General features: G+C 37.6%; 5 protein-coding genes and 2 long non-coding RNA genes across 11 annotated transcripts; 4 read left to right on the top strand and 3 right to left on the bottom strand.

The window, feature by feature from the left end:
• Positions 1-9,006: 9,006 nt before the first annotated feature.
• TSK (tetratricopeptide repeat (TPR)-containing protein) lies at positions 9,007-11,189 on the bottom strand. 4 transcript variants are annotated; one of them, XM_086579206.1, is made up of 5 exons: positions 11,066-11,189; positions 10,821-10,934; positions 10,484-10,588; positions 9,892-9,921; positions 9,007-9,804 (listed from the first exon to the last, which is right to left on the bottom strand). In XM_086579206.1, the coding sequence occupies exons 2-5, from the start codon at positions 10,924-10,926 to the stop codon at positions 9,440-9,442; spliced, it is 606 nt and encodes a 201-aa protein (XP_086435332.1). In that variant the 5' UTR covers positions 10,927-10,934; positions 11,066-11,189; the 3' UTR covers positions 9,007-9,439. The 4 variants fall into 4 exon arrangements, with proteins under 4 accessions (XP_086435332.1, XP_086435331.1, XP_086435330.1 ...); XM_086579205.1 differs by having other exon boundaries at positions 9,892-10,040; positions 10,510-10,588; positions 11,066-11,187; XM_086579204.1 differs by having other exon boundaries at positions 9,892-10,044; positions 11,066-11,187.
• Positions 11,190-12,121: 932 nt separating this feature from the next.
• On the top strand, positions 12,122-26,462 carry LOC147481387 (uncharacterized). Its single transcript, XM_086578920.1, has 7 exons — positions 12,122-12,276; positions 23,152-24,255; positions 24,339-24,520; positions 24,626-24,911; positions 25,348-25,639; positions 25,744-25,827; positions 25,917-26,462. The coding sequence occupies exons 1-7, from the start codon at positions 12,122-12,124 to the stop codon at positions 26,460-26,462; spliced, it is 2,649 nt and encodes an 882-aa protein (XP_086435046.1).
• Positions 26,463-27,334: 872 nt separating this feature from the next.
• LOC147481388 (uncharacterized) lies at positions 27,335-27,747 on the top strand. Its single transcript, XR_015203692.1, has 3 exons — positions 27,335-27,467; positions 27,551-27,652; positions 27,726-27,747. It is a non-coding gene; the product is annotated as an uncharacterized LOC147481388 (long non-coding RNA).
• Positions 27,748-30,602: 2,855 nt separating this feature from the next.
• Positions 30,603-32,292, top strand: LOC147481389 (shaggy-related protein kinase alpha-like). Its single transcript, XM_086578921.1, has 6 exons — positions 30,603-30,632; positions 30,720-30,761; positions 31,359-31,415; positions 31,501-31,589; positions 31,893-32,162; positions 32,283-32,292. Exons 1-6 carry the CDS (start codon positions 30,603-30,605, stop codon positions 32,290-32,292), a joined length of 498 nt encoding a protein of 165 aa, XP_086435047.1.
• Positions 32,293-34,195: 1,903 nt separating this feature from the next.
• On the top strand, positions 34,196-34,798 carry LOC147481390 (uncharacterized). The gene has a single exon (XM_086578922.1). The coding sequence runs from the start codon at positions 34,196-34,198 to the stop codon at positions 34,796-34,798; it is 603 nt and encodes a 200-aa protein (XP_086435048.1).
• A 9,809-nt stretch (positions 34,799-44,607) lies between these two features.
• Positions 44,608-48,915, bottom strand: LOC147481391 (uncharacterized). Of its 2 annotated transcripts, XR_015204935.1 has the most exons (5): positions 48,551-48,915; positions 47,275-47,364; positions 46,970-47,059; positions 45,640-45,701; positions 44,608-44,929 (listed from the first exon to the last, which is right to left on the bottom strand). It is a non-coding gene; the product is annotated as an uncharacterized LOC147481391 (long non-coding RNA). The 2 variants fall into 2 exon arrangements; XR_015204934.1 differs by lacking the exon at positions 47,275-47,364.
• Positions 48,916-54,799: 5,884 nt separating this feature from the next.
• On the bottom strand, positions 54,800-61,140 carry LOC147481392 (protein DA1-related 2-like). Its single transcript, XM_086579930.1, has 12 exons — positions 60,509-61,140; positions 60,291-60,436; positions 59,153-59,234; positions 58,839-58,953; positions 58,285-58,405; positions 58,091-58,174; positions 57,177-57,296; positions 56,819-57,031; positions 56,677-56,739; positions 56,456-56,571; positions 55,457-55,515; positions 54,800-55,341 (listed from the first exon to the last, which is right to left on the bottom strand). The coding sequence occupies exons 1-12, from the start codon at positions 60,552-60,554 to the stop codon at positions 55,025-55,027; spliced, it is 1,482 nt and encodes a 493-aa protein (XP_086436056.1). The 5' UTR covers positions 60,555-61,140; the 3' UTR covers positions 54,800-55,024.
• Positions 61,141-71,332: the final 10,192 nt, after the last annotated feature.

Below are 71,332 nucleotides of genomic sequence, written 5' to 3' on the forward strand. Positions count from 1 at the left end.
ATAGAACGATGATGCGCAATATTTTTATGCCGAATAGTGGCAGTACTTACATAATTGCTTCCGTGTGAGGATTTACGGTGTCGCGGCATCCCTTCGTCAGGGTGGTTACGCACGGAGTGGTTCATTATGTAAGGGGAGGCATGTGGATGTACATGTTCTGCGTTGGGTAGGGATTGTGGTAGCCAGGGAAACTAGGTAAGACATAGATACGACGTGATTTTAGGGACACGCAAAGAAAACCTTAATTAATATAATTATGGTAATATGTTTGTTAATGATGTATATGTAGATAGATGATTATATATGGTTTTTGCAGAAGGGTGGGTCAAACTAATTACTTCAAAGAGACGACCCACTCTGTGATTGAGCATGAAATGAGAATGCATTATATAATATGTTTGTTTGGTTATTTGTTTAGTTGAACCTAAGGCGCCTCGATGGAGGAACTACATGCCTTATTTATTATGTGTATAGTTTGTTGTGTGGTTAGTGGGAAGTTAAGGCGCCTCAGTGGAGGAACTACATGCCTTAATTATTATTCTTAAGGATGTTGTATTTGTCGTTGAAAGTTAAGGCGCCTCGGTGGAGGAACTAACTGCCTTGTGGATTGTGTTTATATTTGTATAAGTATATGTTGTTTTTAGGGCTACTCACACCAGCATTGTTTATAATGCTGACCCGATTTGCATGTTTGCTTATCGGGTGTGTTCATTCAATGAACATAGTTGATAAGTTTTGACAGGTTTAGTGTTGAAGAAGATTGGTTGCTGCTTGTGGTTTGCGTTAGCATTGCATCTCAGGTTGTGTTTTGTTTTCCTTTGAGGTGATATAGATTTTCAGTTGAGATAAGGTTATTTGCATTTTCATTTGTAAATTGTTTTTGTAATGAAGATGACTTTTGTTTAAGTTAAAATTTTTATTGGTTTTAATTATCCGCATATTTAAACTGTTGATGGGTTTTTGGGAGTGGAGAGTGCGTCACACCTCGGAGATCGAAGAGTCGGGGACAAATAATGTTTTTTCCGAATTCTGTCGAAATTCGGGGTGTGACACAAACCTTCTTGGAGTAATCACAGTTGAAAAAAATGTGTTTGGAGTTTTTTGAATGAGCATCACAAAAACAACATTTTGAATGAGTAAGAACCTTTCTGTGTATTAGGCAATCTTGTGTAGCAAGGTAACCAGCAAATAGTTGCCAGGTAATGAAGGAATGCTTTGGAACATTGTACTTACCCCACACCATTCTATACCAAATGACCTTTTCTCTCATTCTTTTGATAGCTATGTATGCTGACTTTGTGGAAAATAGACCTGAGCTTGTAACTGTCCATACTTCCAAATCCTGAGCCAGATTGACATTAATGGAAGTCTGCATGATGTTCATCTTTAACTCATCATCTGGTAAATTATGAATTAATTCATTCTATGACCCATTTGTGATAAGAACACTGACTTTGGCATCATCTAGGACATGTAGGAGATTTCTTGCATGGGCATTGTGTAGTAGTAACTTTGAGGATATCCAAGGGTCATGCCATAAACTTGTTCCTTCCCCATTTGCTACCAAGCATTTGATATATTTCTAGGCTATTTTTCTATGTTTCAGGACACACCGCCAGACCCAAGAACAATCAAGAGGAACCTTCATAGTCCAGAAGTGCTTCCTTCAAATATGGTACTCCCAAATCCATTTTGTCCTAAGTGTATCATCCTTACTTGCAACCTTGAACACCAACCCACAGTAAGCCACTTTGTTCCATACCCTAGGGTCGATAATACTCAATCATCCCTCCTTTTTGTGCAATCTCAATGTTTTGTGACTAGCTTTATGCATTTTAGCTTGTAAACTAGCACCAACCCACAAAAATCTGTTACAAAGTTTAGCAATTTTTTCTAACACACCGACTGGAAGGATAAAAGTCTTCGCCTAATAAATGTGGAAGGAAGAGAGAATATATTGAATGAGTTGTAACCTTCCAGCATAAGATAAGGACCTATTCTTCCAATTTGACATTCTAATATAATAGTGATTCTTTCTATCAGAGGAAGGCAGTCCTTAGTACTGAGTCTAGCAGCAGTGAGAGGTAATCCCAAATATTTAATGGGAGAGGTAACTAGCTGAACGCCAAGTAACCCTACAAGAGTAAGCCCATCATCTTCATTCATACTGCCAATGAGGATCGTAGTCCTCAATGTATTAATCTTGAGCCCCGTGAGAGAAGAGAAATAATCAAGCACAGACTTAGCAGCCATAACGAAACCAACTTCCCTTTTGCAGAAAAGTAGAACATCATTTGCAAAGCTCAAATGAGTGATAGCAAGTCGTTTACATTTAGAATGAGGAAAAATGTTTTTCATTTGAAGACCTTGCTTAAGCATCCCACCCAGAAGTTCCATAATCAATACAAAAAGGTATGGAGACAGTGGGTGTCCTTTCCTTGATCCTCTTTTCCCTTCAAAGAATCTATGAGGGCTACCATTGACAATAACGGAGTAACAAGGTGAAGTGAACCACATGGACAGCCACATAATAAACTTGTCGGGAAATTTGAATCTTTTGAGGACCAGAAGAAGAGAATCCGAACTGACATAGTCATAAGCTTTTTGGATATCAACTTTGAGAGTACATCTCTGTGGCCCATGTTTTCTATTATAACCTCTAAGTAGTTCATGGGCTAAGAGGAGGTTATCTTGGATGCATCTTCTAGGGACAAAAGTTGATTGATTGAGAGCAATCAACTGATCCATATAAGGCTTCATCCTGTTACTTAAAATCTTGGCAATGTATTTGTAAATAATGTTACAACAAGCAATAGGCCTAAATTCATCTACCTTAGAGACAATAGGCTTCTTAGGAACTAGACATAGAAATGTAGCATTGGTACCTTTATGGATTTTGTTGAGTCTGAAAACTTCTTTCACATCTCATAAAAAATCTCCTCCCATAATGTCCCATGAATTTTTGAAAAAGAATGCAGAGTAGCCATCTGGTCCCAGAGCTTTTGAATCATCCATAGAGAACAAAGCTTTTGTAATTTCCTCACTTGTAACATCTTCAGTAAGTTTAACTGCTCTATCCGGGTTCACCACCTCTCTTACTGGAATCTCATCAAACATCAGGTCAGAACTAGTAGTTTGAGATTGTACTCCAAGAAGCTCATGATAGAAACTGAGAAAAGCATTTGAAACTTGTGCTGCACCTTCATGCTTGACTCTATTTAAATCGAAAATTAACCATACAAAATTACGGTAGTTCTTCCTTTCTTTTATTGCTTGGTGAAAGAATTCATTTCCTTTGTCTCCATAGTCAAGCTAATCATTCAACTTTAGCCTTAAGGTCCATATACTCCATCTCAATGAGTTTACACAACATAACCCTTGCTTCTCTTTCATTCACACATAACTAGGGGTTTGTAGGGTTAGTCTGTAGTTCCTTTTGTAATATGTGAAGATCTTCCCTTGTTGCCTCAGTTTTGATGTGGATGTCAGACATGTGTACCCTAGCCCAACCTCTCAATTTAAACTTGAGTAATTTAAGCTTATGCACAAGAATGTAAAGAGAGCTACCAATCATCTCTATTTCCTACACTTGTTGAACCACCTCTTTATAGTTATCATGAACAATCCAAAAAATTATAGAAGTGAAACGGAATTCGACCTCTTTCATAATCAACCAAATGTACTAACATGGGGGAATATATGATCAGATATTCTTTGAGGAAAAATTTCTACTGAAGCATTGACGAACACAGAAGACCATAAGATATTTATAAGGACCCTATCGATATTAGACCACTTCCTGTTAACTCCAACCCCATAGTTTGTCCAAGTAAAATAGCAACCAAAAGCTTTAATATCAAACAACCATGTATCAGCTAGGCAGTCCCCAAAATGAACCGTTTCTCTAGGATGCACCAGCTTCCCTATCCTTTCATGGGAAAATAACACATTATTGAAATCACCATGGACACACCAAGGTCCTATAATGCTTAGATGAAGATGACACAAATCCTTCCATAGCCCCAATCTATCCTGACTACTATTACTAGCATAGATAATATCCCGATAGTAGAGAGAAAGCTAGCGGATTTAAGAAGTATTGTTACTTTGTAAATATCAAACTGAGAAGTTTCATGCAACTTACTAACATCCACAAAATTTGGATCCCAAATAATCCATATTCAACCACTAGGATTACTATTGTAGTTACTCTCAAACCTCCAACTTGGAGCACAAATGCCACTGATTCTTCCACTCTTTGTCTCCTTGACTTTTGTTTCCAACAGCCCCATAAGACAAATATTATCCTTCAAAAATGAACTTGTTTATTTCTTTTGCTTTTTTGAGATCATTAAGACCCCTAATGTTCCATGTACAAAACTTAGTCATATTGGATTAATATTTCTAATTACTCTCTGACACTTTAGGTCTACCTCGCTTCTTCTTCTCAGAGACATGAACTTCCTTACTCTGCTATTTTCTTCCAGACTCGTTATTTTCCTCACTGTTAACTGCTCTTTTTTGTGCCTTTGTTTTTACTTTCACCACCACTTCCCTCAGTGGTTCATGATTAATGAAGTATTCTATAGGAAGTCCTTCAGAGATGTCATCCTCAATTTCCTCCTCACTATCTGCAAGGACCTGAAAAGTATTTTGTTCCTTGAGAAATTGTTCCTTTTGGCTCTTACCTAAGGTAACATGAGTGGTAGCAGTATGGAACTGCTCACTTGCTGATGGTGGATCATGATGTAGCTCTATATCTAACCCTATAGGAACTGGAGTATAGTTATCTCTACTTGGAACAACAGGTACGAAACATTGCAATGCCACTTGTTGAAAGGGTAGATTGTTACATCCTCTAAAAGTGGAACAAATTTGATCATCTCCAACCCAATTTCTGGTAACTCCACTGACTCGACATCCTCACATTCTGTGTAGTTATAACCACCATTAGTAGTATCGTCTTGCCTATGAACCTCCTAGTACATGACATAGGCACCCAAGGATACTCAATAGCAATTAATGTCAATGATATCTTCTCCCATTTTCACTTGAATTGAACTCTTATAAAAGTAGTCAATTGGTATACTATACAAATCTTAGCATATGTTAGCCTGGTTTTAGCTTTTGTCGCCTCATCCATACATAAGGGATTACCAATTAAACTTGCTACATAACTGAAGTTGATGTAGAGTGATGAGTCTTCAAAAGTTTATAAGAAGTGAGGTTCTTCCTAGATTGTTTACGCTTGAATGATGGGAGTTTGAAGAAAGGAAGGTAGAGTTCTTATCTTAGGACTTGTGTTTTTATCTAAGTTATGAAGAACATTGAAAGCAAAGTTTAAGTTGTTAAATAATTTGAAAGAAACATAACTTGGAAACAAGAAAAGGAGATTGATTGCTTGAACAATAACAAGAAAAGAAGATTGATTGAAATAAAGCAAAATAACAAGATTGAAATGAAAGAAATGAAGAACAATAAAGTAAATGACTTGAATTGAAAAACAAGAAAAATAAATCCTAATGACACTAGATTAAGTCTAAGTGTATTCTCTCTCCCCAACTTTTAGATTATATACCCCTACATTTGTCTTTTACTGATTTGCCCTCCTCCGTTACTTTTGAGACACCTCACATTTCACTTTTGCTTTTACTTTTTCTTTTGCTTATGTTTTCTTCTTAACCAAGGTAGGTTTTTGAGAATGCTATATTTTGAGATAAGGGCCTCTATCTCTGGTCTTCTGAGTTGAGGGCTTTGACATTTAACTTTGACCATTGACTTTGACTTTTTCAGCACTTTTTCATAGCAGCTTCTGGTCTTCATAATAAGCGTGATTAAGGCTCCTTTTGGTGCTAAGATACAGCTTTTATGATAAGTGGTTTGAAATTCTCTGTAACGTGAAAAAGGCAATAAAAGCTATGAGTTGTCTTTTCTTTAAACGTAAGAAAAACTGTAATGTAATAATATAAGGGTAATAAAACGCACATTTGGAAGTTGACCAATAACCTAGACCATCATCAGTCCACAGTTCCTTTGGCAAATCCATGAGCTTTATCCAGATTGGGATGCTAGTAATCTTGTGCTTTTGAGCTTCAACCTCACGAGCTCATTGACTTACCACAAATAGTTGCCCAACTATGAATATTGGATCTACTTCCAACACTTGTTTTCTATCTTCATCTAGATTAAACATGAAGTAGAAAAGTTCTCTGTCAATGGATATAAAATAGCTACCTTTAATCTTCCATAGTCTAGCCAGAGTAGCTTTTACTAGAGGAAAAGGTAGTCGTTTCTCAACAAAGAACCCCACCACCACATAATCACTCCACATAGAAATACCTTTCTCCAAGATGTTTGCTGGAATTTCAGCTACACCATCAACCTGGTGAGGTTCGAATCTTCTCAAGGATGTGTTACTAGTGCTCGAGCCACCACTAAATAGGGAGCTCCAAGAGCCTTAAGTGCCAAACCCAGAGGTACCATTCATGGTGGTAGGTGGGGATGCAGAAGAAGAGGCAAGATTTGTCATTTGTTAAAGAGGTGAGAAAAACAGGACGATCTAACTCTTTAGTATAGCCAAACAGGGGAGAAGACCTATTGAGAAGCAAGAAAAACTAAATCTTGGTGCAAATCTTTCTTCTTCCTTAATTGGAATTTGAACTTACCCGATATAGAAGGTTTTGGAGGGAAAGAGAGGATAAGATTTGCTCTACCTACTATTTTTACTAAACAAAGTAAAGAAGAGGTATACCAGATTAGGGAATAGGATAAGTTTAAGTGGCACCCGATCGCCCAGACAAAGTCTCCATTGATGACCTAGGGTATCTGATTTTAAAAGACCCAAGTATACTTAGAACATACAAGTATACAAAAAAAAAAAAAAGGACAAGTATACTACATGATTTTTTTCGAGCTCGTTTGTATTTGTACTTTGCATTGCGGCTAACTAGCTAAGTTTTTTTTTTTGGGGTGTCCGGGCCACACCTTGACTAGGATTTTTGTAACTTCACAGTACTGCACATTTTTTATATATGTGCTACCTTCTGTATATTTAGTAGGGTTAACTAGTATTAACCACCACTAGATAAGCCAATTAGGATTCCCCCACCACTAGATCGGAAATTAGGGTCTCTCCCATCCAGTTACACAGAAGAAGACTAAGAACTCTAGTTTGCAACATTCTTTTTCAAGTTCAATGATAATAATAAGTCTCTTTTGCAGTTGCACCACGGATTATGGAGGCTGGAAATTACAATCTTGGTTTGCATGACATTGTGACAGGAGTCAAAACTATTAGGATTTTAATTAAAGCCAAATTAATGTCGCTTCCCTCTCCAAAAAAAAATCATCTTGTTTAGCTGCTCAGCACATTCCTTCTTTCTCATTCAACTTGTTTTCGATATGAAAAGAATTTGAAAAGTTTTACACCAAAATTGTTGTGGTGAACTTTTGATTCTATCAATATGAAAGTGATACTCCGGAGTTATGGAGAAAAACAAATCTGAAAATGATTTTGTTGTATTTACTTATTATTTGGTCAAAACTAATTCTTGAGTAGACATTGACTCCTAACATTTCCCAAAATCTATTTGATTGTAAAATCAATTTCTATACCTTGACTGAAGCATTTGATTGTATTCTTTAAGAGTGATCTTGGAAGCATTTGATTGTATTCTTTAAGGGTGATCTTGGACACACCCATAAAAATACTCCCGTACCCCATAACTAACATAAGTATTTACTGTACTCCAATAACTACTTAAATCCATTAATATCTCCCAAATTAATTTGGGGTATTTTCAATAGAGGCATAAGGATTAAAAATAAAAAACAACAACAACAACGTCCGTTTCTGCACGAATTTTTCTTCCCCTCCATGCAAACTCAATTCTGCTTTCCAGATGCGACCCACCTGCCAGATTGTATAGGCTTTGCAACTCGTCCAAGATCACCCTAAAACAATGAGATTGTATTTGATCATGGTATTGATCATTTTAACAGTTAACAGAATGGGAAGTTTGCAGCATTTTATCTGATGAGCTATATTATGACATCATTATCCTTATCTTAAATCATAATAATCATCTTCTTTTTGTGAGAATCTAAGCTTTTGGTGGGTCTAATGGAGATCATTTAGATTTATCATTTATGACTTTCAGCTGGTAACTTTAGCATTTTTCAGGGCACACAAAAGGTTGCAAATTGCAATATATTCGAGTAGTGGATGTGGGGGTTTTGATATGGACATATCTATCAAATCGAGTTCTTAAGAGTCCATACACACCAACCATGAATCGTTGGAGCTATGATCGTTGTCATATCATTGAATGAGGGTCCAAGTTTCACATCTTAAAATTTCTTCTCCTTTTATACTCTTTTTTAAACACAATGGAAGATTTTAAAACTTTAGTCATTCAGAATTAATTGAAATAATTTGAGTCTATCCGATAATCTTGAAATACATTCAAAAAAGGAAAATGTGAAGTGAACTAATGAGGTTGCCAATTGTTATGTTTTCACAAATCAGAACAATGGAGTATAGTATTGAGGCATTAAGCTGCTTAATTTTTGGCAATTCTAACATGTTTTGCCTAAACTTGAACGCTTTTTCTGCGATATCAGATTGGCTAGTTCTGTTGTGACAGAAGTCACAAAATCATCGATCATAACTTTATACTTTTCAATATGAACCAAATTACTAGTTATACGGTTATACCAACTTTGGTATGTTCTAAGTTGTATGGTGCATTACGACCTCCATTACACATTAGTCTGCTCAAGGTTGTATGGCACTATGGCTAATGCATTTGAGACATCTGTAGCAAGTATGCACCCCTCATTTGCATATTGTAAGCTACTGCCTGAAAAAAAAATCGTGAGGTCCTCAAATAATTGTCAAACTGAAGATAGTACATGAAGCCCAGATATAAAAATACAAGTTACACTCCCTACCTTATAAAGAACAAAACCATGGTAGTAACAGGAGCAAAAACTCAACTAAACTGCTAAAGAGAAGCACACGACATGTTTATCATTACTTGCAAACACAAAGCTCCTCATTATGTTGATAAACATCACTATTACTCCACTGACATCTACTATTACTATCAAAGCATCTGTCAGTGAAGGCAGCAAATTATTTGATAGATTCACTTAACAAACTTAAGCGAAGCTAATCATACAACCCACTGACAAAACAAAAAGGATAGCTTTCGCATTTTCATTTTTTCCTTTTCAACCATATGATACATTATCAATCCTTCTTGCAGCAGATTTTAACACCACAACAATTTTTATCATCCACCGAATAGTGAACTACTTGTTCTTGAACATCTCTTTGAGTTGAACCACCATACCTCCAACTAGATGACCATGCAGTATAAAAAGTTTCTATAATGTCCCGTGTGAAACCATTGCTACTTAAATCAAGTAATTTCAACTACTTTTCCATGCCAATAGCTGTTGAAAGCTCTTGAATCAATTTGTTCTCTGGATGTGTAGTAGTTCTTCTGCATGAGCTTGTGGAGCTGTCATCTAAACCAGATAATAGGGGCTCCCCCCTAACTAAGCCATCTTCACTATCAGCAACTTCAAGGTTATTGCCATCTGAATTCACTGCACACAAGTCTTCTTGAACATCATCAACATCCTTGGATAAATTATGTTTTGGATTAGTATCACAGAAATTGAGATTCGGCTGTATGCATTTTGAGTGCAATTCTTGTGTTGCATCAGACAGTGAAATACTCTCCTTATCCATGTCAACATTTTCTGCAAGATGGAGCTCTTCTAGAGAGTCATTACCTGCAAGTTATAGGAAAATCACGCATACATCAGATTTAGTTCTCATGGAAATGTGGAAAGTAAAGTCGTAGCTGGAAAGCTTTTAACCTGCTAGTGACTGAATCATTTTAGTAACTCCTGCAAGCCCAAAACAGCACTTGTTAAGAACCAAAACTCTCAGATAGCAGTGTGGATTCGCCACCAAGCCATTAACACCCTGTTTTAATGCTTCAAGTCGGTATTTATTACATAAATTGCTGGCTTCATCAAATAATTAATATACACTATTAGTTAAATAGAAGGATATCGCCAGAAGACCTTGAAAATAAACAGCTCATATAAATTTGGGTCAAAGCTCCTTTTGTCGCAAAGGACAAAAAGGAGTCACCCAAGTAACCAATCTTAACAAAGTCTACCAATTGCAGGTTTGCTTAATTTTATCCCATTTAGATTCAGTTCTGAAAATCTACAGAACAACCAAGAGAAAAACAAAAAACGTGAGCCTTTACATCAGCAACTACCAAAAGTATAATCGGCAAAAAAATTTGAAATTCACCTCTTTAAAGTCATAAGCTTGGCCAACATATTTACAATAGCATTTCCAGATATAGAATTGTCATGTCATGTTTCATAAACATTTTAGAAAACCTAAAAGCCCAAAGTTCTATAAAGCATGCTTAAATCAGCGATTAGAGACTACCTAAACAAAGTTGTGCAAGTACAAACCCGGGATCCATGGCGTCAGCAATCTTTTGAATTGTTCTGGATGTAATAGAACAGCGTTCTATGTTCAAGCTATAAAGGGCTGATGATGGAAACAGTATATGAACACAGGATTTTATAAGAAACTTAAAAACAAGTATTTTTTTCTTGTTATATAATAAGGCTAAATCTATGGTGCGCGATGTATGGTGCACCTGTTATATCTCGACCACTCATATCAAAGAGTGCGTGTGTATTTAATAACAAAAATACTGATCCAAAAGCCCATATTACCTGCGCACTGAAGACATGCTCATATAATAATAGTACTGTACCTTTGCAATTTACCAAAATAGTAGAAAGATAAGATCCACATGCGTCAGTAAGACGGTTCCCAGAGATGTTAAGCACTTCCAATCGAGCAAAAAATATACAGGGCATTCACAAATCTGTTGATTAAATATAAGAGAGCAAACTGAAACTCGTACAGAATGTAAGATTCTTCAAATATGAGGATATTTAAAAAGGGGGACCGGGGGATATAATACACATGCAGAAATAAAATTGCTTCAAACTAAACCTGGAACAATGCAGTTGGACCGAGCAGGTCCAATGTCAGGGAATATATTAGTTGGGAGGCTTGAGTTAAAAGGAAAGAGAGGTCAGCTCGCGAAAGGACAAAATGAGGGAGATATACTGATAAAAACCACAACATTTTCTCTTTTGCAAACTACATATCAAGTTTACGATGAATAAAACTTCATAAATTGGAGCCTTTCAGTCCTTGAGAGTTACCTGTTCTGTGGCTGTGGTGGCCCACCAAGTCAGCGGGATAAAGAGGGGGTTGCACGGTAATAAGATAATTCGAAAAACAGGGAAACGTCAAAACCCTAGACAGCGGATGTGGCATGTGTACAACAGAGATGGGGAGCCACCCGATGAGAGGACCGATGGACGACCCAGATACAGAGTGTGTGTTGACCCTATAAAAGGAAGGAGACTAAGTCAATGGGACAAAGAGTGGAATGCAGCATAAGAAGATAACCCGGGGAGCAGGAAAACATAACCTCGGAACCCTAGACTGCGGACGTGGCATATGTACGGCAGAAAGGGGAGCCACCGGATGAGAGGACAGATGAGCGATCTAGATCCTAAGGAGAAGGGGTATAAAAAGGAAGAGGATGGAAATGAAAGAGGAGATGCCGCATTAGAGAAAAAGGGGGAAGAAAAGACACTGAGAGAGGAAGGAAGAGAGATAAAGAGAGAACTATTGAGAGATTGAGATTTTAGGTTCATACATTTGGCGCCATCTGTGGGGAGAGATAAAAGCAAGTTAGAAATGACATTGAAGAAACAGGTAGGTAGACCGAAGAGGCTGGCGGTGTAGGAACCGATGCTAAAGGCAGTGATTGATGAAGAAGGAGAGAGAAGAGAGGAGCAGGAAACAGAAGAGACGTGGCTTATGAGAGAAGAGATCGGGAGGTTAAGAGAGGAGAATGACGAGTTGAGAAGAGAGAAGGAAAGGGAAGAGGAAGAAGCAGGCAGAGAGGCAAGTGAGGACTTTAAAGAAGAAGAGGATGGGCCGAATCTCGTTGAAAATCCAGTGACCGGCTTGACAATCAAACAGGTGTAAAAGATGATAAATAATGATAGGGAAGCGAACCGGCAGCAGACGAAGGGTCGTGGGGGAGCCGCTAGTCAGGTGATGGACGGGCTAAACCGCAACCCATTAGCGGACGACATCTGGGCTTCGAAGGTCCCAAAGTGTTTCAACCAGCCTTGGTTTGAGAGGTACAACCGTAAAGGAGACCCAGCAGATCACATCCATCATTTTCGGCAGCAGATGCCACTGTGGCAAAAGTCTCGATATGACATACGGGTTGCGGTGTATGATGTTCCCGGCTAATCTAAAAGGAGGGGCGTCGGATTAGTATTACCGGTTACCAGCGGGAAGCATAAGAAATTTCCAAGAATTGGAACAGGCGTTTATAGATCACTTCATACACCAGAAAAAGCGTGTGGTGGATATCGCGACACTATTCAATGTTCGACAAAGGTCAGCGGAGTCAGTGAGGGAATATCTATGTCGATTCAAGGCTGAGACATTGAAGGTAGAGAATCTGGATGAGAGAACCGCAGTAATCGCATTTGAAAGAGGGTTGCGGCCGGGAACAGGAGTACACCAGTCAGTGGCAAAGAATGAGATTGCAACTTTGCATGAACTATATTCGTGAGTGGAAAAGTATATCAGGTATGAGGACAGTATACAGAAGGAGTCTAAGAGGTCAGGGAAAGCAGTGTTATCGTTGGAGAAAGACAAGGAACATCGAAAGTCGGGGACCGAAAAAGGAAAGCAGTGGGTACCGCGGATACCCACCAAGGGCAAAGAGAAGCTGGGAGGGGATTCGAAGGGAGAACAGAGAAAGGAAGCCATACCGCGAGATAGAAATGACGCCGCTGAATAGACCCCCTAAGCAAAATATTGTCGTTGATTAAGAACCTGTAGGGATATGAAGGGCCATGGAACACCCAGGAGAACTACCTGATAAACCTGTTTCGGCAGTAAACTGCTTCAACACAACGAGAGCAATGGTAAAGAACGCACTAAGAAACAGAGGAATTTGATGTTGGGGGAGATAAAACTGAACCAAATAATGGTCGCCACGCACTCCAAGATCTATTCTCTAGGGATCAAGTTTCTACGTAGTTCCTTATGAAAAATAATGTGGTATTTATATAGGTAGAGTAGAGAGTCCTTGTAGCTCAAGTAATCTTGTAGCTTGAGTAATTGTGATAGACTATAACTCTCATCTGATAATTATCTCTTTGATAAGAAATGAATCTTGACATAAATCAATGTACATTAGTGGCAAGCCATGTGGCTAAGGTTCAGCCTTAGACACGAGTTAATGGGCCTGTACATTGATCCATGGTATTGTAAATTAGGTTTTAGCCCTGTTGATTAAACGAATAAAATGGAGACCCCTACCAATGGACGTTTATTAACGCGTAGGGGGGGTCGAACATCGCCTTTCTTTGTCATGCAAACAAAGTTCACATGGCAAAGAAGAGAAGAAAAATGAGCGGAATGTATAACGAAGTGTCGTGCGAAAGGAAATGAAAGGAAAATTGACTGTCGAAAAAATTGTGAATTATCGGGAACATAAAAATGTCAAACTAACATATACGGAACGCAATGTAATTAAATAAAAGATGGCCGAAAAATGCACAGAAATAAAATTGCAAAAGAATTCGATTGTCAAAAACTGTACCGAACGCATAACGTAACAATATGAAAGATGATTCTGACGAGGCATGGTAGCGGAATAGCGATACTAGTATAGACCGTTGAAATTATACGTAGGGGCAATATATTAATAATAGTAATAAAAGGAAGTTAAACATTAATCGGACTCAAAGTGTTCGGATGAGATAAGAATGTGGAGTAGATAAGAATTGAGAGTAGAGATGAAGTTGGAAGGAGTTGGAGTTAGAGAAGAATCCCACCAGCAATGGAAAACTAGCTCGGAAACCCGATATAAGTGTTGCGCTTATCAAACAGACGTGGTTAAGACTCCCTGAAGTCGCAGTACTGCTGATCTAGAACGCTGTGTTTCGTCTTCTCGTAGACTAGCAGGTACGTTCTATCTCCAGCAAACTCTGTTTATATATAAACTTGCGTCGGTTTCCAGTTAGACTCAGGGCTGGCCAGCCAAGCAACAGGACCTTTGGTGGCAGAGCGCTGTGCTTGCCTCATAACGACGTGCTCTCGCCATGAAGCTTTGCGTGAACGAGGTACTCATGTGATCCAGATTTGAGATTTCTAAACAATAAAAAACGATCAAATATCGCATGGCGGTGTTGATTATCGTGGGTTGGATCACAAGTCGTTGAACTCTGGTGAGTTTGGTTGCAAAGTGGTGTCCCTCTTTAGATCAGCACCCCGTATAAAAAAATTAGCCGCTTCCATCAAACTGCACTTTTCAGCTCATCTTGGATTTCGATGTTTGTGGTAAACAAACTTGGCGCGGTATACAGCTGTCGTTTTTCTTTATTTATTTTTTTTATTTGTTATGCATGGCCTTTGAACCGTTGAATTTTGTCCTTAGGAATGCCAACATATGGTGGCAACCAAAAAATACGAACGTCGGTTTTCTTCATGAGCTGTTGTGGAAGACATGCTGAGATGGCGATATTGATGGCGCCTTAATTCAAAAACGGATATAAGCAAACATGATATGGTGCATCGCTTGTAAAGGAAGAGCACCGTACCTGCTTTTCTTTAATTTGGCCCGGTGCACCCTTTTGGATAAAGCTAACCCGGTTTTTGACCAATCTGACCCGATTTTTTTTTCCGCAGGTGAGAAACGACCGTATTATACGTGTGAAAGATAATCGAGAAGAAAAAACTGGATGACGATCGTAGATACGGTGAGGTAAAAAAAAGATGACAAATACAACGAACACACGACGCCACGACGATGGTCACTTAAAGAACTACGGAAAATACTAGTACTCGAGAGATTTGAGATGGACGAAGTGTATGAATTTGAAACGAAAGTCGAAGAAGATGAAGTAGTAATGGCTTACTCACAATTAAGTTGCGGGAGTGCAATCCCGTTAAGCAAAGAAATTGCGCAATAATTGAGTTATATTGGGCTGCCAAAGAAGGCGGAGAAAAGTTCGGAGAATATGACAAAGCGGTGGCAAAAAAATTCGACAACATGAAACAGGTATGTCAGTATTTTTTTTTCTCAGTTAGCTTCACATTTTGGTTAAGTCTGAAAGACTAACGAAAAGATTTGTATTTGCGTCGCAGGTTGAAACGGCAGAATTACGAGCAAAAGATATTGACGAAAAGTTTCGAACGGAAAGATCATAATGCCGTAGAAAAAATAATAATAATAAAGAAGCTGAATAAAGTTTTCGCTTAGAAAGTTAACGTAATGCGATTTTTTGCCGCACGGAGAAACGACAGTTGTACAAGTCTCGGAAAGTTTCGCTCAGAAAGTTCGGTTTAATGCCTTAGAAAAAATAATGAAGCTGTCCAAAAATTTCACTTTGTAAATTTCTCGTAGAAAGATCGGCAGAATGCCTTAGAAAAAATAATGATGCTGACGAAAATTTTCGCTCAGAAAATTTTTCTGAGAAAGATCAGCACAATGCCATAGAAAAAATAATGACGCTGACGAAAATTTTCGTTCGGAAATTTTTTCGTAGAAAGATCGACATAATGCCTTAGAAAAAATAATGAAGCTGACGAAAATTTTCGCTCGGAAATTTTTTCGTAGAAAGATCGGCACAATGCCTTAGAAAAAAATGAAGATGACTAAAATTATCGCTAGTAAAATTTATCGTAGAAAGATCGGTACAATATCTTAGAAAAAATAATGAAGTTGACGTAAATTTTTGCTCGAAAAATTTATCGTAGAAAGATCGGTATAATGCCTTAGAAAAAATAATGAAGTTGACGTAAATTTTTGTTTGAAAAATTTCTAGGAGAAAGATCGGCACAATGTTTAAAAAATAATGAAGTCGGAAGATAGTTAACCGAAAGCGCTAGCGAAACGAATGCAGATTTCGAAGAAGAAAACGAAGATTTAATAGAGCGACCGTAAGACAATTGACAGAGACAATTGATTAGGTAATTGTGTGAATGTAATACCATAGAGCTAAAACTTCTTTTGATGAAAAATAAAAATAAAGATGGGTTTGCTATTGAATATTGTTGTTGTGTCAGATAACATACCTGCAGAAAACTGACAATGTTGTAGATTTATATAATTGAAATGAAATAGAACGAGACGCCCCCATGTAGAGAAAAACGCCCCCAATACGTACTTAACTTTGCAAAATTAGGCTAAGTGAGCATAAAAGCGTTCAAACTTAGGTTGACGAAGCTAAACGTGGTAACCTCGTCAGATTTTGTCGGAACGATAATAATGGACTAAGCGAGCGTAAAAGCGTTCAAACTTAGACTGACAAAGTTAAATCGATAACTTCGCCGATTTTGTCGTAGCGATATTAACGAACTAAGCGGTAAAAGCGTTCAAACTTAGACTAACGGTTAAACATAGTAACCGTCGGATTTTGTCGAAGCGATAGTAATGAGTAAGCGCGGCGTAAAAGCGTTCAAACTTAGACCGACAAAGCTAAATGTGGTAACCGTTAGATTTTTTTCTTAATGATAGTAATGAACTAAGCGAGCGTAAAAGCGTTCAAACTTAGACTGACAAAGCTAAATGTGGTAACTTCGTCAGATTTTTTTCGTAACGATAGTAATGAACTAAGCGAGCGTAAAAGCGTTCAAACTTAGACTGACAAAGCTAAATGTAGTAACTTCATCAGATTTTTTCGTAATGATAGTAATGAATTAAGCGAGTGTAAAAACGTTCAAACTTAGACTGACGAAAAGATGACTGTAAAAGTGATGTGTCAAGCCCTTCGTTTCTAACGGCAGCGGAGAGATAAGCCAATGAATCTGCATGATGTAAGTCATTTCGGGGTCTTTGAGTGATAGAGATGCTATCAAATTGTTGAGCAAGACTATGTATCAAACTAAGATAAGCCGTCTTATACACTCATCTCTTGCTTCAAAAGACCCACCAAACTGATTTGCAACAAGGCGAGAATCTGTGTATAACTGGAGCTTTCGCGCCCCCAGTGTCAAAGTTGTTCTCAAGGCACAAATGGCATCCTCATACTCGACTTCGTTATTTGAAGCGGCGAAGCCAAGTCGCACAGATTTCCCAATCTTTTCTCCGCCGGGTTTAACAAAAATACATCCAATTCTCGACCCAGATTTACTATGGGAGCCATCTGAGTAAACAATACATAGGTCAATGGGTTTAGGAATTGCGTTTTCAAGTTGGTCTTCGTCGCCCCCAGTTATTGGCGGCAGAATGTCTTCCATAGATTCTTCCTGGCGCAAAAAATCATCAATAGGAGAATCATCAATCGAAAAATCAGCTACCAAAGAAGCCAGAGCATTTTTTTTTCCAGTAGTACGACTTTCAAAGACAATTCTATATGCATTAAGATAACTTTGCCATTCGGCTAATCTACTTGATTTTGATAAAAAAGACGGGTCTACCATCATCAATGAAAAGAACAGCACTAACAACTTGAGTTGTAGCTGCCAGGTATATGCCACTAGGTTGACCCGTTGAAGGACTTGTCAATATAGGAGGACTGGCCAAGTACTTTTTCAGTTGTTGCAATGCCATCTCACAATCAATGTTCCAAGTTACCGCCCTCTTTAAAGTCTCTACGAGTCATGAGGTATCCCAGAAAATTTCCAGAAGAGAGGCAAAAAGAACATTTGGCAGGATTGAGTCTTATGTCATACTTGTTAAGCCTATCAAAAATAAGTTGAAGATCGGAAAGATGATCACCAGTATCCTTCGATTTAACGACTATATCATCGATATAAGCCTCCATTATTTTTTCCAGCAGATCGGAAAAAATTGTATTGAAGAGTGAAATCCATTTCACCCAGAGGATTTAAACAGACGGACACCCCCGGTCGAGCCTATGTGGAAGATGACACCTGCCATTACCTCTTACAAGAGTTAGAGATTTTAGGCGGTACACACTTTCGGGTCCGACTGGAGATTGTCTTTTTCTTTGCGTGTAACCAACCTATCTAGGTCGGTAGTTTGTCTGGGATTGTGGTCTTCCCTCTAGTTGCTTCTGTAACACCTTTATCCATGCCTGGTCGGACCTGTCTGGGATGGCAGTTTTTCTCAAATCTGCGAGGTCGGCCTTCCCTGTCAGGTAGGTCCAGTCTAGGATGAAGGTTTTCATTATACTTTCTTCCGTGACGCCTTTTTTCCCTGTCTGGATGAACCTATCTAAGATGGTGATTTTCCGCAAATCTGCGAGGTCGGCCTTCCCTATCAGGTCAGTCCAATCTGGGATGAAGTTTTTCCTTATACTTTCTTCCGTGACGCCTTTTTTCCCTGTCTGGACGGACCTGTCTAGGATGGCGATTTTCCGCAAATCTGCGAGGTCGGCCTTAACTGTCAGGTCGGTCCAATCTGGGATGAAGTTTTTCCTTATACTTTCTTCCGCGACGCCTTCTTTCGGAGACGTTTGTACCGCCATTTGCGGTAGCGGCGGCGGCGGTGCTGCTGCTTTCAGAACCTAGTAACAAAAGTACGTAACTTTTCGTCACGTTGTTGCTTGATATTCAAAAGTGAGTCGACATCCTTTGGCGTCTTGCAATTGTGGTGGAAACGATTAACAAACTAATTTTCTAGTTCATTGTATTGGTGAATTGATCTTGAAGGCAACTCACTAAACCAGCGTAATGCTTCGCCCTTTAGAGTTGATGGAAAGAGCTTATACATGAGCGGATCATCTCCACCTCATAACACCAACTTATTTTTGAACGATAGAACATACAAGCCAGGATCTCCTTCCGACTCATCATAAAGTTCAAAATCGGGTTGTTTGAAGTCGGGATAGTGGTAAGCTTCCTGAATGTCTAGCGAAAACTTATCAAGTACGCCATCATTGACTATCAAGTTTTTCATTCTTACATCCCTTGACTCACTACACCATAACAGCATTTTTGTGACAGAGGCTTTTTTGGTTTTGTGACGCCAAAGTGGCGTCAGAAAGGATGTGACGGCATGTAGGCGGCAGTTTGTGGTTTTAGCGTCACTATAATTCAAAAACGTATTTTAGTTTATTTAAAAAATGCATGGAAAAATAGTGACGACAAATAGGGTCAGAATTATTTTTATAAACCGTCACAACTAAAACACGTGTTAGGTATGTGACATGAGATGAAGGCGTCAAGTTTCACTTCTCAACAGTTTCATCTTTCTTCTCGACCTCATCTCTCTTTCTTCTCAATCTCAAAACCCTAACGCAGAATCAATCTCTTTCTTCTCGACTTCACTCGCTAGCCATTTGTTTGAGGTAAGGTCTAGAACAATCTCTTACCAAAAAAATATAAATAAATAAATTAAAATAAAATAAAACCCTACAATTTCTCCTCACCGCCAACACCCACCACTCCACGTCTCTCTGGTAAAGTCAATTGCTCTCTCTTTTTCTATTACCGTTACTCTCAACAATTCCAGTTCTGCCCTAAATTTACTTGATAAAATCACTGTTTTTCTGTCCTAATTTTGTCAGATGTGTTGATTATTGATATTTTATTTCGGTTTGATTGTTTGTTGGTTTTTTATAATTTTTGGGATTTTTGCTTTTAATGGTTTGAGTTATTTGTAATATAGTTGGGTCCTCTCTTTCTCGGGTATGCCAGTAAACCATGTATCAATTCTAAGCTTTTCTATTGTGTGCATTTTGAAAGACGATAGCATTGTAAGCTTCAAGGACTGTTACCACCTGTGTGGGAAGTTAGTGAAGGTTGAAGAGAATGGGTACCAAAGCACTAGTCCATGAAGTGAAGTAGCTTCGATATCATATAAGGTCAGTTTTAAGTCGTTATTGGTCTTTGGTTTGTTTCTTCCCCGATGTATATGTGGTCTCTTTAGCAAAAGAAATTGGTTGACAACTTTGACACTTTCTACTTAACAGTTCAAATAGTGTTGGTTGACTTAACTTTGACACTTTCTACTTAACAGTTCAAATAATGTATGGAGATGGACCAACATAAGAAAGCAAGGGAGCATTTGCAATTTTTGATTATCTTCTAAGTGTTGGATTTTTTTGTTCCCAATCAACCGTTCCATTCTGGTGTGCTTATTGTGATGTAATTGTTTTGTATGAGAAAAATATTTGCAATTACTCGTCTTTTCTTTTTGTTTTCTATTGGGTTCTGATTGCAAGTTATACTAACTGTTTAGATCGAGTACCATGAAAATCTAGGTCTACTTCTTAGTTTTGTATGGAATTTGATATTGCAATTATTGGTTAATGAAATTAAATGAACAAGAAAAACAATTAAAAACTGAAAAAAAAAATGACGTTGTCGTTAGTTTCTTTATTTGCATAAGGTAGTATGGTGTATCAAAGAGAAACTTCACATAGGATTCATTGCTCATATGATGTATTAAGTTTGATTTGGAGTTATACTAAGTAAAGTGTACAATATTCCAACTGTAATTAGCTATCTAAGTTGTCAATCGACAAGCCAAAGGTTAGATTTACTTGCTCTTATTAGATTGGTGTGAAATGTGGATCAGGACCACCATAGATGATAAAGGTAGCTTCTTGACGATTTTGTCTTTTCTTGTCATATATTTTACTTTATCATGTATGTTGGTTCCTTCATCACCTCTCATATATTTTACTTGATCATATATCATCTCACCTCTCTCTATAACCCATGGAAATAAATACCAAAAAACACCACGTTCCCTTCCCTTAATCACCTCCCTCACACGATCACACCCCCTTCATTAGAGCTTTAATTTGTTCCTAGCCTTTCAACTTATTCTAATCCTTTTATTGATGAACCAAATAGCAAATTTGTATTTTCATGAAACCAGATTTAGAGCCATTGGTTCCCTACGCACCTTCGACATTCCGTTTCTAATAAGTTTGGTGACCCCGAACAAGGGCTTTAATGGAGACTTATGTGAGTGTTGTCTTTGATTAGTATGAGGTGGGGGAATGATCCATATGTGGATCGGTGTGAGTGGGATGCGGGTATCCTTTCAATGAACACGCGTTCTTTCTTTCAATGAACAAGTTCTTTTTGCTTCATAGTTCAAAGAAGATAGGTGTTAAAGCTTAAAATTTTAAATGGTATAGGAAATAATTTTGTACTACTACATGTTCAATTTTTCCATTTTCATTATTGTATGACAGGTAAAGATTAATTTTGATCCAATTTGATTTTCACCGGTGCAATTTGGTCCGATTGCTTTTTCAAAAAATCAACATTTGTTGTGATTGTAATGAATTCCATATGAGGGTTGGTGTTGGGTTGATGTTTTGAAATAGAGAAATTGGTGATGCCCCAATAACTGAATATGTTCTTTGTTGGAGTGTGTTTAGTTTAACTTTTCTATGTGGGTATATGATTTCTCTGAATATGATTTATAGAAGGAAAACATTGAGGGATTTTAAAGTGGCCCACCCCCTTCGTTAAACAATCGGCATTCAAACAAGCACAACCTTCAAATACGGATTGTTTTTAGGGTGAACCAGTGTTACCCCCCTACTAGATGAGCCAATTAGGATTTCCCCACTAGATGGGAAATTAGGGTCTCCCCCCTAAATACACACAAAAAAATTTCAGTCAACCCACTTTGACTTTTTTTTTTGTGTATTTAGGGGGGAGACCCTAATTTCCCATCTAGTGGGGGGGAAAATCCTAATTGGCTCATCTAGTGGGGGGGTAATACTAGTTAACCCTTGTTTTTATTATTAGATTTCAGTATAGATTATTACTGCCTTAAAGTGAACTCTTATGCACATTATTATGTGAAATATGCTTACGCTGCAAATGATTGCACTATAAGAATGCAAGTTTTGAGGCTCTCATAAGTTCCTTAAGTGCTAGTAGTAGGTTGTGAGGGATTCCTCTCAATGGTATTACTAAATAGTTATTAGGTCGTCTCTCAATCAATTACTAGATCTCCTAAAAGTACTTTCTTTCCTTAATATTAATTGAAATTGGTTTGAAGTTTTTTATTTTGTATTTGCATTTTAGTGTTATCACTGTCTCTGATGGCTGCATTTGATACTGATTAATTTCCTTTCTCAGCATTTGTATTGATAAATTGGAATAAATCAGCTAGGGCTCCCAAACTTTCTTTTTGGGCGCGCAATCAGGTAGTCTTCTCTGACCCCAAGCAATATCTGACAAGTTTTTTATTTTATTTTTGCTATTAATTTCATTCTTGACAAATTTCTTCTCGATTATGCTAATTTTTATTGTTAGTAACAATTTTCCCTCCTTTGCTTTAATTAACAAAAGGATTACTGGAGAAGGTTATTGAAGTCTCTCTCTAGAAGTCTCTCTCTTAGACAGATAACTTTCGGCTTTTGGAGGGTATGTTCTTAATGTTTTTTTTTTAACAAAATTTTTATGTTTGACAACATCTCTATATCAAGTTAGGCAATGTTTTTGCGTAAATGACGTTTGACATAGTTTGATTGTGAATGTGCTTTTGAATGGCTTTGAACTTTGAAGTCATTGTCTCCCTAATTTCTGTTGGTAGAATGGTAGCTCAAAAAATTGTCAAGTCTCTCTATTGAAAATATTTCAAGACTGACAAGTAATTGAGCTTAGTAGTAATAGTGTTAAGACATCTATGATTTTTTCAAATTAACTAACTAACTCGAGAGTTATCTTTCTTTTTTCTTTCTTATCTTTGTATCTACATAATGGTAGAATGTCACGGTCAATTCAGAAAGAGTGGATTCATGAACCAAACCGAGTGAGCACTGTCTATAGGGAAGGGGTAGCTAGTTTTATTGATTTGGCACAAAAAAAGTATGAAGGGTTCACAACATGTCCTTGTCCTTGTGTAACATGTCGGAATGGGAAAAGATTGGTGTTTGACGAAGTCTGAAGGCATATAATTCAAAATGGTTTTGATCTAACGTATACTATATGGTCCTTACATGGTGAAAAACAATCGAAGTATCCTGTGGTAGACATAGTTGAAGATGAAAACATTGAAAATAGAGGGCTTGGGTTAGAGAATCTTGTTGATGCTTGTTATGGTGTACATGAAGGTGTAAGGGTGATGTGTATGGAGGGGATACCGATCAAACTTCTGATTTTGAACAACCTTTTGTTCCTGAACCAGATTTGGGTAAAAAGTATGCTGAATACAAAAGTAAAGCCGAAGAAAAATTATACCCTTCATGTGAGGGTCCTGTGACAACTCTATCTGCAGTTGTAGAGCTTCATGACTTAAAGAAACAGTATGGTTGGTCCGAAAATAGTGTGAGCGCACTCTTGTCTATGCTAAGAACTTGGTTGCCAAAAGAAAATACTTTACCTAAAAAATGGCCAGTAATGAAGAAAATGTTGACAGACCTAGGGATGAAAGCAAAGCGCATCGATGCTTGTGAGAATAATTGCATCTTGTATTATGGGACAAAGAAAGATTTGATGATATGTCCTCATTGTGAATCGCCTAGATATAAAGTGGAGGGTAAAATAGGGAAGGAATCCAAAGTGCCTAAAAAAGTATTGAGACATTTTCCTTTAGGTCCACGACTCCAACGATTGTATACGATACCATCATTAGCACGGGAAATGACATGGCATGCTCGAGCAACACCTTCATGGGATTATATGCGACATCCTGTTGATTCAGTCCAATGGACAAAATTTAAAGAGAGATGGCCAGAATTCGCTACTGAGGGGCGTAATGTTTGGCTTGCAGTTGCAACTGATGGCTTCAATCCTCGTGGCATTCAATCAACTGGCTACAGTTGTTGGCCTGTCATATTAGTGCCATACAATCTCCCACCTTCATTGTGCATGAAATCCGACTTTCAGATGATGTCTTTGTTAATACCTGGACCGAAGGCGCCGACTACAAACATTGATGTTTTCCTTGAACCACTATTTGATGAGTTGGATCAGCTCTGGAGAGAAGGAGTCCCTGCGTTTGACATGCACAAAAGGGAACACTTTACTCTGAGAGCTATGTTGATGTGGGGGATACACGATTTTCCGGCTCTAGGAAACTTATCTGGTTGTGTGACACATGGTTATAAAGCATGTCCTGTTTGTGGTGACAACACTCCCTCGGAGCGTTTACCTTGTAGTAAGAAGATTGTGTACACAAACTACCGCTTGTTTCTTGATCCGGATCACCCATTTAGGTATAGTAAGCACTTCAAATATTGTTTTTTTTTAAATAATCAAGTTAGGTATAATAAGCAGTTCTAACACTTTTTATCTTTAGGTATAGTAAGCACTTCAATGGGGAGCAAGAGCTTAACCTTCCTCCATCACGTCTTAAAGGAACAGAAATTGATAAGTTGTTGAGCCGCGTTAAATATGTACCTGGTAAGATTCAAAAAAGTTCCAAACGGTCAAGAGTTGATGGGAGTGTAAATATTGTTGATAGAGATGATGATGATGATAGTGATGATGATGACGACGACGACGACGATGATAGTGTTGAAGTTACAAAGGCTTTTTATAGGAGTTCCATTTTGTTTAAGCTATTGTATTGGTCAAGTCATAAAGTTCGGCATTGTGTTGATGTGATGCACGATGAGAAGAATGCTTCTGAGCATATATTGTATCTGATCCTAGACCTGAAAAAAACAAAGGATACAGTGGCTGCTAGAGAGGATTTGAAGATGAAGGGCATCCACAGTAGTTTGTGGATGCAAGAGGACTTAAATACCGGTAGGAAGAAAAAACCAAAGGCCTCCTATGTCTTAGATGCAGATGAGAAAAAACATTTTTTCCAAATTTTGAAAGACTTGAAACTTCCTTCGGGCTTTTCGCCTAACCCGAAAGCAACATTGTCGGTTCCAACCCACCTTCTTTGCTCATGATGAAGTCTCATGACCATCATGTTATAATGCAATATATGTGCCTGTGTTGCTTCAACATGCTTTTCCAAAACGCTGACTTCGCGAAGAGCCTTTCAACAGATCGGCTTATTCTTTAGAATCTCGTGTTGAAGGTTTTATGTCGTAAGGATATGGAAGGTGCCAAAATCATGATTGTAGAAGCGTTATGTGTCCCGGAGAAGCATCTTCCACCATCTTTTTGATATTAGTATCCCATCTTATGGTGCATCTAGCCGATGAAGATTGATTTGTGGACTGTGTGGGCTAGGTGGATGTATCCTTTTGAGCGAAGAAGTCAACAAGTGTCATATATTTTAGTTCAATTTCTTTTATAAAGATAAGCGTTAACAACACACTTATACTTATTGCATTTCTCAATACTAACAGTATGATGAAAGAGTGTAAAAACATACCTAGCAATAAACGATATGTTGAAGGGTCAATTGTAGAGTCCTATATAGTTTCTGAATCCGTCCGATATGCCATGGAGTACATGCCACGTGGAGGAAATAAAAAATTGACTCGTAAGCGCTACCTTGACGAAAATGGCGAGATCATTGATGAAGGGCCTTTGCTCGACTTCAAAGTTGTGATGCTAGAAACGGCACAATGGATACAAATACGGAGATGGCTTATTTTTCGATTACAAGTTGAAAGACTTGATGAATTCTACAAGTGGGTTGTTCATTCTAGCTTTGAATTTGACTAGTTTTGGTAATTTATGAATAATCACATATATATGGACTTCCATGAATGAATTGCAATGAGTATCGTAATTTGCAGCCCACTACTCGTGGTAGAGGAAGAGAAATAGCAAAGTCAGAAGTGGAGATTCAGACAGAATTCATTGTCTGGTTATACAATAAGGTATTTTTTTTACTTTACATTTCTAGTAGCTAGGGTGAGCCTTTAGTTTTGTTGGTATTTTGTTAATTTTCTTTTTCTTTGTTGTATAGTTGTTGAAGGCTAAAGACACGCAAGGCGACTTGTGGCAGTTTGTTAAAGGGCCAATGCACAAGGCTAAATCATATAAGAAGTATCGCATTAATGGATTTGTCTTTTCTACCAAGTCTCATGATGATACTGTTGTCACACAAAACAGTGGTGTTTGTATGAAGGCTATTACGTCATTTATGGCAAGTAGGAAAGACAAAAATCCGGTCGACTCAGAAACCATGTGGTATGGGGTTATCAAGCAAATTTTGGAGTTGGACTACACAACTTTCCATGAAGTGGTCTTTTATTGCGATTGGGTGAGGGTTGAGGACAAAACTAATGGTTGTAAACTTTGTCCCGATTCTAATTTGGTGATGGTCAACTTTAATAGGCTCAAGAGTGTCCATCATCAACTTGATAAGCCAGTCATTCTTGCTTCCGAGGCTAGTCAAGTGTTCTATTCAAATGATTTGAAAAATCGATTGGTGGGTGGTCATACATCCTCCTCCTCGATTAGTAGTAACGTAGATGATCTAGAAGCCAACCTGAAGTCCATCTATTTTTGATGACCAACCTAATTTGCTACCCCTGATGCAGAAAGTTCGCAAATAATAGTAGTTGTACTATGCACTTTATTTTTTGTTGTTGGTAATGTACACTTCACGACCTCTATTTTTCTATTATTATTATTTTTTTTGTTTTGGTTGATTAATTATATGTTGTGTCAATATCTCTTATCATGTGACAAGTTTGTGCTCTATTAGTTTTTGATGAACTTATTTCATTTTCTTCAATTATTAGGTTGTTTTTAATATAATGGCTTCAAGTTCACAACATCGTGGCGCGGCCCAGTCATCTCCTTCAGGTTCACAACACCCACAACACCGTACTTTGCCCCAATCATCTCCTTCACGTTCACAACACCGTACAATGCCCCAGTCATCTCCTTCAGGTTCACATCAACCTAATGTGTCCCAACCATCTGAATCAGCGGGAGACAATACTCTAATAATGGTAAGCTGCCAATCATAGTGCACCCCGACGGTAGGGTCACAGGAGTTTATAGTGCCAAATGGAGCAGTAGAGTCGGCTATTGGATACGAGCTGTTGTCCCAATTTCTTATGCAAGCTGGGATAAAGTAGATGATTCTTTCAAAGCTGAAGTTTGGTTAAAGTTAATGGTAACTATTTATTTTATTTTATTATTATTTTTGTTTCCATAACCATACTAGTCATAGCATACATATAAATGTATATATGTGATTTGTAGGAGGAGTTCCAACTCAATGTGAACCCAACAATGGGGGCGCGGAAGAATATGGTTTGCTCCTAAGTTTCGATATTGGAAATATGCTTTGCGAGGTAAAATATTGAAGAATTGTGAATATGAGCAAGAAGCTATTTCATCATGTCCAACGGGGTTTGATCCAATTCATTGGGAAGCATTCGCAATCCATGAGAATAGACAAGAAGTAAAGGATATGTGCGCTAAGAATGCTGAGAATAGAAGTATGAACTTAATTGGCCATACTTGTGGCAGGAAACCTTATGGAAGAATATTGGAGGAACTTGTACGTATCATTATCACTACTGCATATCTTCCTTTCATTTGCTATGTTACTTAAAAACTTTCTACGTATACTTGTTTGTGTAGGATGAAGCGAATCCAGAGAAGAAGCATAGACGTACGGATAGTTGGAAATATGGTCATAAACATCGAGATGGGACTGTTTTGGAGCGTGCCCAAGAATACTATGTGAGTTTGTAAAATATTTTGTCTTAATTAAGTCTTGTAGTCCATACTCAAGTATATGCCCCAAAAATTTCAGGATCGAGTTACAAGTGTTGAAGCGGTTTACGACATCACATGTGATCCACTGGCTCAAGTTTTTGGGAAGGATAAAGGGAGTCGTACTCGTGGATTGAGCTCTTGCATGTCCAACAAACAATTGCAAAAGTTTGCTATCGCAGAGGAGCTAGTTGAACAGGAGAGCTCAAGTAAATCGAAGCTCGAGGATGAATTAGCTGAGGTGAAGTCTACAGTGGGAAATCTCTTGGCTGGCCAAACGAGAATGGAGAATATGATGGCGGTAAGTTATGACGTGCCGTGTGCTATTTCTTGTTTTGCCATAATTGTAACTTCTTTTTATTTATGTAATTGTTGTTGTTCACTGTGTATAGGGTATTCTTGAACATGTGAGACTTAATGGATCGGCAAATGGCCAACCATCTACACCTACAACTGAAGTTGATTCTACTTCTGTCCCTGTCCCTCGTACTCAGCAAGCTCCAAATTTGATTAATCGAAATGGATCTTTGAACCCTCATTCTAGATTGACTTCTTACCCGAATGTGAAGATATTGGGGAGGAAACGTGAACATGTGGCTAATGGGTATGTTAAGACTGACAGCCAAAAATGTCATTTTAGAGATATCATGGGAGATGAAAAGGTTGTCTATATTACCAATGTCTTGGTTGGTGATGCTCCTGTGTATGATGGTCCCCAGGATGATATTTTGTAACTACGAGATATAGCTGATGGAGGCTTCTTGATTTGGGCTGGAGGCAGGCTGCAATATGAAGATTAATTTCGTTTGTTTTTATTCTGTTTTAAGTTTTTGTTCTGTTTTAATTTGGAACTCAAGTACGAGGGACAGACAGTTAATGCGGTATGTAAGTATACCGTATGGATTCAACTGTTAATGTGGTATGTAAGTTCTATCTGCATCTTTCTTTGTGAAACCATCATTCTTATAGACTTTACCTGAAATGGAAAAAGAAAACTTAGCTTCTATGGATATAGCTACCATGTTAGAAAACTTTACCTGTACTTTACGTTTGTGTAACCGGGTCGTGAGAAGTTTTTGTCATTGCGGAAAGGCACAAAGATGGATATAGCTACCATGTTAGAAGAGGTAATTTCTTCTATGTGATGGTGACCGTGGGTCTTCACCCCTTTCCGAATCTTCACAACTAAAATCATGCATCAGCAGATCTTTCCAAGTTGTTGATGTGCGTAACAGACCCTAATTATGATTTTTATTTTTTAGTGCTTGTAGAGTTTCCTTTGAGTGGTCTCTTCATTAAATTATCGGTTTGGCGACCACGGTACCTATTCTTTGATTTACTATTTAGTGCTTGTCCTTTGAAATTTTACACTACGGAATAGGTATGAGAATGCAAAGGCCACAAAGACACGCGTTTTTTCTCTTGGTGCAGATCTTTCTTGAAAAGGGGACATGGTCACAAATTCACAATGTGGCTTGTCACCTAGCAAACCAAACATCCAATACTGAGCTCATCAGGGTAACCTTGTACTTGGATTGCATTAGTGCTTGCGTTTTATGGTTTGGGGGCACCCTTTTCCATCTTTTCTGAACTCCCAATTCTTCTTCTTTTCAATTTTTTTGATCAAACTCTAACTAGGCAGTTAGGTAGTGTACATAAATGGGAGTTGTACAGTTATTTATTTTTATTCTTTTCTCCGATATAATGGGTATATAATATGAGAAATACAGCAGCCCTGTTTATTCTCCAGAGACAGTTTTATTTTCTCTGTTGTTCAGCTTTAATCTCCGAGAAAAGTCTTTGATGGAAAAAGTTATTCTCCTTTACAGTCTTCTCTTCCACCTAGAAGGTCTTCCAGGTACTTTTTATTGTTCCAAGTTTCAGTCTTTTTGCTTCTTTTTGTTGTTTTATCAAGTGGGGTTTGTTCATTTTGTTTTAATTTGTTGGGTTCTCTTTATTTGTCTTTCTTTGGGTGTTGATTTGAATATTTAATGAGTTTTTGCAATGGAGTATGTTCATTTTGTTTAAATATTGAAGTAAGTGGTCTGTTGATGGAGTTGGGCGTTGGGGTTTTGTGGGTTTTAGGTTGCAGATGGGGTTCTTTGTTTCATTTGAATAATTAATAACTCTGTCCAAATTATTGCGTTTTTTTTTTTTTTTTGGTTTTGTTTTGAATTTATGATGAGTGTTTTTAGATTTGTTCAAAATATTGAAAAAAAAACGAAACAAAATGGGCTACTGATGGAGTTAGGCGTTGGTGTTTTACGGACTTACGGGTTACAAAATGCAACTCCCATTAGCTAGCTACGAAGTGCGTGAAAAGAGAACCAATAAGGAGGATGATTTATTAGGACCTTTAGTTGGAGAAGGTTTGCGGCCTGAGATTTATACTGAAGAACATGAGAAGCTACTTGGTACTTGTGGGTCGACTTGGGATCTGTTTGTTGATGGTTATACAAAGGATGGAGTACGCATTTATGATCCGATAAATGGAAAGACATGTCACCAATGCAGGTTTGAGTTCTGTGGCCTCGTTCTTGTGTGTTAATGCTTCTTACTGTTTTCATTGCTAGTTTTCTTTGCTTTCTAAAATTTGATTAATACTTTGGCTAGGAATATTCTCTTAGGTGATGGGAATAATTTTTTAGAATGGTACTATTCTTCTAGTCTACAGGGTGTTATAAAGTGAACGCTGAAGCGTGCTTGAAGTAAAAAAGATATCACGCTACAATATCTGCAACTTTTTCAATAATCAAGCAAGCACATGCACTTGGTTGCTTTCCTAGAGTCAAGGTTGTTCATACATCTACAAAGTTCCTTGGGCAAATATACATACCTGAAATAAATTGGATCCTTATGCTTCTCTCAGATCACCGCTTCTTTGGATTCAGAAATTTTGGAGTCTATTAGTGGGACAATGGATGCTCATCTTCGATACTTCAAACAGGTAGGTGATTTAGTGCTGTTGCATTCTACTGTAAGCAAGCTTTACACGTTTAGGCTATTGAACCTTCGACTTTGGTTGTGTACTCAGGGTTACGAGTTATTACATCAAATTGAGCCATATATTAATCAGGTTTGTTATGCTTCCTTACTAGCTACTTGGTTCAGTTTGGTTGCAATTATAAATTGGATTCACACCATGATCACTTTTGTTCATTGTTGTTATCATCACCATCATTGTTATTTGGTTCTATGGGGTCAGCCCTGGTTTCTCAAGAGTCACTTCTGTTCTGCTATGGTCAGTTACCCTGCGGGGTTGGTGATGTTAGTCCTCCAGCCAGGTTGACTATGATGTGGATGCTTATGTGGTTATGTGGAACAAAGTTTATCTTTATAGAGGTGGTAGCTCGTGTGATGTTACGGGACAACACACATGGTAATGGCATGTCATGTTTCTTGTTTAATAATTCCTTGGGTTGTAACTTGTAAGCAACAATGTCTACTTGCTTTTTTTTTTTTATTTTATTTTATTTTTGATAAGAATTGGTTGCAAATATTGTACTTCCATTTCTCATATCTGCCTAAGAAGTTTTTGGATACACTTTTGTATGGTTCAAAGATACACCTTTATATATATGATAACTGCGGAGAAGAATAATATGGTGGCTTCTACCATGATGAAGTTGTTGATCTTAAGTCGGGGACATCTTCTAAAACTGGGGTTGATCAGCTTCCCAAAGAATTGAATGAGATGAGAATTAAAGATGACAGCCATGATGATAATAAGGTTTGGATTTTTATTATTATTATTTGTTGGTGTTATATATTCAGGCTCTAGAAATTGTTTTTAATACTTGTAATCGACAATGTAGGATTTGGAAACCACTTTTGTGAATGGTAATGGAACAGATCGGTCGATAATTGCAACCACAATGGGTGGTCGAAATGGGCACCAAAACAGGTATTCTGTTATTTTCCGAGTAAAAAAGTTTAATAGATAGTTTTATAAACATTACGATTTATTTGGAGACACTGAGACATCCATTTATGTCTTTTAACAATTTGACTCTTAATTTTGTAAATGCACTATCTCGCACATGGCGTAACGTGTTGTCGGAACTGGTTCATTTGGTGTTGTATTTCGTAGATTGAACTTAGTTTTATGCGACTTAGTGTTAAGAGTGCAATTAGAGCATTTGTTTGGTTGTATCCTCGCATATATCTTTCCACTGCGTTTAACAATCTTCCATGTTATTTGATGCAGGCCGAAAGTGTTTGAAACTGGTGAAGCGGTTGCTATAAAGAAGGTTCTACAGGACAAGAGATACAAGACCAGAGAACTCCAAATTATGCGTTTACTTGAGCATCCTAATATTGTTCAACTAAAGCATTTTTTCTTTTCAACTACCGACAAGGATGAGGTGTACTTGAACCTTGTATTAGAATATGTCTCTGAGATTGTTTACCGGGTCGAGAAGCATTATAACAGGATGAGTCAATATATGTCAAGTCTTAATTATATTATGTGTTTGGGGTATATGTGGTTGTATTTATGCAGGTGATTTCAGGGGAAAAAAAATATAAATATTATGATGGAAACCAAAAACAAATATTATTATCTTTTAAATAAATATTATTTTGTGACGCATGACAGGCGTCAGTAAACATTTCTTAAAAAAAGACAAATTTATAATTACTGACGGTATATAGGCGTCAGTAAATATATCTAAAAACAAGACAAATTTATAATTACTGACGGTATAGAGGCGTTAGTTTGTTTTGGTGCCAAGTTATAGCGCCAGTTTTTGGGGGGATTTGGAAGTTCAATAGTGACGACAATACACCAATTTAGTGACGGCGTGAAGGCGTCAGTAATACAATTTTAGTGATGGCGTAGAGGCGTTAGTAATGCACATTTAGTGACGGCGTAGAGGCGTTAGTAAATATTTCAATTGTGACGGCATATTGGCGTCACAAATATTTCTGACACCAACACAGACGCCTAAATTCCAACGCCTCCTAGGCGTCACAAAAAATAATTCTGACGCCTCCTAGCCGTCACAAAAGTGCTGTTCTGGTGTAGTGACTCTCTATCATTAAGTTCTTTTGCAATCAACTCTTTCAACTGTTGTTCTGTTAGAGTTAAAGTATTGGCTCGAACAACTGGACGCCCCCGATCGTGCCCCTGTGGAGAAGGATACCTTCCATTATCTCTTATTGGAATTAGAGATCTTTGGCGGTATGCACGATCAGCTCCGACCGGTGATTGTCTTTGTCTATCCCTATAACCAGCTTGTCTAGGCCGGTAGTCACCCTTGGCCGGGTAGTCGGTATAATTATACCACTTCTCCATGTTTTGTTGCTCTTGTCTGGGATGCCTGCCTTCCCAGTCATGTCGGACATATCTCGGATGGCGGTCTTCCCTAAAATTGATTCTCAGAGGTAAATCTTCCATTTGAGATCGGACATGTCTAGGGTAGTAGTTATCCCTGCCAATTCGATTCTCCCCATAAGTACGGGTAATAAGGTCATTACTCTTAGAGTGTGCACTGGTTGATTGTGTTTGAGAAATAACACGTTGTTGAGGATGATGAAGTGGATCTTCAAGACGGTCCCATACACTGGAATGGCCTGCGTCCCTTCGTGGTCGCCTGATGTTGTTGAATTTGCAGCCTCGTCCACCGGCCTTTGCCTCTTTGCCAGCTTCCTTCTCAAGTTCCTATTTTAAATTTTTGACTCGTCGTAACTCACGCTCAACCGTATTAGGAGTGGTGGTAGCAGAGGCGGTGGAGCTGCTACGGTTGGATGTTGAGAATTGATCTTACCACTAGGAGCAAGTTGATTGTTCAACGGTTCTTGTATTTGCCGATTTGAATTTCGAGGGTTGCAATTCCTATTAGCAGGAGGAATATGTTGGCTATTTGGTCTGCTTCTTGTGCTTACCATCTTGATTGTTTCACGTGATAATGAATTCTAAATTCCCCACAGATGGTGCCAATTATGTTTCGGCAGTAAACTGCTTCAACACAACGAGAGCAATGGTAAAGAACGCACTAAGAAACAGAGGAATTTGATGTTGGGGGAGATGAAACTGAACCAAATAATGGCTGCCTACGTACCCAAGATCTATTCTCTAGGGATCAAGTTTCCACGTAGTTCCTTATGAAAAATAATGTGGTATTTATATAGGTAGAGTAGAGAGTCCTTGTAGCTTAACTAATCTTGTAACTTGAGTAATTGTGATAGACTATAACTCTCATCTGATAATTATCTCTTTGATAAGAAATGAATCTTGACATAAATCAATGTACATTAGTGGCAAGCCATGTGGCTAAGGTTCAGCCTTAGACATGAGTTAATGGGCATGTACATTGATCCATGGTATTATAAATTGGGTTTTAGCCCTGTTGATTAAACGAATAAAATGGAGACCCCTACCAATGGACGTTTGCCACGTAGGTGGGGTCGAAACAACCTTTCTGCGCCTATCACCAGATATGCAATCATGAGACCGACGACTGTTATGCACTAAAGTGGATGGTTCAACGATTGGTGGAAAAAGGGAGGATGAGAGAGTTTGTGAGGGGAGCACCGAATGAGGAGCGTATGCCACGCCAGGATCGTATACTAGGAACTATTAATGTGATTTTCAGTGGAGAGGTACTAAGTCATAATGCTCATAGAGACAGGGTGAGAAAAACCGCGAGCATCCAGCAGATCAATGATGGGACAGACAGATCGCGACCAAGAGTAGGGGTAGCGGAGGATAGAGACATGATCATCTTTAGCAGTGCAGACTTACGTGATGTATATTCTCCCCATGAGGATGCGTTGGTCTTCACAGTAGCAATGGGCAACTACCTGGTGAAGAGGGTGTTGATCGATTGTGGTAGTGCAGTGGACTTGTTGTTTAAAAGAGCTTTGGAAGAAATGGGGATTGATCCTGGGCAATTGAGGCCTCCGCGGACTAATTTATACAGGTTCAATGGGAGTATGATGGAGCCTATGGGAGAACTCTTACTGCCTGTAACCACAGGACCAGTGACGGTATTTGCGCGATTTATGGTGGTAGATTCTTCTTCTCAGAGCATTTGCAATGCAGGTGATAGAGAGGGGGTAGTGAAAACTATCACCTACTTGGGTCCAAAACTGCTGTGCAATGCAGGGTGATAATGAATGTGATAATTTTCCCGGTTCAAAACGAGGTGAAACCTTCCACCGAAGTTTTCATCGACTTGTTAACTTCGGGACGGGATGTTGGATTCCGTGTGGATTACAAAAATCACCAGACGGAATCCAACATCCCGTCCGGAGTCCTAACGGCTAGTTTACCAACGGTCAAAAAGTCAGAACGGTCAAAAACGGTCAAAATAAAAAACTTTGGTATATATACAACATTTGTTTCATTTCAACTCACACTTCCAACAATCAGAACTTCATATTTCTTCTTCTTTAAAATCAGTTCTTAAAAAAACCAAATATCAAATGGCATCAACTCAAGCATCTCAAGCAAGTGGTAGCACTCAAGCAAAAGCGAGAGCTCACTTTAGCATGTCCGATGATCAAGCTCTATGTCTTGCTTGGATAAAAATTAGTGAAGACTCTATTGTTGGTGCTTTCCAAAATGCAAAAGGATTTTGGAATCGCGGTAACAAACGAAGTTCAATCAAAGCACGGGTCGAATAGGTCTCCGATTCAATTAGCGGAAGGTGGAAATATATTTCAAAAAATGATGAACAAATTTGTTGCAATTGTGAATGCGGTGGAGGCTCGACATGCAAGTGGTACAACAATACAAAGCCGGTAATTACAACGTTGTCAATTTGGAATTTATTAATTATCTTAGTCTTAGTCTAATTATTTCCGTCTTCGCCTAATTATCTTAGTGTATTTATTATTTCCATTTTAGTCTTAGTCTAATTATTATCTTAGTCTAATTATTATTGCAGTTTAATTATCTTAGTCCTAGTGATTATTTTAGTCTAATTACCACCATTTTTTTAGTTGTCCGAGGCAAGGATGACGTACCAACTACAAGAAAAATCGGCTTTTTCACTTGATCATTGTTACGTTATACTCAAGGATAATCCAAAGTGGAGTAACGTTTTTGAGGCAAGGTCAAGCCGCCCACAAAGGGAAAAGGTCGCAAAAATGATGGTGAAGATTCAACTTCTAATTCACCAAGTATTGGTGGAGTTGAATTGGAGGGTTCTCAAGAAATAGAAGCCCAAAAGAAATGGAGCGCCCTCTTGGATCGAAGAAAGCCAAGTCCAAAAGGAACCAAGAAAAATCAATTGGTATGTTGGAGGGTTACTTTACACGCTTTAGAGGATACATTTTCACAGGATGCAAATGAAACACAAAAAATGCTTAGAACTTAGGGAAAGGGAACTTGCATATGGTCAAAGAACTGTGATGGCAAGAGAAGAAAAAATCGGATTCAAGCAGAAAAAAAAAGGTTCAATTGGAAAAAATCGGCTTCAAAAGATGCAATATGAAGCTAAGATTTTAGCGACCGATACAAGTGTCCTCCATCCCGATACCGCTTTTATAATCGAAAGCAACAACAAGCTGAAATACGTGCTGAATGGGGAAGGGCTAGAGGTGGTTCTAGCTCTAACTAAGCTTATGTATTTTAATTATCTAGTATTTTATTTTAATTAAAGCACTATGTATTTTAATTAATGCACTATGTATTTTAATTTCACTGTCTTTTTAATTAATGCACTATGTATTTTAATTTCATTGTATTTTTAATTAATGAACTATGTATTTTTATCTAACTGTTTTTTTTTAATTAATGCACTATGTATGTTCTGTCCAATATAATTATTTTCATAGAAATACAATTACCAATAAAATTAAAATACATTGTAATATAGTTCATTAAAATACAACTGATTAAATACGTTGGAACTGCATAGGAAATACATTAGGAAATACATAGGAAATACGTTGGAACTACATAGGAAATACATTAGGAAATACATAGGAAATACATTAGGAAATACATAGGAACTACATAGGAAATACATTAGGAACTACATAGGAAATACATTAGGAACTACATAGGAAATACATAGGAAATACATAGGAAATACATAGGAAATACATTAGGAAATACATAGGAAATACGTTGGAACTTAATAGTTCACGTTAGGAAATACATAGGAAATACATTTTCATTTCCATTTTAAATTCGGGCCTCCTTCTCCTCATCGGATCCCACCAATTTGGATCATAAATTGGTACCGGATCCGGCTGTTTTTCTTCAATGCCACCCAATTAAAAACATGTTCAACTAAGTCCTTTTGAAGATTAGTATGTGTAACTTCATTTCTCGATCTTATTTCTTGCTTCAATCATCGATAGACAAAATGAAAACCATCATCTTCCGAAAGAGCTTGAGTATTGTTTCTTTCCTCCCGACCTTTCCAATTCCAAACTCCACTTTCACGTTCATTCTCAACAATCATATTATGCATTATAATGCATGCCTTCATTATATCTCCAAGAACAACAACACTATGACAACGCTGAAGCCTTAACAATATGCCATCGTGCTGCAAAACTCCAAACGCCCTTTCAACATCCTTTCTTGCGGCTTCTTGACGCGTTGAGTAAAGATCTTTTCATGCTTATTTCTTGGATAACGAATGGCTTGAACAAATGTGCCCCATTTTGGGTAAATACCATCAGCGGCAAGATAATATCCCATATCATAGTCATTACCATTCACATTAAATGCAACAGTTAGGAGCCTCACCTTGCTCTAATGATTCAAAACATGAGAACGATGAAGCACGCGTTAATGTCATTATAAACTGGTAGGTCGAAGAAGCAATGCCAGATCCAACAATGTTTGTCCAAGCGGCTTCAAGTATCAAAGTTGGTTCCTTCTTGTACCCTACATGTGTTCCAGCCCATCCACTTGGGCAATTCTTCCACACCCAGTGCATGCATGGTCGATTGATCCAAGCATTCCCGGAAAACCCCTTGCCGTGATTTTCAGCTAATATCCTAGCAATGCGCGCCTCACTTGGTCGTCCTCAAGTACTCTTCCTCAAACGCCCGTGATAATTGCCTTGCACCAACGCCTTCATAGATACATTTGCTGTGTGGAATCTCCAATTTGTAAATACTCATCCGTTGAATCGAAGAACTACCGGTTGCTAATTGTGCAACCGCAGCTAGTCCCTTTTGTAACCCGAAATTGCTTTGCCAACCCAATCCATCCACCTTGTCTTTAAAGTAATCGTCGAATGATGCAACAAGATGCAACATATACATAAAAAGCTCTCTTGTCATCCCGTACCTTCGCCTAAACTTATGAGGAGGCCACCTACAAGGTGTTGTGAAGTAATCCCTCATTATCTTTTGTTTCTTGAAAATCACCACCATCTCTAAACGTGTACTCTCGCGCCTTCACAGATCCACCAAGGCGTTTGTCTCAGATCCACATCTTCAATTTCAATGGCTGCTTGAGTCATTAATGCCCCAAAGATGGATAATAACTGCAACCTCCTCCTCCTCCTTCGCCTCATCATATCATTATGCTCATCTCTTACTCTTTTCCATGTAGTCATCTTCGTATGAAGTACCGTAAGATCTAACCGGTGAAACCGAGGAAGACTAACTATTACTACTAGATCCTCCCCATAACCTTTGGTTATATGCAATTCTTTCTTCTCTAGACATTTTTCCTATTTTTAGCTTGGTTGTGGGGAAGATGGCTGTGTTGTTTGTTTGATCTAAAAGAAAGAAGAGTAAAACGAAATATGAAAGGTAAGGTCACATATGATAAGGTCACATGATGACTTTGATTTTGGTCCACTTACCAATTGACAACACATTTTATTAGATTTTTGTTCACTCTCCAAGTGACAACACATTGTATCTAAATGTCTATCCAAATGTACCCTCAATAATTCGATTTTGGTCCACTTACCAATTGACAACACATTTTATTAGATTTTTGTTCACTCTCCAAGTGACAACACATTGTATCCAAATGTCTATCCAAATGTACCCTCAATAATTCCTCCATAAAATTGCATTATTTGGAATAGTAAAATGTGCGGGGAGGAGGGCTTAAAACCAGACGGATGTTACATTCCGCCTCTCGGTCAAAAACCGGGAGACGGGATGTTACATTCCGTCTCTCGCATCCCCATACACTATTCTGTCGAACGCCGAACTTCACCTTGTGCAAAATGAGTGATATTCCAAACTAAAAATTTTCTGTTTCAACAAAACAGGAAATGAGTGAAACAAATATGAAACGAAAGTGAAACGAATGTGAACGAAATAAACTTAATGTTCCATTTTTGGAAACATACGAACTTATAAATTTTAATTTTTTTGGCCATAACCTCATTTGTTTTATTGACATATTCATATCAAAACCTGCTAATATACTTTGAAAATAATAAATAAGACAAACAACAATCATGAACAACACCCAAGTCTAACACGTAAACTTCGGTAAAAACTAACTTATAATTTAAAAAAAAAATTGGACATAACCTCCTTTGTTTAATGACATATTCATATCCAAAAATCATCAAAGAAAAACACGCTAATCAAAATTCATTACAAACAACAATCCCAAACGCCATAAGACAAGTAATGGCTACGTTATTACAAACTACAAAAAATATCTATCGAGACCTCCTCCCCTACGAGAAGGCTCGGTCGAAGAGCTCTCCCCCGCCGTTGTCAAAGCCTCTCGGGTTGAGCTTGAGCTTGAGGTACTCCACTTCCAAGCATTCTCCAACTCTTGCACACGCCTCGGTTTGCAAAGTTCGACACGTTCTTTCTTGTAAGCACTCAAAACTTCTGACGAGAGGACTCCATGAAGGACTCACGATGGCATAACCGAGAGAGCAGTAGTTAAGGAGCTCGACCTTACTTCATCCCGTTTAACAAAACAAATGCAAGTTAGGGGTTATAGTGAATACTAATAATAACAAATCATAAATAAATTCAAATCATACTAACCTCGCTAACGGCCGAATCAGATCGACAAATCTGCTACCATCTGCGGCATCTACCGGTAGAATAGGTATTCTCATATCTTGCCCCCGAGAAGTAATCATGCTCCAATGCCAAAGGTCATCATCATCAAATATCTGTGGAGTTCTTCATGCATCCTGAATATCATGAAACACCCTGGCCTGGGACTTTGGGCAACTCCACTCCTCCTGGGAAATGAATGTCGGGCCTCAATGCTCCGTATAACCCCTTCAAAATTGGTGCCCCGTATAACGCACCTAGCAAGAGACCTCGACCAACCCTCTTCCAATATAAGTCATAGTAAGCCCGAAAACCGAAAGCCGATGCGTCGCCCGCCACTCATTTGGGTTTGCTCTATAGTGTGAAAGAACAGGAGGAAGAATATCGAGGTTTGTCATATCCATAGGTGGTGGGTAAGGTATAACAATCTCTCCGGATACTTGCCGCCAACATCGTCCCCCAAGGTACCATGCGATTGGATCGACCCTATAAGTATCATTATCATTCGGTTGAGAAAGAAACCTTGCTCTATGACACATATATGATAGTCTACGGTACTCACTGTTCTCTGGAACATCCGGAATATCCGCGATAAGGGTCTCGAAAGATGAAGGACTTCGCCCGTGGTTGCCACTCAATTCGACTAGCTCCTAAAAGCTCAATCTGGCGACGAGTGTTATGAATATTATGTGATAGGTCCCCATACCCCCACTTTCACGATGAAGCCCCCATGCTTGAATCGTGGAATCAGGTCATGAGTCTCATCCTCTTCCAACCTCTTCAACACGGGATGCATCACACCGAAAAATGCTCGTACCACCAATCTTGTCATCAATAGATAAAATACAATATCAATATATATATAAACATGTCAACATTAATAATTAGATAAATAAATGAAATGAAACAATAACTTAATAAATAAGACTTACCGGTATAATCCAAACAAAGCCGCACAAATTGCCTTTAGCGGCTTTCGCCTCAACTCCCGAGGTCTAGCCGTAAAGGTATGCCAAGATGGATTGACTTCTACCATAATCCCACATCCTCTCTACGTCCGGAGGAGCGGCCATCCACCCGATCGTAAATAACTATCAAGCATATCCAAATAATACCGCACCAACAAAGTAGAAGAGGAAGGCACGACATACTCGTGGATCGACTCCTCACCAATATGATAGTCTTTTGGCTTCTCCTTGAGTCTATTCAAATATCTCAAGTAAACCAACTCATATTTATAGCTCCTCCCTTTAAACCGCTTTCAGCCGATAATCTCAAAACTCGTCTTGCTCATCATCTTCAACCAAATCAAAACCTTCAAAGAAACTCATCATCGCCGTAGTAAAAACCTCTAAAGTTTCATCAAAAGGAACGGCATCTCCATAACCAATTGGGATACCCGTGAGCATTGTGAAATCAAGAGGGGTAATCCCAAGCTCACCCCATGGGAAATGAAATGTGTGGGTAGTTGGCCACCACCGCTCAACTATCCCAAACAACAACGCCTGATCATTTTGTCCCAAATTAGAATTCAAAAACTCCCCAAATGGTGTGGCGGATATAATATCGGTAACCGCGGACAAAATTAGGATCCGTTTTTGATTTCATACAACGCCACCACGACATTAACATTTGAAAGTGCACAACGACTTTCCATAAGTGTACTTCCTACATTCAACAAACACGCAATACGATATAATTACAACTATTTTTTTTTAAAATAAAATAATCGACAAATTCAAACTAAAATAAACTAATATAAACTAATACAAATTCAAACTAAAATAATAACGACAAATTCAAACTAAAATAAACTAATATAAACTAATACAAATTCAAACTAAAATAATAACGACAAATTCAAACAACAACAAACTTGATATAAACTAACATAAATAATAATAATTAACATAAAAAAAAAAATCAAAACTTATTTGAGATTCCGCCACTCTCGATTTGCTACGCGGTCGGACCGATGTTGACGCTTAATGGTGGGTGGTCCTCGATTTCATTAACGGTGGAAAATTAAACCCAAGTTCAATTTCGTCCTCCTCGCCCACATTACGCGTTCTCGACGACGATCCTTTTGCCCTTTTTTGAAATTTTAACATTTCCAAACCATCGGGAATGCTCTACATGTGGTGAGGTTGGTGGGGATGGGTTGGGGGGTGGAGAAGTCATTATGAATGGAAATTTGTGTTCAAAGGTTGTTAATGGAGGCTACAAAATCGGAATTTTGGCTGGAAATGAAGTGAAAATGGAGCCTGTTCGCGTCTGTTGATATTGAGCTATCAGACGGGATGTTACATTCCGTCTCGTTATAAAATATCAGGACGGGATGTTACATTCGTCCTCAGATTAAAACCTCTCGGGGAATCCAACATCCCGTCCGAAATATTTTTATCACCTCTGTGATTGCAATAACTTCACCTTGTTTTTCACCGGGTTGGTGAAAAGAGGGGTGAAAAGTGATGAGGTGGCGGTGATAGAGGGGGGGAAAACTATGACTTGCATTGCAAATGCTCTCAGTACAACACAATTTTAGGGAGGTGGTGGATTCATGAAATGAAGGCAGTCCCGTCAACATACTATCAAGTGATACGGTTTCCCACCCCGATAGGTATGTATGAAGTTCGCGGAGATCAGGTGAAGACCAAGAACAGTCACAGAGGTATAGTGAAACGGTTGATCCGCGGACCTGAAGAAGAGAACTCGAATCCTAGGAAGAGGCAGACATAGCAATTACAATGCGCCTCAGTGGATGGGGAGGAGTTGGCAACTGTGGGTCTGAAGACACTGGACGAGATTGAAGTAGTGAATATTGGAGAAGGGGAGGAAGAGAGGTTCACTGCTGTAGGGTCCAGCTTGCTAGAGGAATGGAAAAGTAAGTTAATACAATTCTTATCAGAAAACAAAGACGTGTTTGCGTGGGCAATTGAGGATGTTACGGGTTAAACCCGGAGTTCGCGTGTCATCGGCTACACATGAAAGCGGATGCCAAGCCAGTAAGGCAAAGGATGCAGGGCATTAGACTGAAATATGCGAAGGGCATTCGAGAGGAGGTGGCGTGGTTGAAAGGAGCCGAAATAATACGAGAAGTGGTGTTCACAAATTGGTTGTCCAATGTGGTCGTGGTACCAAAAAAGAATGGCAATATGCGTATGTGCGACGATTTCACAGATGTGAATGTGGAGTGCCCGAAAGATGGCTATCCCATGCCGCGGGTGGATGAATTGGTGGATAGGACAGCATGATTCAAAATATTTTCCTTCATGGATGCATCTATGGGGTATAACTAGGTCGCGATGTACGGACCGGACCAGGAGAAGACAACATTTATTGTAGAAGGCGGCACGTATTGCTATACCAGGATGCCATTTGGATTAAAGAATGCTGGAGCCACTTTCCAGCGTCTGGGGGAGAAAATGTTTGAAAGAAAGATTAGGAAGAGGATTGAAATTTACATAGATGACATGGTGGAGAAAAGCATGTCGGAGGAAGAGCATTTAGAGGGATTAAGAGAGACATTCGGGATACTGCGAAAGTACAATTTGAAGCTGAACACGGAGAAATGCACATTCGGAGTGACCACAGGAAAGTTCTTGGGCTACATTGTTACTCAACGGGGAATAGAGGCTAATCCGAAACAGATAAGAGCTCTGGTAGAGATGTCGTCACCGCAGAATGTCAAGGAAGTGCAGCGGTTGGCGGGTAGGGTTGCAGCGTTGAATAGGTTCATTTCCAAATCATCTGATAAATGTAGACCGTTGTATCGGTTACTGAGAAACACCCCAAATTTCTTATGGATGTCAGAATGTGAGGAGGCATTTCAAGAGTTGAAAAGGTATTTGGGTAAGGCTCCCTTGCTATCTTGACCAGAGCAGGGGGAGAAGTTGTACTTGTATTTGGGACCACCGAGTATACAGTTAGTTCAGTTCTTGTCCGGTTAGTCTACAGAATGGAGAAGCCGGTGTATTTTCAAAGCAAAACGTTATTGGATGCAAAAATGCAATATAGTAGAATTGAGAGGTATGCCCTTGCATTAATTTTCTCAGCTCTAAAGCTGAAACCGTACTTCGAGTCACACTCGATGGTGGTGGTGACTAACTTGCCTCTCAAACAAGCTTTAAGAACAGAGAAGTCAGGGAGAATGTTGAAATGGGCAGTAATGCTTAGTTCGTATGAAATACAATATTAGATAAGAACCGCGGAGAAGGCACAGGCGGTAGAGGAGTTTCTAGCTGAGTTCCCCGCAGAAGATCCCACTTGGGGCTAAGAGATGGTCATGGAACCAGAGAGAGAGGGGGAGCCCGACCTACTAGACCCATGGCATAAGAGAAATGGGTGGAGAGTATTCGCAAATGGATCCGCCACGGACGCATGTAGCAGCATAGGAGTTGTGTTGGTCACGCCTGAGAATAACCGGATAGAGCAGACCATGAAATTAGGGTTCGTGACATCAAGTAATGAAGCAGAGTATGAGGTAGTGATAGCGGGATTGAGAATGGCCGAGGACTTGGGGGTGAAGGAATTGACCGTGTACTCCGATTCCAATCTAGTGGTGTGTCAGGCTAATGGGGGATTCGTTGCACGATGTCCGCAAATGGCTAGCACTACAAAAAAAAGGCTTTATATCACTGTTTTTTTTTGTTTTCCAAAACCGTGACGGAGTGAGAGTCATTTTTTTTTCCCAAAACCGTCACAAATATTCCTCTCCAGATATACCTATTTCCACCACATAAAACAATAACCAATACTTAAAACCGCCACAAAAAATCATTATTTTTGTGACTGTTTGGACAAAACAATAATGTAATCATGTGTCACAAAAAGGACAACTATACATGACAGTTTGGTTAAACCGTGATGAATATATTTGTTTTTTCAAAAAAAAATAATAATGAATACACACGTAAAAACAAAAATCGGCATTCCATATTGAATTGGACCTGCACTAATAAAAGTTTCCTAAACAAACATAATACATTAAGTTTCAAAATATTATTCACAAACACTAATTCTTTTGAGACTTTACAAATAAACCAAGACATACTTGGATAACCGATATATGTATTTGAATATAAATCGAAATTAAACATCCAGTAGAATTAGAAAAGTAATCATCCTAGCCCGCCAAAGCACAACACATTTTTGGATGAAGCCAACAAACTTGTATCGTTGCTAATAGGCTACACCTCTAGCATGACTACAATATTCCATAGTACCCAACAAGGCGAGGACTACCCTCAGTATAGCTCCATCTACAACTTGCTTTTCATATGCATCCTGCATGCAAAACAATTAGCAAGTGTAAGTCAATACTTCTGTATCCTAAAGTGAATGCTTTCCGTATTTAAACTAGCCAAGAGCAAGAACCACCTTGTGAAATAAATGAAGAGTACATTTCCAAAGTAATGAACAAGCCAAAACCACTTACAGTACTACATTTGGGCAATTATTTTTCGTAAAAAATTAAAGTGAACATTAATGTGAATGGAACTGGCAGTGCTAACAATAATGACTAAACATTCAATGCATGCATGATATAAAATATTGTAGGTCTGCAAGCATTTGTATAAAATAATTTGAAAAGTTATGTGGTGCTTCTTTACAGCTAAAGCAAAGAAGTCCTTCTACCAAGTTCTTCAAAATTAGGTTGATGCCTTTTGGAATTGATAATGTGTTACTTACAATTTGTTACAGTAACAACAGTTATTTATCAATGTTAAAACAAACAATTACAAGTAGTGAGAGAGAATAGCATAATCAAAAAGCAACAACTAGCACACCTTGTCATATGCATCTTGTAATGTATATCCAAGAAATGGGTATGTACCAAACAACATATGGTACAAGGTGACTCCTACAGCCCATGTATACGCAGCCCTATTGTGGTAAGTTAAACTTGTTCATTGCAAAAGAAAATCCAAGTGGAATAAATACCATCTCCAATTTGTGCAATTTTGCAGTCTAAATGTCAAAGATAAGTGGCTCACCTAAGTAACACTCAGGTGCAGTAACAAGTCCCAGGAGATCGTCGAAGCTCATCATCATCATCCTGTAAAATAAATACTTGAGAAAACAAAATGAAGTGCTGATACAATGTAATTATGAGACTGAAACTCAGTGTATGGTGTAGATATTTCAACCAATATGTTGAAAGAGAGTGTTTTTCTTCTCTTTGGTGGGCATCATACAAGGACAATATTTTCCAACAACGAAAACTTTGATACTGGAACACTGATTTCTGAAATATCAGCAAATAATGAGATCTTTTGTGGTTCCTTCCTGAGTAGAGCACAAATAACACATAAGGATACCTTCTTTACTTAATAAATAAATGGTATTCATTTATATAACCAAATAAGGCTACATCAATACATAAGCCATTAGAAATAAACTAATGTCCTAATAATCCCATTGCCCTATAAATCCCTATCCCTACATAAACAAATTCCAAATACCCCTAATTCCTAGGACGACGAGCTTAGAACGTGCTCAGTGCTCACTGTTAGAAGAGAAAACTATCACAAGCACTTAGATGCAATTAGATATCGAGGGTTTTGTCCAAAGATATAATTGAGGATAATTGAGATTACTAATTCATATCATCAGAAAATTCATTTCTAAAGTAATTTCCCTAAACAATAAGGTGTGAAGTGAAGCATTTCACTGCTTAAACTTGAGTCATTTGCTTAAGGTGCAATGGGTGTGCTTCTTTCTAAGTTCGAATGTAAAATATATAAACAACATTTAGAGGTACTATAGAACTGGTTTAGTCAAGGGAATTCACAATAAATAACACAACATAAATGAATGTGAGGCATCACAATTAGGGACAAGTGGAGGTCTGCAGTACCTACATGCTAACTAAGGCACGCACATGTAGGTTTTCAGGATTGCCTAAACACGGAATGTCACCCATGACATCAGTGAAAAAGTATTAGAAGAAAACTACATGCACAAAATTCAAAGATGGATGTGCACACATACGTTTGGGCAATTATTTATCGTAAAACAATGCAAGCATTTTCAGTTTTTTCGGGTTTTCTTAAAAGAATTCCCCATTTGTCAACTTGATTATCGTTCATTTTATAATGCAAGTACAAAATCCACAAAGATGCTAAACTGATGTCAAAGTGTATATATATCAAGTGGTATTGATAATAGAACCATAAAAGGTCACTGCCATAAGTTTTGCTAACTTCTTTGTAACAAGGAGAGCCAACTAGGAGCGTCTCAATAGATGCAGTGTCACAAAACACATTATAAAATTACAGATTAGCTCAATAGATGAATAAAGATTCTATAAACAAAGATATTTACCTGAGTGTCACAAAAATAGAAAGCAGTTCTCTCTAAGCAATTGTTGCCCTGTAAACACGAGCCTGTAAAGTGGGATGTAGATGCCAAATCCTGTAAAAACAAATAAATGTTGGGCACCGTGTAAACCTCCCAACATCAAACTACAAGAAGTGGAATATACGTAACAACTAAGCTCACAAATGAAATACACACTAAGCATGTAGTCAACAATATAAAGGTTGGTTCCCAGCTATACTTTAAGGACCCAAAAGAGTTACTCAATACTAGCAGTCATAATACCACAGAAAACACATATGCTTTCATACCTTAAGGAGCTAACTTTGAAGTTTTGTTCACCTCAACAAATTCATTTAAAATTATAACGTAGACGTGTTGATCTTACTGGCTGCATACTACTGTAGAGAACAATCAACACCAAAAATACACACAAGGTTTATTGCATGGACAATTATAATGGAACGAATAAGATTAGGTACGAACATCCAAAGAGTAACTACTGGAAAAACATACAACAACATTCACAAGAGTAGTCCTATAATGTCACGCACTATACCACAGAAAACACGAGTCATATGAGAATGCCTACAGGGTCCAAGTCATCCAAAATTCATGGGTGGTCATACTTTAAACTTGCAAGTCTATAACTATGAACAAAAATCAGACTATTCAATATTGTGTATCCTACGAAGGCATAGAAGCATTCTTTCAGACAAGTTATAAATTACTGCAAGTTTAAATGATTCTTGTTTGAATCAAACCAATTAACAAGTGCAAATTTCCAGTTATAGCCTAAACAAAAAGTAATTTTTAAATGGCTGAGAGAAATTTAATGAATATACACCTTTAGCAAGTCACTATTAGTACAACAACTCTTCTTCTTACTAAAAAATAGTATCACCCACTTTGATACCTCATTTCCTTAAGCAAATTATTATAAACTGTTGCAAGAAATGATTATAGTCAAAAAGTTGCAAATTAAACCAATGCAATACTACAACCATTGCATTATATAATCAGAATTTATGTTGTGTTCTTTGCCATATTGGACATGATATAAGAGAAACTTCGACAAGAAAATCATTGATATGAAAACCGAGAAGTGAAGCGCCCATTTAGGCGTCTTTTGCAATGAACAATTTCACAAATTCTTAGATATGAACACTCATAAAACTGTGTGTACAAGGTAACCGCGATTGCTGCTATGACAAAAGCAATGTGAAATTAAGTGAAGGACAGATAACCCTTATGAGAAAGCTCAATAATAGAGTTATTTGCTCTTATGAATCTATTACTCCTATAAGAAGATCGAGTAGTTTATCATAAAAGAAATGCATTGAAAACATATTTTGTGATGAATTGAATTGGTTGTTTATCGAGGAAAAATTGGAAATAAGAATAAAAAGATGGTAACTGCACAGATTAATTAAGTTTAACAAAATGCGTACAGAAGCAAATTGTAGATTAAGTAATAATTCAGTGAATCAAGCTTCTTATAAATTACCATAAATACTGGAAAAATAAAAGTGAATAGCTTTAGATGTACATTGAATTGAAATACTAACCACTAAGTGAAGAACTAACCTATAACGAAAGTGGTCGGAGAGTCTTGAGAACTTAAACAAAATTTGCACTATTCAAATCAAAGGAGAAATTAGACAGATAAGGTGGTGTTATATTCCCTAAGGGTTCATCAAGATCCAAATTAAGCAATGGCCATGCTAGTTTGACAATAAAGTTGAAGAAAATATGAATTGAAGAAACAAGACATGGGTAGAAAGTAGAATTTGGTATGTGGAATTGAAGTTTCTAGAAGAGAGAGAGACCTTTAATGGCCGGCGACAATTAGAGTTTCCGCAGTTTCGTGCCCCAAGTGAGTGAATAGTTTTTAACGAAGAAGATGAAATATTTTGAGGCAGTGGGTAGTTTGAGAAACTGCTTAGTAATTTTAAGCTTCACGGAGTTTTTAAAGTTTCGCCCTTTACACTTTCAATTTTGAGGCAGTGGGTCATTTGAGAAGTTAGAGCAGCACTAAGCAACATATAACTAAAGAGTTGCTTTGGTGCAACTTAGGCACCCAAACTCTAACATATATGACTTGTTCAATTATATGCGAAATGAATTGGATTTATATAGTATGAACTGAAGTGGGGTTGATCTCGAGTGAAGATATATAATAGTCTTCACATAAATTAAAAGTTGCATGTTTTGATATTAAAAAAATTGGACCATACTGGTAAATAAAATCACAACATTCTAAACATTTTTTTATGAGGATTGACAATTTGCCAATCAGACTCTGAAATGTGCTTATCGAAACAACTTGAAAAGTATAGAAAATACAATAGTCGCTTCAACTTGAAACTTTTCAACTTGAAAAGGATTGACAAGTCCAGTATCTTTTTTAGTAGGAATGTCTCTTATAGGCAAAAGATCAGGCTCAAAAAATTCTGGAAGGTGAGGAATTTTGTCCCAAAAGAAAAGTATCTAGGAGTTCCCATTATGCTAACAAGGAAAAAGTCTGAGGACTTTGATTACTTGGTGGACAAGATACATAATAAAATTAGAGGATGGAAGGCCAAGGTCCTGTCACAGGCTGGGAGAACAACTCTTATCCAAGCTGTGATATAGGCTACTCCTCTATATGCCATGTCAACTTATTTGCTTCCAATCTCTACTTGTAATAAGATTGACAAGGCATGTAGAGATTTCTGGTGGTCTGGAAAAGAACATTCTAAATGTGTCCACACCATAGGGTGGGATCAAGAGATATGAATAAAGCCATGTTGGCTAAGCTGCCACTGATATACACTCTCTGTGGACAAGAACTATGTTCAGCATCTATGGTAAAAGTTGGATAGGGGACATGAAAAAACCCCTTGACAAGGCTTCCTACTTTTGGAAGGGCATACATAAAACTTTTAATGACATAAGTGGTGGCCTAATTTGGGCCATTGGCAATGGTAACTCCATCTTTATCATGAAGGATCCATGACTTAAATGCAATAGAAAACCCACTACCCTAGAGGAGCTAGGGGTGGAGGTACCAACTTGGCAAGACAAGGTGGTTTCAGAGCTGTTTAGAATAGACAATAGTGGGTGGGATGAGACTAAGATTAGCCTCTATCTTGACCCTATTCTCTGTACTAAGATCCTTGAGGTCAAAGTCAAGCCACAAGTGAACTCAGCTCATAAGCTAAGATGGAAAAAAGATAGATATGGTAATATCACTGTGAAATCAGCTTACCACCTGCTCAAGCCTAAGGAAGATGTGGGGCAAAGTTCTAGTTGCAATCCAATCACTCTAAGGCATATTTGGAAGGCTCCTTTCCTAGCACATATACATTTGTTCCTATGGAAAATGTATATGCATGTGTTACCTATGGTGGACATCCTATCTTAGAGGTATATGATAGGAGATTTCTCTTGTCCTTATTGTTTCAAGGATATGGAATCTGCAGAACATCTGTTCTTTAACTGTGAATGGGTGAGAACTGTATGGTTTGGCTCACAAGTGGGATTGAGAATCCACAAGGAGCAACAACTTTTCTTAAGAGAAAGACTGGATCTGGTCTTGACTTGGTGCTGCAATAAAAACAATGAGAAAATGCTAGCTGACACCCACTTTGTGTTCATGCTCTAACAGATCTGGCAGACTAGGAATGAGATCAAGTTTGAAAATAGAAAGGCAAATTGAGAAAGGATGATCAGGAAGAGCAAAGGTGAAGCAAACAAATGCTATATGGCATACAGCGAAGACTTCCTTAGCCCTCAACCTGTCTTAAATATAGAGAATTATCAGTTTGAGCAAGTCTTTCCTAGTATACCAAATGATAGCATAATCATTCGGTTTGATGCTTCTTTTTGCAGGCAGACTGGATGAGCTGGAGCTGGAGCAATTGCAACAGATAATGAAGGGCGCATTGTGGGGGCAACAATTAGAAGATTCAAGGCTTTGGAGGTAGCAGCAGCTGAGTTGGAAGCAGCAGAAGTGGCAGCTATACTGGCAAAGCATCTAGGAAGTCAGCCTTTTGTGTTTGAAGGGGATAACTTGGAAGTCATAGGAGCTCTATAACATAGCTCATGTAGATGGGAATGGGAAGCTGTCAGAACTTATATTAATATGTTAATGTCTGGATGTAGGTTTTATGAGTTTAGATGGATCAGTAGGAATTTTAATGGGAATGCTGACTTGCTAGCTACATGGGTACAACAGCAGTTAGGAAGCTCAGATCTTCCAAGTTGTATGTTAAGTGCAAATTGTCGACCTTTGTTTGTTTGAGATGGTTTTATATATATAGTAGTATGATTTGCATAAAAAAAAAAAAAAAAAAAAAAAAAAAAAAAAAAAAAGAGGTATTGGGCGGGATGATTTTAGTTGGGAATTGTTTTGGCAGTCACCTTGCGCTAACAATTTGGGAAACCAAAAGAAACCCTAGAAAAGAAACTACCGCTACTCATAAAAAAAGGATAAAAGAAAAAAGAAAAACCATTATTGGATAATAAGAAAGTAAGCAATTAAACTTCAAATCAAATTAAAAGTGGGGTTTGCATGTTTATTGATAAGATAAAAGAAGAGGTTATTGGAGAAGAAGAAGAAAACCGTGTATATTCAATATAAATGACTTGTTTTAGTCAATAAATATCTTGGGTACACCCTAATAAAAACAAGGGTAATTTAGAAAGTAAAATTTGTCTAAAATTATTTTATTTATTTATTTTAAAGTTGGGGTACGGGAGTATTTTTATGGGTGTGTCCAAGATCATCCTTTTTTAATTCCAACTAGCCTTGTGCACATGGCACGTTTTTTCAACACATTTTTTATTACAAATTTTTTAGTAGAGTGGAGCCCACATGAGTTGAAGAAATCAATTTTTTTTGTTTTTGTTTTTTTTAAAAACTTCAAACTTTGTCACTGTATTTGATGAAATCTACAGAACTGTCATAGTTTTGCCCAAAAAAAAATAACGAAACTATGAAATTGCCACACAAAAACAAAAACCCCATATTTTTCATACTGTTAGAGCAATTTTAGGAGAGATATTTTCCTAGCATCAAACACCAAATTTCAAACAATTTGGTGTTTTTTCATCTTTAAGAGAGATACATGTTGATGAAAACACCAAACTAAACACCAAATCGGCCAAAATTTGGTTCCAGCTTTGGTGCTATATCAAATCTCTCTCGCGGTTTTTTCAAAACCGTGCGATTTTTCTAACAGCGCATGAGCTTGGGCAAAACAGTGGGCTTCAATCACGCGAAAACCGCGCGAGAGATTGGGAAAGAAAATAAAGAAGAAAGTTGATGTGCGACACATCTCGCGGTTTTGAGAAAACCGCTTGGGCTTTTAAAATGGGCTTCAGTGGCACGGTTTTGAGAAAGCCGCGTGAGCTATATGGCGCGGTTTATCTAAAACCACGTCATTTGATGGCGAATATTTGATGTTGCTCCTAAAATTGGTTGGTGTTTTTTTGATTTGGTTAAAAAATTTGGTATTTTTTTTTTTTTTTTTTTATGTTACTCGTAAAGATGCTCTTAGATTTAGATTTGACAATGGAACGCTTCAATAGGATAAATATGTTAACTAAATGAAAGTTTGACCCAATAAATCAATGATGTACTCCTGGCTCCTGAGTCCTGAGCTAAGTTTAGCTCTAAATAGTCTACTCTGATTGCCTTGATACCATTCCTGACGTGTAGGTATTATAAACCCGTTGGTGAAAGAATTGTGTTTAGGGGAAAGTCCATTTTAACTTTCCTAACGATTTCATGATTGGGGAGATGAAATATGTGGGTTGTTATCTTGTTTCCCACGACGCACATGAAAGTTGAGACTAACAAGGCTATATCATACACTTGGGGGGTCAGGAATCAGGACCGACCAGGCGACCACCAACCATGAACATTTCTTTTTTTATTCAAAATTTCGTGTCAGTAACTGAGGAATTTGTGTACAACACTTGCCTGGGAACAGCGCTAGACAGATTCTTGAAAAGTTGACACGTTCAATTAACGCAAAATATGTAGCATTTCACTAAATTTACTGGTTCATCAACTGAGAAATTTACAATGAGGTTCGAAGAATCTATTGACAAGTTCTGATTCTCTTCATTGGGACAAAACCTGAAAATTGAAGTAGTCTTGTGATTGGAGGTGCATCCTCATATTGTACGGGATTTGATCGAGCTGGACAAGTAAATATGCGCATGGGTAACCCTATGTGCGTGTCAGCATGTACATACCGAAGTTCATTGATTTTTTCTTGTCAGTATTATACGCTTTCGAGCTTAGGATAGCTGTGCGCCTGCGCCTGTGCCTGTGCCTGTGCGGGCAAATTAAATATGTGGCAATATCCACGGTAGCTATGTGTTCTTGGTATATTCCCTTAAATATTATTTTTCTGATGTGGTGGCATGATGACTTAATTTTGTCAACCCAGAACACGGCATACTGCTTCTACACAATTTTGATGCTTCATCAAGCAAGTGAGCAAGTCTGGTTTCATAGACAATAAGACAATGTGAAACATTTTAGCACAACTTAGGAAGGGAACACATAGTTATGTTTTTATTTCCCTTTAGTCAACATGTTACCGCACTTGGTATGATCGTGCTTCCTTCGATCACCGTTTAGTGTATGCACGTTGCAATCATTTTACTTTCGTTCAAATCTGGAATCTGGAGCCTAGTTTCTCTTCATCCATTTGGCGATATTTTGAAAAGACAACAATTCCAAAATAAAAACCTAAGAGATTCCGGGACAGACTTTCAACCTATTTTCTAGTATTACAGAGTTAAGTTTTTCCTGTATCTTGAAATGAAATATTATGTTATGCAGTGAATAAGGAAAATTAATTACAATATTGTGAAAGTTTCATTGAGACGCCAATCTAAATGGTGTGTGACGGTTGCAACACAGCGGCAAGTTATTTGCGACCATATATGGTTACTAATAGTAGAAAATAAAATCTGCAAATTTCCAGTTGCAAACACTTGCGATCTGGGCGATTGGCACTATTAATATTGGAAACAGCCCTTTTGGCGGCAGCCATGTTCTCCAATCTATGGGAATGCCCAATCAACACCAACGGCTTCAAATTTTGTGTTTGCAGTGTCTCGTGCACAATCAACAGTGGGCAATTTTATGGCAAAGAAGGCCGGTTGGATTTCAACTGTGCATTTTCAACTGTAGCATTGGTTATCATATTGCTAAACTTACGTGAAAATTGAACATAAAAGTTAGGTGCACTGAAACCAAACTGATGGCATGCATATCCGAAGTAATTAAACCTTAGCCAGTCCTGTATTGCACAAATAGCGAATCAAACTTCATTCTGGATGTTTGGACGTAAGCATTCAAAAGTTTTCACTACAAATATATGGTGACATTCATCATCCTAGGTAGCAATATTACAGCCATATAATGTACACACACCATTCCGTGATGAGCAGGGTTCTTGAGTTTCCGCTTTCTCTACCATATGTTTTGGAATTGCTATTTACCTTTCCTACATGAGTATATATATGATGCTTTACATCGTGATCGAGACCCAGTGCTATCTCTTAAGTCTGGCCAGAAACGCCTACTGCTTCACAGGCAGGTTCAAGAAGCTTCGCCACCTTCTGACAATGAAGGCAAAAGCGACATATTGGAACACCCAGCTGGTGGTGGTCACCATTGGGGTGGGAATGAAAACCATCATGGAAAAGATATCAAGTCAAGGGACAAACAGCACCCAAGACCTCCATTCTAAAAATGTTATATATGTAGCAGTGTTCGTTGCTTTTCCTGTCCAGTTTGTGGTAAATATCTTGAAGCTATGCACATATATGTGTGCCAAGTTATGAAACACATAAGATATTGAAGAAGAAAAGTATAGTCTACTCGGAAATTATTACACTTACGAAAAGTTACATTAACAAATAACCCCGAAGAACCCCAAAAAAAATAAGGGGGGACTGAATCAAGCTTTCCATGACCAGTTCTACTGTTACAAGGTGATGCAGCGCCCTTCAAGGGAGATGAGGTTACTCCATGGATGCAAACACAATCAATTGTTACACAGGAAGATTTCTAGTTAGGCGAATATGGTCCAAAGTACGTCGCAAACCATACCTATTGACGGCTCCATTAGCAGCTCTGAAACCTTCACCATAGACAGTAGAGGTGTCATGGGCAATAACGTGCATAAAGAACTCGCCCAATTTCTTTTCAAGATCAGATTTTCTACCCTTTTTTGATGATGAGGATGACGAAGAAGCTGTGGATGTAGATGGCATGCTTGTTGACCCTGGCATGACCTCTGACTCGAGCCACATGTAAGACAACACCTGACAAATGCCTTCCTCCACTTCAGGGCTTAGATTACGGTAGCCTGCATCAATTTTCAAAATGATAAGGATGCAAGTAATAACATTAGCACAGAAAAAGAAGAATAAGATACTAAGATAACAAGAAAAGATGTTTCTAAATTAAAATTGGGTGGACACCTTTAAGACGCAACCACCCATGCATCAGCTCATGAGCAAGAATTGAGCCTGTTAGCAATCTGTAAGCAGTGAAGGTAGATGAAAAATAAACCATTTAACAAACAGTCAAATATTGGACTTTTTCAGAAAATGAAAGTTTAATAAACAGATTAAAGCTATCTATAATCCTGCTGCAGTTCAAGAAAACCACATTTCATCATAAAGAGATGAAAATTGTGACCAAAACGTTGTGTCAAAAAGTTCTACCACGTAGCCAAAGAGCAATATCACGTTATACTATTTAGGCTCAACCGTTAAACATTGCCCCTGCCCAAGATCCTTTTCCGTAAGATTTGGAAGGATAAAAGAATAATATTTTTACACCCTCATTATCTAAAGCAAAAGAATGAGGATGAGGTACTTTAGATACATGTATTTGGAGGTATATGCTTGTCTTTGCTGAAGGCATGGGAAAGTGAGTACATTTACGTATGACTGGAAATTCACTTTTAGAAGGTCGATTGATACTCTCAGAGTTCTTTCTAGACATGCTGCAAATTTTCCAGAAGGTAGTTATAGGCCTTACAAGAGTCTGATTGCTAGTTAATATCAAAACAGAACCAAACGCAAATCCGAAATGATCCAGAATAGCCCTGGATTTATCCGCCAAAACTACAGTATTGATACAGCTTGGGTTGATCCAGTGATTCTAGATCCACTGAGAACATACCGAACAATAAGGTGCCCTTCCTGATTCAAATTTTTTGAGTTCTAGCGAATTTCTTGGGAACTTCTTGGTTATAAGCACGTACCTTGTTATGGTTTCCACACATTTTTCTCGGATTACAATTACAAAGAACTTTTCCCACTCGTGTTAGATTTTTTCATACTTTGAGAAATGATAATTTGGTTATGCCTTTGCTAAGCTAAATCATCATAGCTAGTTAGGATTGTTATTTCACCCTATGTCAGGTATATATACCGAACTTTATCAGTTCAATAAGGTTCTTCGATGGTTACCTTGGAAGGCCATAGAGAACTAGGATGGCCGTAACCTCACATCTCCTTGTCAGCTTCTGTGGATGTGTTCTCATACCAATAAGCCGGTTTCCCCCTACTCTTGGTCGTTTGTGTATCTGGATATGACAGTAGGTAAAACAGACAGCACATTGTTAAAATTCTCTACTTCAGCAGAAAAGAAGAAATTAAAAAAGAATTATAACCATGATTTCTACTCATACACTGCTAACAGTCTGCTCCTCAGAAAGGCATAAACCTCTCGTCTCAGGCATGTGATGATAGCCCTGAAGACAAAAAGAAGTAATTAGTACATAAATGTTGAAAGGAGTTAGTGAATGAAGTAATATAATGAACACTCTATACATTCTTCTCGCCCTCAATAGCTTCATTAAGTGCTTGTCTTTCAACCAGAAGCATTGGTATCTGCTGATCTAGTTTCATGTTCATTCCTTCATAGTAGTCTCTGATGGCATGATATAGTGCTTGGCAATCACCAGTGTCCATGATAGCTGACTCCATACATTCAAAGCATAAACTCCGTCCATCTCCCAAAGATATGTACCTTGAATTCCAGGACTTCAAAGATACAATTACAACAAGCAGTCATTTCACATGCCAAAGAATACCATTTAAAAGAAAATACTTGGAGATAAGATCTACTCAAATTTATATACTAAAGAAGACTAAGATGAAACAACCACTCCATAGGAAGTTATCATACCTCTAACCGTTCACAACTACAACAACGAGCCGTTCTATCATGCTCATGAGAAGGACAGTATTTTTGGCTCCAAAACGGGTGGGATCTATACTCAATTAAACCAGCTCCATTTGTTGGGATCTGAAAGATGCTATAAGAACTGAGTTTCAAGATAACAACTGGAAGAGGAAAATAACAGTGGGCATGAGATCTTATAGAAAAGAACAGTAAAAAGTAAAAACTATTTCTAATCTATCCTGGCTCTGACCAAGAGAAGGATTGTTGACTTCCCCAATTTTGAACAGCAAGAATTTCCTGGTGATTCAAAGTTGCATATTCTAAGGATAAGTTGCGGCATGAAAAGAGGACCCTAGCTAGAAGAAATAAATGGTCCAAGGATCAACCAATCATGTGGCGATATGGGTAATTGGGTATCAATCTTGTCCAAATATTTAGATATAGCAAAGCAATTCAATTTTCGTGGTATATGGTGATATGTATTCTTGGCAGCTAAGCTAGTGAAGGCTTTGCACAACCTCATGGTTGCAATGAAGTCAATGGACTATGGACTAGCTCCCAAGAGTAAGCCATATTAGTATTCTGGTTTAAGTATTAAAGGACTTAAAATTGGTGAGATGAAGCATACATTGATTAAGTTGAATTTTGAAGAACTATTCATATAACATGGTCATCCTATTAGCAGATATAGACTTTCCGACATGGGTGAGGGTAAATACGAACTTTAGAGTGAAAATAGTAGCATGAGTACAAGTGGTAAAAATAATGATATCTGGATAGTGAACTAAACTTGCAAATGAAATTATCAATGAGAAAAATGACTCTACGAATAAACAACGGCATGATCTGCATATCAAATGATGCATCAGAATAAATTGCATGATGCAAAATGTAAGGTATAACATGTATGTTCTTACAAACTGGTGACAAACTTCACACTTTGGGTGGTGCATCTCCTTGAAACAAGACTTGTGGTATGGTTTCCTCCCAGACAAAGAAAACTGAGTTCAACAGTAAGAAAAAAGAAAATCTGTCAGTGTAAAGGAGAAGAAAGCATTGACAGTTCAACAACTATATTTATTGGACATTGGTATAGTGTAAAATCAGGTACCTCATGCTCGGTGATAGGCTGACTGCAAGCATGACAGCAGAAACAGTCAGGGTGCCAAAAAGCTCCCATGCATCCTAAATAATTGCCAGAGCCTATCTCATGTTTGCAGCCACCACATATTCTAATAATCTCATGCAGAGGTAAAATATTATGACAAATTAAAACATAGATCTGTAATGTCATCTAGCTACATAATATTTACTTCATTCAGCTTGGATAAATTGACCACGATTAAATGATTTAATGCGACTGAATTTTAAATGATTAAGCATTAGTATTTTTATGCTTAAACAGAAAATTCCATATCTTACTTAACGTTATAGAAAAATTTGGTAATATATCACAATAAGTACAATCCTTAGCATTAGCCATTCTAAGAAAGCGACATGACTAGATCTGCGTAAGCAAGTCATGCAAAACCAAGGATGCAGAAGAAAAATGTAAAGGCTAATCTAAGATACCCAAATCGTTTATCCAACATAAAGCAGAAGTTAACCAGTAAGGCTTATAAGATATATTGTCCCGTGATGAATTCAACATGTAGAGACACGAACCTAGATCCTCTAGAGAACATTTGAGTAGAAGCATAAGGGGGACATGAAGGCATATTCAAGCTTTCTTGGAGTGCTCTAGCAAGGTCTTCACCACAGTCGGCGGGTCTTCTGTATCCTGAACAAATACCAATTTTCACTGGTTTGTTACCAAATTTGAAAACACAAAAGCGTACAAATAATTAAACAAAAAATGAATTCTGCTATGTTAATGGTATCTTTTTCCATGGAAGTCAGACACAGAGGCCCCAAGCTAAGTCGAGCAAAAAGTTGAAATGAAGGAGTGCAAAAATCATGCACACTATTTTGCAACCTACCATTTGGTCTACTCAAATCTTCAGCTAGAGGGAGTGCCATTGCTCGGTCCAATTCCTTGTTCTCAGTTCTAGAATGTTCATCCTGGAAATAAAACTACGTAAAGCTATAGCATGGAATAGTCTGAAAAAAGGGGCACGCAATTTCAAGATAAACCTATATAACATAACATATTTGGAAGAAAAAAAATAAAGTACTAAATTGTTTTAAGCCATGGATTCAAACAAAAATCAGCTTATTTTTACAAAACGAAAAAAAAAAATGAGGACTACCATGTGAAGGTTTTTTTTATATAGCGAATTATTGTACCATCAAAACCAGCAGCTACCTTGTCCAGATTCCATGCAAATCTCAACTAGTCTCCGTAACAATTAGTGCAACTAACTTTAAGAGTGTATAACTGATAACCAAATTTTGATACAGAATCGTGCATATCCTTCAGAAAAAATTGAATTTAGAATACCAAAGGTCATTGGTTACCTAAAAATATCTGATCCTTCCAGTTGAAGGATTAGATAATATCTGACATTGGTTAATAACATTCATAAATAGCATCCAAACCATTCTAAGGATATCAACTGCAGGGGAGTTATATGATATATCGGACAGAATAGATCAATGTGTGTTTAACTATTTACTAACATCTGAGTTCACACTAGATAAGAATCTGTCTGAATCCAGTTCCAAATTCCGACATTTAAATAAGGACTTGAACTTGCCACTATCTCTTGAAATCCTACAAACAGGTAATGATAGATAATGTTTGCTACAAAGTGTTCCAAAATCTTGATTAAAAGACTACACAGCAGTGATAACGTTCTTAGCTCGTGATGATAGTTAACTTCCCAAGTAGAAAAGAAAATTTTGATATACATGTTATGTATGATGAGTATCGCATGACTTATTTGTATTCATCAGATTTACACATTCTTATTATACAGAGAAGGAAATATTGTTATTACAAAAGCATAAGAAACGCATTACTAGTTAATTTGAAACTCAAATTGTTTAAGTCATTATTCAAATTGAAAAGAATATGCAACATGTAGCATCTTAAATTTCAATTGAATACTTGACCTGGAACTTTTGAAAATAATGCAAAGGAAAAACAGAGAAAAGTTGAAATTCAAAATGGAGTACCGTTGATCGACGTGGAGCATGCCAAGCCATATTTCCATCCTCAAGAAACGCTTGCTGCCGCCCGTTCTCCAACCCATCAACTGACCCTCCTCCTTTAAAGAACTTATAAAGCCATTTCATGATACGAGACTTTCCCTCAGATTGACCTGTTATTCACAAACTATCTCTAAGTACACATTTCAACGACATTACTATATATAATATAAAAGGGATCAAACCGTGGATGCAAGGCTGAGTGAAATGGTTCACGCCGGAAGAAGACATGAACTACGACAACGTGAGGACAGGCGAAAAAAAGAGAGAGAAGAATGGGAAGAAAAGGTGGTGAAAATATAGGGAAAGTAAATAGAGAGATGAGGGAATAAGGCATCTTTAAAAGAGATGGAGAAAGAAGAGAATATGTGACAGTGACAAAGAAGAAGAGAGAAGTAGGAAATATAGTAGGAAAGAAGAGATGAAAGAGATTCTTGATGATATTCTTGTCTTGGAAAGCAATGAAAGGAGAGATGACAAAGTTAGGACGATCAACCGCCAAAAGTTTCTAGCCATTGCCTGTAAAATGGAATCTTGCTGAGGTGAAAGCGGAAAAAGGTAGGGGTGGACGGCTCTAAGAGAGTGTCAACCTGAAGCTGCTCAAGTTGCACGCATGCTGCAAATGGTTTTTTTCAATGAGAACCTTGGTTGGCCTAGAAATTAAAGACACCTCTCGTAGTTACTTTTCAGTTTTGGGCGTTTGCTCCAGAATTTCTCAAAACTTACTCTTGGAGTCTTTGGTTGGGTCACTAAAAATTTTATTATTTTGAGTTTGCTCCAAGTTGAGAATTTTCGGCCGTTTTTAAAATACTTAAACGGATGAGCAACTGCTGAACCGAATTGAATATTATCCATCCACTTTAAGCTATTCTAGCCTTTCTAGGGGTATCAAATGGATTGCGATGTGAAATATGTAATAGAAGCCACACTGCATATTTTACATCATTCTGATTATTGGGTTGCGACTTGGGAGCCTGGGACAAGCCCCCTTCTCCAGCACACACGGATACTCTCTCTCCACATCCCGTGCAATACTCTCTCTCCACACCCCGTTTTCAAAGAGTCACACATCCCATTTGTTACACACTGTGTTAACTGTTTACAAAAAAAGCATGAAACCACAAAAAGAAGAGAACTCCAAAAAGAGTGGAAACTCTTGATTGGAAAATGGAGTAGAAATTCATCGTCACTACTTTGATGTTTTTTATTTAAAAAACTCTAAAAAGAGTTAATTGATTAATTTGGTATTTTTTGTTTAAGATTTGGTTGATTACTCTTAATTTGATATTGTTGAGATAGAGACAAAATATGCAACTAGAAATGACATTATGGAAGTATGACATTCATTGTGACATATGTAGTGAGATGTCAACACGGGACTTTTTACTTTGCCAAAGTACGGCACTTAAAATGACATATCGACCCGTCAGTTTTATAAACCAATATAGAAGAGATTATCAAAAGAGAAAAAAAATATATTTTTCTTTGTGAGAGAGTGAGAGAACTTTTTCCAGAGTTCTTAGTGATTTCATTTTTTTTAGTTGATTTTGTTGAGTAAATCGATTAATATGATATTTTTTGTTTAAGATTTGGTTAACTAATTTGATATTGTTGGGGCAAAGGCAAATGTATGCAATTAGAAATGACATTGTGGAAGTATGATATTTATTGAAACATATGCAGTGGGATGTCAACACCATTTGACATTGAAGTTGGAGTTTTTACCCTGCCAAAGTATGTCATTTAAAATGACATATAATGAATTATCAAGAGAGAGAAACTTGCTTGCTTTGGGTTTTGGAGAGAAAGAGCGAGAAAATGAGTGGAAGTTGGTGGAGTTGCAAGTGCGGTGCGTTGAATAGGTAAAAATGAAGGATGAAGAGTGAATGAAAGTGTCTGGACGTTGAAATATAATGGGGTGTGGAGAGACATTTTCAGAGGTAGGATGGTCATATTAATAAAGAATGGGGTGTGGAGAGAGTACTAATTTTTTTTAGAAAAAAATTGTCATGTGGAGAGAGAGTATCGGTGTGTGACGAGCATTACTCTTCTCCAAAGAATAGGAATTGTAGTACCCTGTTATAAGACTTGAAACTCTAGGACATCAACTAATCGTCCAAGCCCACTTTTGGCCACCTACAGTGTCACCATTTGACTACTCGAACTAGCTAGTTTAAGCCTAAAGTCAATTTTTTATTTTTATTTTCGTTTTCAATAATGATGCCTAAAGTTGGGAATATCATCATATTCTTAACACCATGCTTGGTAACCCTATTTTTAAACTCACAATCCACTTAATATAATCATATGAGACATTTTCATCTCACTAACGAGTTCTCAAAATCTATATAACAAATTAGGGAAGTATAGGGCCCATAGGGCCTCCCAAGTCCCATCATATGACTCTAAACAACTTTCCCGTTATAATGATGCTTGTGATATGGTGGAATCTAGGGCTCTTTGGTGGTATATTGTTTTTAGTAAACTTAAACCGGCTCATAGGATTGTCTCTTTTTCTTTAAGTCACACCAATAAAGTAATGGTCAACAAAGGTTGCATGGACTGGACACTAATAATTTTGGCTGGACTTTTTACATCTGGCCTATTTACACCATTTGGGTTGTTGCAACATCAGGCCCCTAAACACTTTGTGATTAAACACTCTAACCATTTGGTTTGGGCTTTTTATGTCTGGGCTATTTAGGCTGAGTTTTTTACAGTTGTGTCGTACGGCACGAGCAAATACTAGTATCAACTACAAAATTAGCTTCCCTCCATGAATGAGTCATAGTCCAGCTATCATGTTTCAATTCCCTTTGACTGGACAACTGGAGAATGCCTATTCAGGTCCATTGCACACATGGTGCCCTCCTAGGGTTTGAATCCATCCAATGTTCCTTACATTTTATATGTTTTATCTCCAGTCCACGTTCAACAGATTTCTCTGTTTAATCAATCCGTTTCTCACCAAAATTTGAAAATCTCTGTAGTCATCAAAATACTGACCCCTTATTAATCTCGGTACATATCATTGTTATATATATATCGAAAATATTGATATCATGAAATTTTGCTATATTTTTGCAGCATTTTCTACTATGAATTTGTGGCATCTTGTGGTACTTGATAGGTTATTATCAAGTTAGAGTAGAGTACCAAAAGATTAGTTTCATCAAAGATTTAGAGCATGCATGTCTATCGAAAACTTGCAATCAATATACAAAACAAATTAAGTGTTTATTACTTAGTTACCTTCATGACGTGTTGGATATCACCTATATGGGCTAGAAATAAAAGCAAACAATTCCCTCTCTAACTCAACTATAGTTCTAATCATCTTTTGCAAAACAAAAGATAAGTTGGTGTGACGTGGCGAGCTTTATATATAATGAAACACAATATGTGTCTATTCCCATAAACAACCCCTTAAAGGCTTGAACCAAATGTACGTGGTCTCGGTGACATACAACGAACTACAATATTGAATGGAATATGCTAGAGATGACATGTGCATATTGAATATGAATAACATATGGAATAATATGCAATAGTGTATTGAATTCCCGTTTGATTGAAATACCTTTGATTAGACAATTTTGAGAATACCATAAAAAATTTGTTATTTGCATCATTTTTCCCAGGAAAAATTCAAATAAAAAGATCTTTAAACTTTTTAACATATAGATCGAAAAAAATAACTTAACTAGATGGTAGCTGGTATTGTGTACAATATACAATACAATACCAAAATATATAAAGGGCATGGTATATAGATGTTATAAGCATATATTCTTTTGCTACTTAAAAAACATGTGTTACTACTTCTAAACTAGAAATTTTGTATATTCTAATTTAGTTTTTCATGTTGTTTAACAATTTAATATTCATGAAAACTTCTAACTAATCGAGCTTTTGAAAAACACGAATGGAAAATTTTCCAATTCAAGTTGGTTTTCAGAGATGTAATTAAATACCTTCGACGAAACTTCTGGGTTCGCCATTGTGTATACATACTACATTTTTGTTTTTTCTGATAATTGTATACATGCTACCCGTAGACTAGAAATCATATTAAAGAGTATTAAAGTTTTATAACATTTGTACTAAAGTTTTATAAACCATTCTTCGATCAATCAACTCCTTCAAAGCCCTTGTTGAAATCATCTTCAATCAACTCCTTCAAAGAATTTTGTAAATGAGGATATAGGAGGTCATATCTATGTAAGAAGAAATTAATATCAGGTGAGGGTCTGTCTAACCCTAGCTTAACTTTAAAAAATAAATAAATAAATGTGATGACAGCTAGTTCTCACGAATATATATTTAGGAGGATTGGTTTTGCCATTCATAAGGGGATAGCTGTGCAATTTGTAGCGCTTGACCTCTAATTCGTTTGTTTGATTTATTTTTCATATCAATAAATATATATTGCGGCTAAAAAAACAAAAAAAAAAAAAAAACAAAAACAAAAAACAAAAAACAAAAAACAAAAAACAAAAAACAAAACTCCTTCAAAGCCCTTGTCGAAATCATCTTCTGGAGGAGGCATGTTCCGAACAAACTATTATGATGATAGCTCGGATGGTAATGCTCCTTCAACCACTAATACTGGCAAGACGACTTCTAGTGTTGATTCCTTGGAACATTAATTTTCTAATATGGAGTTGTACTCGGAAAAGTACAATGTTGAGGAGAGTAGTACGTGAAGCTGTTAATGTCAATCCAACAAAGATAGATGGTGAAGCTATTACCCAGCTGATTGCAATTGAAAGTTCTGAGGTCTTCGAATATGATCTTGAAATGAATTCTTTGCAAAGGCATTCTGAAGTTTTAGAGAAGATTAAGAAGATCAGAAGAGCTAAAAGTGATGATGGTCCAGAATTAGTCTATCTTGCTATGACTTATGCAAAACAGATTCTTAGCTAAGTCATAAATTGTATATGATGCGGAGATTATGCTATTACCAACAATATGTTTTTCACTCGCAAAGAAGTGGTTTTATCATAAAGAGCTTTCAGAATATCATAACGAAGAATGTGAGGATATGGAGAAGAGGGTGTTGGATGTGCTGCATTGGGATTAAATGATCCAAACACCTTTTTCCTACCTCATATACTTCTGTACTGGTCTTCAAGATTTTGGTTTAGAATTGTCTCTAGCAAAACAAGAAAAACTTGGTCCTATAGTTGTCAGGTTTATTTTTGAGTGTACCACTTTGAGGTATAAGCCTCATGTGGTTGCTGCTGTAGTTTTATTTAGATCATTCGAAAATCAATCCATCACAAAGGATGAATTCGGTGAATTTCTTCAAAATATCAGTGAAGATTTTTTAGTTGACTTGGCTTGGGAAGGAATAGAATAACCAAAAATAGGACTGGAGGTCCCTGAAAAAGATATATAGTGACGGTGGAATGGTGTATTTATGTACCGTGAACTTTTCAGTTTGTTGCCTGAGGTCTTGAAAAACATTTAGTAAAGAATCAAAAAAACTTATGTAGCTGACAATAGGCAAGTAGTATGACTTGTCTTGGATAATGATAGTTGCAATGTTTCAACTAGTTTGTCTATGGAAGCTTGTGTCTATCTAGTAGACATGAGTTGGGGTTTCTATTCGCAGAGCGATCGTAACTGTCTGAAATCTTAGTTTTTTTCAGGTAACTTTTGTCAATTAATCAAATGAATTGAAAAGTTTTATAACCTTTTGAATTCGGAAGATCAAAGGATTGATTGAGAAATACTAATTAACATATAAGAGATTATTGAGAATTATATCCGTAAATAGATTGAATCCAGATTGAGAATGATCATGGGTATTGGTGACTTTCATTTTCTTACCGATTTTAGTGAAAAGTAAGAACTAAGAAGATCTTAATATCTCACCTTAAAAAAAAATTAGAAGATTTAGAATTTCTTATTGATCCAACGATGTTTGTTTTTTGTTTTTTTGTTTTGTGTGTGTGTGTGTTTTTTTTTTTGTTTGTTTTTTATTGGCAAAGGATCCAATGGGCATGTTGAAGACAAAAAACTTGTGTCACTTTTTATGCTAACATGAAAAAATTTGTCTCGTTCAAGTAATGATTATGCATGATTTGTGTTTTGGTCACAACTCAAAATTGAGTTTTAATAAATCAAGAATCTCATTTCTCGATGATGTTGATTTCTAATTGGAAATGATATTTCATATTATATGATTACATAATTGTATTTGCTGGAGTGATATTTATATTGTGGTTCGGCTAAGAATTGAAGATGCAAATAAACGAATTATTTGGCCTTTTCGATATTTGGATTTGATTAAAGACTTTTAGAGGTTGAGCTCTAGTTAACTTGGAGTTTTAAGCGACAAGGTAGAATACGCATGAGTGGGGCACTCTGCACATTGCAATAAAAAATAGTAAATTTTGTTTTGTGAATTATAAAATAAATTTCATGTTATGAAATAATAATGTAGGAATCATGGTTTACCACTGTCGTAGCTTGTAAAACAATTACCTTGCCCAAGTCTTCATCCATGTCTTGGGCTATCACCACCAGCTAGAAGTGTTTCCCCACTAGAAAAGTCTGACACTTAAATTTAAATAGAGGTTTAAGTGTTAACTTGGTTTAATCATAATAAAATAAAATCCAAAAATATAATGTTCACCACCAATTGTTATACGATTACAATATGAGTCTCCCTGGCTAGTTTGAGCAACTCAAGGAGATTTTTGGTACTAAAGAAGGGAATAAGGATTCTTGAATGTGTAGGGCTGTAGTAAAAGTAATTGAGTATTTATAGGGTAGGATTAAATTGAATGATAGATAGAAGTAGGTTAGAGGAAACTTGAAGAGGTGTTTGACGTGAATATTTTAGGGAATGTTTACATACCTATTGAATTTGTTATTTTTTTAAAATTATTTATTAAGAGTATTATTTATTCATTTTTAGTTGGAAATGCCGAAAGATATATGACTGAAAAGGGATGGAAATGTTGAATAATAGATAGACGGGAAGAATATTTGTTATGACCTAATTCATCCTCTTCCTTCTATCAGTTTTTCTCTACTAGTCACCTCCCTCTCTATTAGGTTTTCTATTCCCTCTTATACTAGGTCCTTCGCTTTGTACGCCTAACCCTTGATCTTTCTTTCATCCATCTACCTTGCTACTCCCACGTGTCCTCTACTACGTGGCATACCGGTCCACCGCCTAGCCAATTATTTGATATCATCCGCTTTATGGTTTCTGTGTACTCCTCCTCTTTGGATTTCGTCCTAACAACCCATTCATTCCACCGGACCTATGAAGCCCATTAGGCTCAAACTAGACCATAACAGTTGCCCCCTCTTAGGGCTGCGGACTTGTAGTCCGCAGTGCCAAGAACTCCTCCCCTATGGTCTATTGTGGTTTGAATATTACACTTATCTCTCAAGTTACCAATTCCATGCGTCGTCATTGATACCCGAGCCAATGTATAACAAATGTCAGATCATTGTTCTCGTGGGTTAAACCCTTGTCCCCCTAAGTCCTCCAAGATTTCCATAAAGGAAGTCAAAAAGAAAATAGGCCCCCCAGTTCCTCGTTTGAAAGTTAAACTGTCTCGTTCTTCTCACTCACACTATTTTGCTCCTACTCGCGATAGCTCTCTAACCACCAACTTCCCTTCAATCAGTGACTAGAAAGGATCCTCCAGTCCTCAAATGAAGTTTTCCACAACTCCAAAACTGTTTCCCGATCGTGATTCCTCTGATGATGACGCGCATGATACCCGTGTCTCAGTATCAACGTGAAGCCCTGGAATATGTGGAGCATATTAAGAAAGGCCGAAAGGTGACTCCATCCAAATTAATCTAAATTAGTCCTACGCTCTGCGACAATCCTTTTATTCCTAACTTATTGGCAGTCCGTGATTGGGAAGAAACTCATTATCTACAGATGATGTTTCCTCAGTCCCAAAGCTTTTCGATGGATCAAATTCTGATCCCCCTGACAAGGATGTGCATGAGACTGGAGTTTCCCAGGGCCTTCAAAAGAATCCCAAGACATAAAAAGGTTCTCCCTTGGCTCCAAATTCATCTTTAACCGCGGATTCCCTTGTTCCTATCAAGCCATCCTCTGAAGCATGTGGCAAAGTGAAGGTCACAGTTGCAGATACTGCACATCCTCCTTTTTCAGTGACACTCAGGGGTTGCCCATTGGCTTCTGCTGACTATGCATTAGATAGCTCCCTTGTAGCTTATGGCAATGTTTCAAAGTGCACATCTTCCTTTGGATCTTGTTTATGCTCGCGAAGGTTCTTTGCATGCATCGTTCCTCATTTTCTCAAAGTTTGGATCGGGTATGAATGTATGATTAGTCATTCTCACTTATTTGGTATATGTTTCTTTCTTTATGAGTTTGTTTAATCTTTCTCATTTGTTCTCTCTCCCAGATGACTTTGGATATGATGCGGACATACGGTTCACATTGTTTGCGCACTTAACCACTTCTTAAGCGAGAACGAGAAGATGAAAGTGGAGCTCCATGGATCCAAGAATAAGCCAGGTTTGCCCTCTAAATATGCGGTCCGCGGCCAGTTAAACAATGCCCAAGCTGAAATAGAAACTTGAGAACATGACAAAATGTTTAGCTGAAAAAGAAATTGAATTCCACAATCGGTATCTGATCGAAATTGTTAAACTTCAAACACATTACAAGTGTGAAGCCAAAGAGTATGCATATAAGAAGACTCGTAGGAAGATGGCTCATTTGAACAAGTCTTCATCCGCTTCCAAGCCTGTTCTGGATCAAACTCCCCGTGTCCTCTTCTGCTGTGGATATTCGAGAAGGCCTTGCCACAGAGTCCCCTATAGTTTCTAAGAAGACTAGTGTTGACGCTTCAGTTTCTTTGAATGAGTAGTCCAGCTGTTTATCAAAGCATCTTTTGGTTCGGAACACGTCGTTTTGTTTTGCTTGAAGTATTTTGCTATGGTTTTGTGGACTTCATGGTTTTATAGGCATCTGCTTGGAGCCAAATTTTACTAGCTAGTTATTTATTACACCTGAATATTATAATGTATGTTAACCCATTAAATCATACAAGCAACCTTTCATGAGGAAGAACCTCACTTCCACCTTGTTTTCTTTGAATTTTCACATACATAGAACCATTATATGACTATTGAGTCCCTGTGTCTGTAGTATTGCAACGAGTTAATTGCATAAAAGGAAATAATTATGTCCGTAGTATTCCACTGCATACTATTCCCACGTACACCTTTTGATCACTACCCTAATAATCTATGTTGTCTAATTGGTCTAAGGCAAGTTCATTCCAGAAGGTTTGCAATCAAAATTCTTTTGCAAAGTAATTTCTATAGTCCAACTCCATACCATACAGTTTGGCTTAAAATCCTAGGTTCTCTCACCACTAGAATGAAATTTTCACCATGGATTTTAAAACAAAAGTAGTACTAAAATACTCCATTAACAACAAGTGTCCAAAACACTAACTATACTCATCATACATATGTTGATATGCCCCCTTTAGTTTTGGCATGGTCGTGAACTCTGAGCGAGGATGGCAAAATTAAACCACTAAAACTTACAAACTGTGAGTGCACAACGGAATGGAACTCTTATTGTTCGGCAATGAAACCTTAACATGTTGTGTACTGCGGCCTTATCTTTTCTACCCAATAAGCTTCATATTTCCTAATACATCCATGGAACTTTTCATTGACCTTTATCAACAAAACCGCATGTTGTATGAGAAATTTTATAAGTTGTACGTTTTTCCTTAAAATTGTAAGTGAAGTCAATTCACCAAATTCACATTAAACTCGATATTTGTTTTGATTCGGGATAATTTGTTGCTCCTCGTATACCAACTAGTTTTGCCTTGCCTTAAGTTGTTAAACATTTGCCCCAAGTTTTGATTCGGTCCGGGGTACCATGCCTAGTCTGGCGGAATCTAACATCTGCCCCAATTAATGAAATATTTCATCTGGTCCGATACTGGCTTGTACATTACACTACCTTTAGTCCATTGGTAGAATTTATAACTAAAACTGAAGTGAGAAGGTTCGAGTAACCATTGAAGCCTAGAGAAGGTATATTGCGAACCCACTCATTCTCTTTAGTCCGTGTACCACACACTACTACCACTACCAATCTCCCATCTTTTCTCATAAACTTCTACTATTATCCAATATATATCATTGCTGAAAAGCCAAAAATGTTCTAACAAATTGATGTAATGAACAAATAAAATCTATTATTCACATACGTGCTAGCAGCGCATGAGCAATTGTCCAAACTTTAATGTTTGTATTGAAAACAAAATAAATACTATCGTACTAATTTTCATTCACTCATTTGTATTGATTGACATTGATTTGTATATGACATAAGTATCAGTTAGAACAATTAGATCCAAGATTGAGCATAATGCGGATTGGTATCACAGTAGAGGAGGTAATTCAAGGAATTAATACTCCTTTGAAAACTTGCAGTATAGTGTACTCAAAAGTTTGTCTTGCCAATCCCAAATTTCAATGTTACTAGCTTCTTACAATTTTCCTGTTATTTGCATACGTATTTTATTTTATTGGTAAGACAAACTTGAAAGGGGGCATATGTATTTTATTTTCGTTTACAAATGTGTCGTGTGCAATGTGATTGCACGTACTTAAATATTCTTGGATTAGCTTGCCATGCTAAGTCCATAGACCAACAATATTTATCACAAGTTTTAATTTGGAATGTCCATACCTAGTCCAAGGACAACTAATATCTGCCCCGAGTCTTTGATTCGGATCGGCATACCATGCCAAGTCCAGGGAGCTCTGCCCCTCTGTCTTTGATTCGGACGGGCATACAATACCAAGTATGGGGATAACTATTATCTGCCCCCTGAGTCTTTGATTCGGACTGGTGTACCATGCCGCGTTCAGGGACCTCCGCCCCAAGTCTTTGATTCGGACTGGCATACCATGCCGCGTCCAGGGACCTCCGCCCCTACGTCTTTGATTCGGACTGGCATACCATG

This window comes from Coptis chinensis, chromosome 8 (assembly GCF_015680905.1).
Source record: "Coptis chinensis isolate HL-2020 chromosome 8, ASM1568090v1, whole genome shotgun sequence".
NCBI classification, from domain to species: domain Eukaryota; kingdom Viridiplantae; phylum Streptophyta; class Magnoliopsida; order Ranunculales; family Ranunculaceae; genus Coptis; species Coptis chinensis.

Excerpts from the sequence above, each read along its gene's own strand:
- LOC147481389 (XM_086578921.1), top strand. The coding sequence starts at position 30,603 with ATGGATGCTCATCTTCGATACTTCAAACAG. Across the intron at positions 30,633-30,719 it reads ATCTTCGATACTTCAAACAG|GGTTACGAGTTATTACATCA; the intron begins GTAGGTGATTTA and ends TTGTGTACTCAG. Across the intron at positions 30,762-31,358 it reads TTGAGCCATATATTAATCAG|CTTCCCAAAGAATTGAATGA; the intron begins GTTTGTTATGCT and ends GGGGTTGATCAG.
- LOC147481390 (XM_086578922.1), top strand. The coding sequence starts at position 34,196 with ATGAGAGAGTTTGTGAGGGGAGCACCGAATGAGGAGCGTATGCCACGC.
- TSK (XM_086579204.1), bottom strand. The coding sequence starts at position 10,926 with ATGCCCTGTATATTTTTTGCTCGATTGGAAGTGCTTAACATCTCTGGG. Across the intron at positions 10,589-10,820 it reads TATTTTGGTAAATTGCAAAG|CCCTTTATAGCTTGAACATA; the intron begins GTACAGTACTAT and ends TTCCATCATCAG. Across the intron at positions 10,045-10,483 it reads ACTTGCACAACTTTGTTTAG|CCAGCAATTTATGTAATAAA; the intron begins GTAGTCTCTAAT and ends TATTTGATGAAG.
- LOC147481392 (XM_086579930.1), bottom strand. The coding sequence starts at position 60,554 with ATGTCTTCTTCCGGCGTGAACCATTTCACTCAGCCTTGCATCCACG. Across the intron at positions 60,437-60,508 it reads CACTCAGCCTTGCATCCACG|GTCAATCTGAGGGAAAGTCT; the intron begins GTTTGATCCCTT and ends TGTGAATAACAG. Across the intron at positions 55,516-56,455 it reads GTTCTCTATGGCCTTCCAAG|ATTGCTAACAGGCTCAATTC; the intron begins GTAACCATCGAA and ends CACTGCTTACAG.
- LOC147481387 (XM_086578920.1), top strand. The coding sequence starts at position 12,122 with ATGATAAATAATGATAGGGAAGCGAACCGGCAGCAGACGAAGGGTCGT. Across the intron at positions 12,277-23,151 it reads AACCAGCCTTGGTTTGAGAG|GTGTAAGGGTGATGTGTATG; the intron begins GTACAACCGTAA and ends GTGTACATGAAG. Across the intron at positions 24,912-25,347 it reads CCTAACCCGAAAGCAACATT|TATGATGAAAGAGTGTAAAA; the intron begins GTCGGTTCCAAC and ends CAATACTAACAG.